General features: G+C 39.8%; 1 protein-coding gene across 2 annotated transcripts; it reads right to left on the minus strand.

Moving 5' to 3' along the window:
• Positions 1-15,608: 15,608 nt before the first annotated feature.
• vwc2l (von Willebrand factor C domain containing 2 like) lies at positions 15,609-55,532 on the minus strand. Of its 2 annotated transcripts, none has more exons than XM_088353428.1 (4): positions 55,047-55,532; positions 52,375-52,830; positions 33,602-33,731; positions 15,609-17,627 (listed from the first exon to the last, which is right to left on the minus strand). In XM_088353428.1, exons 2-4 carry the CDS (start codon positions 52,756-52,758, stop codon positions 17,479-17,481), a joined length of 663 nt encoding a protein of 220 aa, XP_088209554.1. In that variant the 5' UTR covers positions 52,759-52,830; positions 55,047-55,532; the 3' UTR covers positions 15,609-17,478. The 2 variants fall into 2 exon arrangements, with proteins under 2 accessions (XP_088209554.1, XP_088209553.1); XM_088353427.1 differs by having other exon boundaries at positions 55,042-55,532.
• Positions 55,533-72,089: the final 16,557 nt, after the last annotated feature.

Genomic DNA, 72,089 nt, shown 5'->3' on the forward strand with positions numbered 1-72,089 from the left:
CTCATTTTCGGTTGCACCACACTACAGTGACATAGTGGTCAAGTAGTACACACTGCTCCTTTGACAATCTTGCTTAATTTTGGGCCTAAAAATTGTAACTTTATTTCTTCAGTGTTTCTAAAAAATAATGCTTTGCTTTTAGCAATTACAATTTTATTAAATTGATTCGAAATCGCCAAAATGACCAATCGATAAAAAGAATATTTGAAATGCACACAGACGTTGCCCTACTTAAGAACAAGATAGGTTCCAGACGATCGTTCGTTAGTTGAATTTGTTCGTTAGTTGCTTCAGTGCTATATTTTGTATGTTTAAGGTTTGTATAAGTATGTTTAAGGCTTGTATAAGTAACCTGTATGGTTGTGTACTAAAAAATACACATTTAATAAAATATTATGCTCTATAAAGATAAATTAAGTTAAGTTCAACGTACTGGATGATTGGCTCTAAGTATTAGGCAACTTCCTCCTCTGTGGTAAAAAGTGGCTGAAAAAAGCAATCCAACCATTTTCTCAACCGCATCAAGCTTTCTTATTCCACTTTCATTTCAAATGAAACTGCTCGCCTCTACACTTTACACTAACCATATTGAATGGATGCACGAGATATTAAACAATAAAAATGTCTGAGTTCTTAGAGCGCTGGAAATGTTTGTTTAAGAAGGAGACATTTGAGCATTGTAGTTCTTTATATATTAGGTGCACTGGAGTAAAAGAATAAAAAGAATGCGTGAAATCAAAATGTTAAATTGTCTGCATTTATATAGCGCTTTTCAAGTCAATGAAGACTTCCCAAAATGCTTTACAACTTGCTTCACACTTACCCATTCACACACACACTCACACACCAATAGGGAGTCAGCCATGGAAGGCGCCTACCTGCTTATTGGGGGCATTAGGAATTCAGTGTCTTGCCCAAGGACACTTCGATTATATAACACGAAGGAGTCAGGGATAACAACAATGACAACAATAATAAAGAAAACTAACTATAAAATATGAATAAGAATTCTTGTGAACAAATGTATCTATCAGCATATTGCTTCAAGGACTAAAGTTGTAGTTTTTCCATAATTTGTTCCCAGCACAGAGTGAAGAAACAAACCTATTAACTTCTACTAAGTTACAACAAAATTAAAACTTATGTCTTTAGTGGGAGAACATGCTCTTGTCTGTGTACTTCGGTGGTCAATATTGGACTTGATATCATTAAAGCTAACAAGATAAACTATTTTTGGAGTATCGGACTTTCCACTACAGAAATATGCCATCTAGTGGCGGACACTAATTACAGCAAAACTAAGCTTTGGTTGCATATAAAAACCTATTTCGTAGAACATAAACTAACATTTTGAAATGGATTCATTCATAATCGGTTACCGTATGTAGTCGCATTTTTTTTAGTAGTTTTGCATATCAAATTGTATCCACAGTCTATAAAGCGCACTTTCGAATGATTGCAAATTTCTGTCTCCTGGGTGCACCTTATAACCTGGAAAATCCAATATTTTGAAAACAAATCCCAAGTCCCTTAGAGGGTTAATAGAGTTTTCTTTGTTACCCAAATTGAATGTTATAAAAATGCAGATCAACCGTCAAGGCAACACATGAGGAGAATTCCCAATCATTTCGTCAGAACGGTGTGTATCCTTGACTACAATGTGTCCAAAATGGCTTTCAAGGGCTGTCGGCCTGCTATTAGAATGCACCTTACCGCTATCGATTCCTTTGTGCTGCTCAAATTTCATCCCTTGTCCATGCTAAGCTGCAGGAGTCCGTTAAGTGATAAGAGGCATGGAAGCGCTTCTAATTAAACGTTGCTTTATGTCCTTGAACCCACAAAAGCGCAAAATACTCTCCTCACCTGACACAACCTATCTAAGACACTTTTGAGTTTTCTTAAAGTAGTCCCAATTCTTAAACATGGAAAATGTAAGTAAATAGTACATTGTGTTTGCATAAAATCTCTCTCGCTGTCTCTGACTCTGTCTCTCTCTCTGACTCTCTGTCTCTCTCTTGCATATATATTTATATATATATATATATATATATATATATATATATATATATATACCTAATTGGTAATATGGCGGCGCCCTCTGTTGGCTGCGGCTGCATCGGCTCGCTACAACGGGTCAGGTGTATCGACATTTCGTTCTGTGTACATTGTTACAAAGAATGACAATACAAAGGAAATTATTATTATTATTATTATATATATATATATATATATATATATATATATATATATATATATATATATACACATGTGTATTTTTCATCAGTATAATTCGATTATTTTCCTAGATAATGCATCAAGACAGCCTCTCTGGTCTTTGACTTCCTGAGCTGTAACGTCCTTTGAAAAACATTGACACGCATGCAAGCAAATCACCATATTGGTTTGCGTGTTACTTAGTCAAAGAAGTTGAGTGATTTAAGCGAAGCGTTGGTAGTTTTTCTGGAGAATGCCTAAGTGTTGTGTCACAGGTGGATGCAGTAATGGTACAACAAAGCACAGAGAGATAGCAGGGGCTAACCGGGACTGATCAACAAAAGGTGGCCACAGCCTTGGTGGAAAAACACAAGACTCGCCGACCAAAAAACAAACAGTGAGCAGCCAGGCTAACTGGGAATCAACAAATTAACGCTACAAACGTGAAACTGGCCGTGAATAAACCAAGGGACACTGCAAAATATGCATTAATCCAAGGCTAGGAGGCCTAACAACACACGGTAGGCAGCCAACGAGCGCCAACTGGGAGCAACCAAAACAGGAAGCCCTCGGCAGTTCCGATCCCAAATAAAGCTAGCCGGACGAAATGATACCCACCGTGACACATGCTGTGAAAAGCACAAACAGAAAGCCACGATTGCCTACCTGAAAGGAGGCGAAACGTACGCTTAAAGGACGAATTTCCGACGAAACAGTCACAAGGCCCTGGGTAAGCAGAGATCCGATTTCTTCAATGAGAAATCAGCGGTGTACAAACCCCTGTTCACTGTAATCTGTTCCAAAGCTGCCTCACATATTGTGTTAACGGGATTAGCCATTTTGAAAGTGTGGCACTCCTTCAATGACTAAGAGGAAACAAGCCAGGTCGGTCAACTTAGATATAACGTATTTTACAGATTATAAGAAGCAGTTCTTTTATCATAGTACGGTTTGGCGTGTGAACTTAGAGATAACGTATTTTACAGACTATAAGAAGCAGTTTTTTATTATAGTATGGTTTCGTGTGTGACTAATACTCGGGTGCGACTTATGTGTGAAATTAACACATCATTCCACATGTTGTCTTCACTGGAAAACGTATTTGTGAAATTATTTACACATGATTATATAATTTCACAAGTTATTTTCAGACTCATAAAAACAAATGAGAAGAGCTGACCCAAAATGGTACTTAAAAGTACCATATTCTGCAGTTTACAAGCTGCAAATGGTGAAATACGTAGCCAAAACGATAATCACACAGAAAAAAGATTGCCATTAGCGATAAAGGGACTGGCGAAAATCAGATATGACGATGATTCTGACATAAGTGATGTAGAGGAGGAAGCGCGCGTTGTCTAAACTCCTGAGTTGGCGTAGTTGGTTAAAAGTGACAGAGGATGAAAATCTTATTGGACTTAGTCATTTAGAGTAGAAATGATTGTTCGGTATACATGTTCTTAATGCTAAACTTATCTGAATAACTCTTAATATGTTACATTGTTACTGACATTACCAGGTATGTCAGTCATGTAACGTTAGTATACCGTACACTTACTCACCCTGTTCTCTATTTTATTTTTAAATTGCCTTTCAAGGTGACATGTGTTTTTCGTGTTTCATCAAATACATTGCCCTCCAAAGTGCGACTTATACACCAGGTGCGACTTATGTATGTTTTTTCCTTCTTAATAATGCAGCTTTTGGCTGGTGCAATTTATATACGGAGCGATTTATAATCTGGAAAATGCAGTGGAATATTTTGCATAATATTTGTAGGGAGGAACACTATACAATCTGTGCCTAATTGAATAATAAATGTGTATATATATATGTTTTGCACATCTGGTTAGCTGCTCCTCTTGCACTCTTTGCACTACTGTATAATTCTATACATAGCTATAATTATTTAGTATATTATTAGTACTTCAATACTCCAACTCAATACAACATTTTATTTATGTATGTACATTCAAGGAAACTGCGGGTCAGTATCGACATTTCGTTCTGTATACACGTGTACAAGAATGACAATAAAGTATATCTGAATCTGAATATAAATATATTTGGGGATACCTTTAAAGGCAACCTCAACTCCACCTTTTTTTTTTTTTTTTAAATAAATGCATGCTCCCCAGTGCCTGCCATAATGTTAAAGGCCGGATGGAGCGTTCCCTCCTGGAAGACTGCAAATAGCTTTGAATCCCTCGTTAATCTGCCTCATATTAGTGGCCCGTTTCGACATTAAAGTCTCTTAAAACCTAATCCTATAAAATGTCATGTGGCACCTCTTGTGGTGCAAAAATTGCATTTAAAAGAGAGGCTGGCCACTCAAAGAGTTAATTTCCTGATGGAACAATTACAAGTGTAGAGCTGTACTGATCGACTGATTTATCAGTTCCGATTTCCTGGATTTTGGAAGCTATGTCAATTAACCATTTTAAAGTTTTTGTAAATCTTTCCAGATCAATTACGTCATATACCCCCCACTTCATCCTGATAACATTGTCCTGATAACAATTCAGGTTCTACTTTAAGTATTGATAAATGGCCAGCCTAATGCCAGCAGCAAGCAACATATACAGACATTCCCCTACTTATCACCATTCGACTTACGAAAATCGGTAGATACAAAAAAAAAAAAAAAAATCGGGATGTTGAAAAATATCCGGACATTGCTGTAAGTTAGATTTTGTATTGTGTGCACCTTTTTCCGAGTACAGGACAGTGTTGTGCTTCTTTCCGCCGCTACCAGCGTGTGGCGCTGTGAGAGCTCACCCAGCATCCACCCCGAAGAATAAATCCGCTTCCTCTTCCTAGTTCGTGTGTAATCATTCTACACTGTATCTTCAGCGCGCTAAGAACTTTGACTTTTATTGTTTAATAACCCGTGTATATATTAAATATGATCGGTGTAAAGAGGAGGCGAGCCGTTTCTTTTGAAATTAAAGAGAAATAAGAAAGCTTGATGCGGTTGAGAAAATAGTTGGCTTTCTTTTTTTGGGCCACTTTTTACCACAGAGGAGGAAGTCGCCAAACTCTAGAAGCCCATCTTCCAAAAGTAAGTTAAACTTAACTTTATTTATCTTTATAGAGAATATTATTTTATGAAATGTTTATTTTTAAACAATACAGGTTATGTATATAAGTATTAAACATACTTATATAAACCTTAAACTTTCAAAATTTAACACTGAAGCAACTTACGATCAAATTCAACTCACAAACAATCTCGTTCGTAAGTAGGGAAGCGTCTATTGAATAGAAATGAAAATAAAGATAAAGAACAATGACTTATGAGCAATGTTCCCTCTAATGTTCCACGGGTCTGAGGGTTCACACAAAGTTGGTGAGCAACGCTTGAAACAACAGTGAGCAACAGTAATCCCAAGTGTGGCAACTAATCCATTATCAAACATGTCCAAAACTTGACATCACGTTACATTTTGCTGAGTTTCCGGCAATGCAAAAAATATTTTCACTTTTGAATGAATTGACTAATGTATTATTGCAAAGGTTGTACGGCCTACAAACGTCATTTGTTTTTACAACAATTCTTTCACAAGATTTCCATTTCTTTTTTTTCCTGGTATCTTTTGTCGCATAATACTAACATTTTTGGGGGCTTATTTAGTCGATTGCACGATACACTGTATTTAATCACATTTTTTAGTGGAAGTACAATGTTGGCAACAAGATTGACTTGGCATAATTGGAAATTATTTGAATGCAACACAAACTTTTTCTTCTTTTTCCCTGTTCTTTTTCTATTTTTTTAATCCCTTTTTAAAAAATCTCATTGTCTTTTTTTTCCAAGCTGTTACTTTTTTCCTTTGTTTATTTCTTTTCTTTTTTTCTTTTTTTCTTTTCATTAATTATTCCTTCTTTTTTCTTTTCCTTTTGTTTATTTTTTTTCTCAGCTTTTCACTACTTTTTCATTTTGGAATTTTTTTATTTTTTGTTCAATTCCTCCTCCTTTTGAGTCATTTTGTGCATAAATTTACATATTTGGTCATATAGGGATGAAAGAAGCAAAAACAACCTGAAGAGCCGTTTAGGACCTAGAAGAGCCAGTTCCTTTTAGTGAGCCGAGCCGAAGAAGCCGGTTCTCAAAAAACTCACACACGCAGTTTAGAGGGAACATTGCGCTGGATAGATTTTCTTGTGCGCTGAGAATGTGCAGGCAGTGCGCGACTGCGCACGTGCGCAGCTTAGAGGTAACAAAACTTATAAGTGATTGTACATACCAAACTATAAGGGAAAAAAAAATAATCATTGAGTTCTATCCTGGGCCCAAGAACTGAGCTATGGTCAAATATGTTATTAGGAGGTGTGGTGATTTCGTATCTTTCTATTTGAAAAGGCAGAGCCATCTATCTGGGTGGAGTTATGTAGACACAGTTGGTTTATCAATCACAGCCGTAGTGCTCGAGACATCTCGGGACTAATAAACTGTTATTTATCTTCATTATGCATATCACAGCTTCATTAGGATTCAGTTCACGACTGTGTACTGATACAATGTGGACTCATTCTACTGGTTGGAAAAAAAAGATGAACTGCGGGTGCCAGAAGAAAAAAATGGGGGACATCGCTCTCGCCAATGATGCCTTTTAGCTCTAAAAAAGATAAATGAAGGCTGCTCTTTGACTTCACGGAATAGAAAAGAAGGCTTTGGCATTACTGAACGTCCATTTTCTTCTGCTGTTTGAAGCTGTGAGAGCCGGACCGCAGCAAATGACGGACTAAAATGTGGACCTGTCACAAGTTCATTACAAGGCCGTGCCGCCTCAAATTGATCCGATAGAAGATCTACAGATGTCAAAAACGACCGATTTCCACATGATTGCAGCCCCGCCTTTTTGACAAAACAAAACCTTGTCGATTGACAAAATTTGACATGTTACAAATGGAATAACGCAGAAAATTTGAAACGACAAGCAAGCCTCATCACCCGTTGGTCAAATATAAAGATCCACTTTAGCTAAGCTGACATTGACAGCAGGAGACACATTTTACCGAGGCTACTGTTGAAGGGTACAGACCTCAAAGATCATTTTTGGATAGGCTGCCTTAGATAACTACAGTGGTAGCTAAACTAAGTTTCGGGTTACAAAGTACCTGAACGGCATAGTATTACATCTAGTTGCACAAGCGTTTCAGGATATGAAGTCCAAAATACAGTACAGTACACGCTGACATGCGGAACTCCCAGAGTTCTACCTGGCAAGCCAGTGTGTATGCTTGAATCCAGGGATGCTGTATTGTACCGCTACCAAGAGTTATCGTTCACAATGGCCCCATGAAAGACGAGCAGAAAAGAAGGAGAAGAGACTTTTTCTGGCCATTGAAACCAAGCAAGAGATGATATAAAGTTATGAATACACATCTGTGAAAATGATGTCAAAGACGACAAGTAGGAGGAGCCTGCCATCATTCCATCAGCCCAAAATTAAGACACTTTGGGAAAATTCCGTGAAGTCTCCAAATCTGTGGAAAGAAATCTCCCAGAAAAAAATATCGACAGGTTGGGCTATCACTCAATAAGATAACATCTGCCTCGCGGATTTCCGACAGATTGTCAAAAGCAGATGTCATTGGATCAGTTTTTCAAGAAATGTAAGGCAAAAAACACCACTGTTGACCAGTAAACAAAGAGCCCAGTCAAAGGGTAAATTAGTATGTTTATTATTTCCTTTATTCTTTATTTTCTTTTAAGTTATTTGCCTCACGTTTTGTGTTTATTGTGTGGTAATCTAATGTTTTTATGTATTTGTTTCATGTTCTTATCCTCTTTTATGATTTAGTAAAACAGCACGGCGGCGCAGTGGCTAGCGCTTGTGCGGCACAGTTCATGTCATGGGAACCTGTCGTGGGTTCAAATCCAGCTCCAGACTTCCTGTGCGGAGTTTGTATGTTCTCCCCCTGCTTGCGTGGGTTTCCTCCGGGAACTCCGGTTTCCTCCCACGTTCCAAAAACATGCATTTCAGGTGAATTGGCTGGTCCATATTGTCCCTAGGTGTGAATGAGCGAATGAGTTGTCTGTCCCTGTGTGCCCTGCGATTGGCTGGCAACCAGTTCAGGGTGTCCCCTGCCCACTGCCCGGAGATGGCTGGGATGGGCTCCAGCCACCCGCGACCCTAATGAGGATAAGCGGTACGGCTGATGAGATGAGATGAGATAAAACTATACCATAGTTTTGAGGGGCTTGGAACAGATTAGCGCATTTACATTAAAAAAAAAGCATCTCTACTTACAAATGTTTCAGGTTACAAAGCTACTCCCAGAACCAATTCAATATGTGAGTAGGAGTACCAATGTATACTCATCTCATCTCATCAGCCGTACCGCTTATCCTCATTAGGGTCGCGGGGGGGCTGGAGCCCATCCCAGCCATCTCCGGGCAGTGGGCAGGGGACACCCTGAACTGGTTGCCAGCCAATTGCAGGGCACACAGGGACAGACAACTCATTCGCTCATTCACGCCTAGGGACAATTTGGACCGGCCAATTCACCTGAAATGCTTGTTTTTGGAATGTGGGAGGAAACCCACGCAAGCACGGGGTGAACATACAAACTCCGCACAGGAAGTCTGGAGCTGGATTTGAACCCACGACAGGTTGCCATGACATGAACTGTGCCGCACAAGCGCTAACCACTGCGCCGCCGTGCTGCCCCAATGTATACTATATTCCCTCAATTATTCTCGGTTGATGCGGACAGAAACCCCCCGCATTTTGCAAAGAAATCCCCCCTACTTTGAACATTTCATTTACTGTCAGTAACATGCCATGTTGGCCCTCGTTCTCAGCAAAGATCGCTTAAGGATAGTGGGATGCAGCAAATATAGTGCAGTTCATTTTAGGCGAGGCACAATGTCAGGCTTCAGTAGCCCGAAACAAAAAAAGAGCGCTCTGCCGGCGTAGTCAACAGGGGATAATGGATAATATCCACAACCGTGCCTTTCATGCACTATTTTTTTTTCATTCCATTATTATTATAACTTAAGCTAGTTTTCAAAGCACTGCGTTGTAATTATTTTAATAGTTTTTCTCTTCAAAGTCTTGATTACTTGTTTTACCCTGGAGTGCCATGTCTAATCTTGTTCCATTCAATGTTTCACAACGTTGATATCAGTGAAAATAAAGACAATTCAATTCATTTTGGTGAACCAGAACGGTATGTCTCGCAACAAACGTGCCCTCTGCAAGTCTCCGCTCGCAGCTATAGGGGTTTGGGGATAATGGATTGTGGATGTGCAACAGTAATTGATTTGAGGTTGAAATGCAATAATGGCATAAAAATGTGTGTTGCCAGTTTGTGCTGGCAGCTATATGCAATTGGGGATAATGAATTGAGGCTGCATGAGTGCAGTTCATTTTAAGGGGAAATACAGTAGCGGCAAAAAAAGAGTCGCTGGGCTCCATAAATTTGCTCTCTCAGTCCCCATTCTCAACTTTAGTCAACTAGTAATGATCGATTGTGGCCAAAAAAGGGGATTCCCTTTTAGGCAGACCACAATGGCACACATCAGAGAGCCAAACCAGAAAAAAATGGGCTCTACTAGCTCCCAGTCACTGCAATAGTAGACCAGGGATAATGGATCACGGCATCAATTGTGCATTTCATTTTAGGCGGGCCAAAACGGAACGTTTCCCCACAAAAGTACCTTCTGTCGGTCCCCACTCACAGCAACATGGGATTGGCGATGATGATTCGGCCACAAGAGTGGAGGTTATTTCAGGCAGGAATACAGCAGTGGCACCCGACAAAAGTTCCCTTTGCCGGTTCCCGCTTGCAGCAATAAGTGGCAGAAAATACTGTAATAGATCACGACGAAGTACAATTCACTCTTTGGTGGACAGAACGTCAAAAAAAGCAGCCAGACTTGAAAAAATCGCGCTGTGCAAGCCGCTGCTCGTTGGTGATAATGAACGGTGGCCACACGGGTGCAGTTAAGGTTTTGTTGGGAATACAGTAATGGCAAAATTTTACTCGGGGTAATGTAATAGATCGCGGTGGGACGAGTCCACCGACAAAAAGAACCACCTGGCTTGACAAAAATAAGCTATGCTTGCCCCTCCTCGCAGCCATATGTGATCGGGGATAATGGATCAAGGCCACATAAGTAACAGTTCACCTTTTGGTGAACTGTATCAGTAAAAAAAAGTAATCAAGTCTGACAATAATGCACTCTGCCGGTCGCCGTTTACAGCAATATGAAATCAGGGATAATGGATCACGGGACATTTTTCGACCTGGTGTGCACTGAAGCCGCAAAGTGCGGCGTATTAAGTGATTGCAGTAGTCCAATCAAAACAGTTTACTCATATACGGCAGTTCAGGCTTTGCCACAATAGTTTTATCCTAGCACACAATCAAATGAAAAGTGAAAACATCTTTTTTTTTTCAAGAAACCAACCGAATATCCTTTTTTATCCAGGTGGTGCCAGCTCTTTGTCATCGCCCATAAATTTAGAATTACCCACTATTAAACAGATGGACAAACACAGGCTCATAAGAATTCACCATTAAACGTGCTTGACTTTTAACAGCGTGTCAGAATAGCCGAGCGGTTTAAGGAGGGCGGCACGGAGAATGGGTGGTTAGCACACAGCCCCACAGTGCGGTTGTTCAGGGTTCAATTCCAACTATCGCAGCCTCCCCGTGTGGAGTTTGCATGTTCTCTCCGGGCACTCTGGTTTCCTCCCACATTCCCCAAAAACATGCATGTCAGGTTGATTGGCCGGTCCAAGATGTCTCTAGGTGTGAATGAGGGAATGAGTTGTCTGTCTCTGTGTGCTCTGCGACTTGCAACCAGTCCAGGGTGTCCCCTGTCCCCCGCCTGAAGATGACTGAGATGGGCTCCAGCACAACCGCAACCCTACTGAGGATAAGCGGTGCAGATAATGGATGGACTTTTAACAGCTTTTTTCACACAGGGCTTTGAGCTGTAAGTGACATTTCCACGGTGTAATCTATGTAGCGCAATCAACTCCTGAGACGGCATTCTGCTTTCAAACAGACAGGGACAGCAATCTGCTCTCCCCCTCTTTTCCTTCCTCCCAGCAAACCCCCCAAAGCCCCTCACCACTAGACCTCACAGAGCTGTGTGCAATGTCAAGAAAATGATGTAACAATATCAGAACATGTACAGGTCTGCTGCCAGGAACCTGATAATCGGCTTTCACACCATCATCACACTGTATTAAAGTTAATCCAATGGTGCCAGGTATCGACTAGGTGTCACTTTGCAACATCCGTTGCAGCCTGGTCATCCTAAAAGGGGGGTTCATTCATGTGCTGTCCCTTCTCAAGGTGTCTTCATTTTCCTCATGTTGAAGTTTTTGAGTTTTACCTTGCCCTCATTTAGGTTTTAGATCAGGGGATGGTGTCATAATAGTATGTGGTCTGTGCAGTCCTTTGAGAATCCTTGTGATTAAGGGCGTCACAAATAAACATGACTTGACTTGACTTTCTTCATGCTGAAGTTTTTGAGATTTTCCTTGCCCTCATGTAGGTTTTAGATCAGGGGATGGAGTAGTAATAGTCTGTAGTTTGCAATAATTTGTGGTGTTTGCAGTACTTAGTGACTCCTTGTGATTAAGGACTATACAAATAAACATGACTTGGCTTGACTTTAAGGTATTCCTATCAAATTACAATAATGCCCAGTGTGTCTTCATTAAAGTATGTTGAATTTAGACTAAAACGGTGAGAGTAATCCCCTTAAAACGGTTGTGTAGCCAATTCTTCAGGTTAACAAAAAGGTTTTTCATCTGTTTTCCTGATAAAAATCATGAAAAAACGTCAATTTCATTGGTCAAGTCATGTTTATTTGTGACGCCCTTAATCACAAAGAGTCTCAAAGGGCTGCACAGATGAAATAATTTTGCAAACTACAGACTATTATGACACCGTCCCCTGAGGGCAGATAATACACCTATTATCAACATAAAATATTGTCATGATTACTGATGTGTGGCACCTGAGTCTGCTGATTGTCTGCCTGTCACTTTTTAAACCCCCTGTCTTCCTGTCACGTTTTGTCAGTCCGTCTGCAAACCTCAGCTCACGCTAGGCCTGCCTTTCGACCCTGACTCTCTCCTGTTCTGATTCCTGTCTCCGACCCATTTTCTGAACATGACTACGATTTTTGCTCCCCTGTCCTGGCCACGGATCTGTTTTTTCCCGCTCTCGACACTGCCTTCGCTCGCCACGGAAGTACAACTTCCGCGTCTAAGCAACCTGCTCCCCGCGACCAGTGTGTACTATCCTTTCCCCTTCTTCCAAATAAAACTAAGAGAAACACACGCAAGTGACAAATATAGGTTATCCATATGCTATAGAATAGAAGTTTGTTTTAAGCTTAGAATTACATTTCCACTGAGGTTGGAGATCGAATCTCAGGGGGAAGAGCATTCCACAGCACCGGGGCCCGAATGGAGAACGCTCTCGAACCTGCGGATCTCTTCTTGGCTCTTGGGATCACTAGTAGACCAGCAATTTCAGAGCAAAGGCTCCAAACAGGATCATAGGGGGAAATTAAATCTGAAAGATATGAGGGAGCAAGTCCATGCATGATTTTCTACTATACAAACAGAACCTTGAAATCACATCTTAAGCTAACAGGGAGCCAATCCAGGGTAGCTAAAATCGGTCAATCGATTATTTGTTGAAATAATTTATTGACCACCCAAATTCGCTACATCTAGGTAGCATCGCAAAAACAACCCTCAAACCGAATGTGGATTTCGAACAAGAGCCTTACATGATTTTTTTTCTTTTCTCATTACGCCGAGAAAATGGAGTGCCGGTGCTTACTCAAGATGACAATGTGCATGTTAATGCTGCTTAAAAGCATTTGCAGATTTTCCTCTTTCGTCTGCTAGCTCTGCATTCAGACTGCAGCAGTGCCAAGAACCCAGCTGGAGGATTTGAAACCTTTTTTATTTCAGGAAATGGAAGCAGGCTGTCGTTTAGCACGCTAATTACACTGTTTGCAAGTCAAAACAGTTTTGTTGTTGTCATATTTAAAGCATAAGGACCTCTTGCTTAAAAAAAGACTTACTCCATTACATTTACTCGAGTTTTTGTAATTCTAGGAGTATTTTAAAATCACTATACATTTTACTTGAGTAGATCTGTGAAGAGGAAACTGTACTCTTACTCCGCTACATTAGGCTTTAACAGGAGAACCTGTTACTTAAATCCCCTCCATGTAAGTACGTGTCTGTTTCTACTAAGGCCCATTTATTTTGTTGGATTATTAGAAATTATTATTATTTATTGGATTAGATTTAATAAGTGACCCAACTAACCACCTAGGTGACACTTGTGAGCAGGGTTTAGGAACGTTTTTTTTTACTGTACCGTATGCGCAGTGTGTATAGCTGTAGCCTCACATATATCTATACACACACACACACATATATGTTTTTTTCAACATTTTGGATTACCAACTCCTTGGTGTACACCAACCTGTGTGAAAGCAGTGGACCCTTCAAATTGTTTGCCTTGTGCAATCTTGAGAGCTTCCAAACGAACACTTAACCGAGAAATGTTGTAGAAAGTAGAATACAACTAATGATAAGGGAAGTTTAACCGGGAATTAACTTTCTCGAATGCAATAAAGAGTGTTCCTTTTTTGCCATATCTCCTCTCTGCGTATATTTTGGGGTGACGCCCAATGGCGTCCTCTTCAAAAGACACTCGATATCTATTTTGTCTGTGGGCTTCAAACCACTCCAAGATCCTTTTTCTCCATTTCTGGGTACTGGCCAAAACCTTTTATTTTTTTTCTCGAGGCATGGTTTATTGCTAAGGCAATTTTACAAACTGACCAAAATTCAGCACAGTTTTATGGTAAATTCTTTGATCACCTCTGCACTAATAATATATAAGCCACGCCCTCTTTCCCACACACTCCTTACCTTTCGCTACTGGTGACGCATAGCAAAATATGCGCGGATAAGCAGACCCCTAAATTCAGTATTTTAAATCAGTTGTAAATTTTGCTTAAATGCAAGTATATACAGTAGGGAGAATATCTTAATGAGGAGAAATTGAGCAATCTTATGTTCTGTGCTCTAGATGGCGCCACTATAACTACTCATTTGTACTTTGCAGGTAAATAAAGCATGGCCACTCTCCTGAGAATGATGCAGGCTTTTGGAGGTTGTATGAGAAAAATTGAGAGATTATAGGAGTATTTGACAATCAGGGAATTTATGATTGCATAAGAAGCAAAAATAACGCAGTAACGCACCATGTAGTAACAACAGTAGAATTACAAAATTTATGATAATGTGCAACACTACTCGTTAGAGAGAAAAGTAATTGTGTGTGTTTTTAACGCAATATTCATTATATTAAAAAAAACTACTGTTGTGGAATGTGGATACCGACTAATGATAAGTGTTTAGGCATCTGGTGAAGGTCGTGGGATGACGTTGTTGCAAGAGGTCACAATCTGATATGCTGATGGAGCGGACGACTTTCACAAGATATCTTAACTTTATTTGAGAACATTATAAAAGCCAATGTTGAACGTCTGGAACTTTGAACGTCTCCCAAATGCAATAAAGCGCGTTCCCTTTTTGCCATATCTCCTCTCTGCGTATTTTTTGTGGCGACGCCCAACAACGTTCTCTCCAAAACTACCTGCTTTTTAAACGTTAGTGACCCCAATAAAAAAAAACTGAATTTGAGTTTTTCCATCGTTGTCATTGGAAGAGTGAATATAAAAAAATAAATTAAAAAAAGACCAGCAGCACTTTACCCATATTATCGGTTTATTTTTTTCATATCCGTCACAATATATTATTCACCAAAATATGTGATCGCCTAAACCAAACCAGATATCCGATTTCCCTTGATAAAGAGACAATACAAACACAGGCACAATTTATTCCATTCTAGTGTTATCGTCAAATCTTTCCCTGTCATCTTTTGCAAAATCAATATCAAAGTGTAACATTGACTCTTATTGTCACATAATTGGCTTATTGTAAAAGTTCTGCCGCCAAAATGACTATCATTTCTTACAATCTACTTATTGGAGGCCAAATAATACCGCGATTATTAAAGACACACATCTAAATGTGATGGCCGTCTTGTGTATGTAACATAATCAGTGCCATTGACGGCTATAGACGTCAAACTGTTAATTTATCCTGTAGTTAACAAATGTATAGTGAATATTATTGATTGGAAAAAGAAGGTTCATGAAGAGTAGTTTTACTCACCTAGGTGGTGCTTTTTCTGCAATTTTAAAAAATTTAATTGATTTCCAATGGATTTTTAAAAGAACAGTTTGTATAATTTGATCATTAGATTTCACTGTATAGTGTAGTACAACTGAATTGCTAAAAAGAACACGGAAAAATACACAATGTGAGAAAAACGCACCATTTTACCCCTCTATTTTTTTCCTGCCCAGCTTGAGGTTTTTGTGTATCCGTAGCAGCAAGATGATGGACAATTATGATGAGGCTCAGGTTATGGACAGTAAAAGCACATTTTTGTTTGTTATTTAAATCATGTTTATTTATTTATTTAGGCGCTAAATAATACACACTGTCCCCTTTAAAGAAATGCTTGAGCCTGTAAAAAGGGTTTGTTATTTTTTGTGCATAATGAGAGTATTTAATCGTATAATACTGCGTTTAAAAAAGAAATAAACGTTTAATTTCGCCAATCACTGGTTCTTTTTGGATTGTAACACCTTCAATAAAGAGTTGACTGTACAGTTCGGGGAATGGGATTTAAATATCAAATGTCATAAAATTGAAATGTTTTTTTACCACCAAACAAAGAATAATTACAATTATTGGACTGATTTTAAAAAAATCCCTTTGCATTTTTATCTCACCAATTAACAGCGGTAAAAGGATGAATTGGTTCAATTTTGTTAAAGGGGGGGGTGCTATGTTCAGGGTGTTCTTAAATAGTTAAAGTATAATATTTTGTTGAAGTATGTGTTAGAAATGCCAAACTGAGTTCAAAGAACCTTTATAAAAAATTCCATTGTGCCTACCGCTTTTATCTTACTTTTAGCAACGCTGTTCGGGACGCACAGCCCATTAGGTAGAAGGAGAAGAGGGACAAGGGGGGAGGTAGGAGATTAAATGTATGCCCGTCATAACAGTTTTTTGGGGTGAGTGTAGCAGGGAAATTTTAAAAGTGATAAAAGGCCTTTAAAAAATATAGTCCAAATGCAGGGTTGGGTAGGGTTACTTTAACTTGATTACTTTCAATTACTTTTGGATTACTCCAATACCAAATATGCTAATAAAAGACAAAAGAAACTAAATATGAATAAAATTATGACTCACAACACGTGGTAAGCTTTCTCTCCTGGCTTTGATCTCTTTGATCTCCGGCAAAACTAACATAAAATGCGACAGAAACAAAATGAAAATAAATCCAAACAGCTTGCCAACATCATTTTTGGCGTTCCATGTATTCCGTTACTCCCCAAGCCTGCACAAAATTTAGTAATTGTATTCGTATTTAGTTTATTTTGTCTTTTATTAGCATATTTGGTATTGGAGTAATCCAAAAGTAATTGAAAGTAATCAAGTTAAAGTAACCCTACCCAACCCTGTCCAAATGCCAACCCAAACCCCCAAAATGATGAAAAAAGTTTATTCGGGCACGACTAAAAAATGCACATACTTGCACGTGCATCATAATTGAGCTGACTGGGGCTGCAATCATGACTTTAAACCAGGCGATGACGGCAGAGAGTAACAAAGTTTCAAATTCCGTACCACAGCTTTAAGCAAAAATAAACAACCTATGATATATATATTTTCTAAATTGATATTGTTTTTTTAAATTAAATATGTTTTTTCTACCACTAGGAGGTGCTAAATATTGCACACTTTCCCTTTAATATGAGTCAAAAATTAATCCTGAAGCTTCATTTGTGTTTACTAGTGAATATGTGACAGGGTTTTTACATTACAGACAAAGAAAACCGAGCACAGTGCTGTTAGCTTGTCATAGTACAGCAAAAAAACGATCACAATGATTAATTCACATCGCCCACGGTGAGGGAATTCCGAAGTCCCGACAGCAGCAGGTTAAGCATGTCAAATTTTACAAATATAAGAGAAAGGTTTTGGAGAAAAACAGTTCCACCTTCTTGGTAACCGTGGCTTTTAGTTTTCAGCGCTCTTCAGTCATATAAAACGTCGCAGTAAGTGGGTGAGGCAACGCCCGGGCCTGCCTCACCGGGGCCGTCCCTCGCTGAAGTCTCTATGAGGACTGGGCGTTGAGACACTCTCGCCGCAAGCACTGTGCCGGTTTCCACCAATCGCCGCTGTGGCAGCGGCAGATGGTGCAGTCGTCCACTTTGACTTCGATCCCGGCCGGGATGATGGTCGATCCTGCGAAGCAATTAGGACCTGTGGGGTGTAAGAAAGAAATAAGGAGATTAAAGCGAAAAATTTGAATGACGACCTGCCATAAATGTATAAATACATACGGTGCTATGCGAAATGTTTGGCCTCCCAAGAACTTTTTGTTATATTGGCACAATAACTAAGAATATCTTCTGAGAACAGTGGTGGTTCTACACTAAATTACACCCTTCCTATCATAATTTCTCTGTGTTAATAAATTATGTGTGGTATTTTAATCGGTCTGGTTCATTGCATCCATTTTCTTGGGATTAGTAATTCATATCAGAACTCAAAAGAACTTAAAGTAATACGGTAATTAATTTTTTTTTATCATTGTAGGAAATTATAGCATCCTTCAGAGAAAAAAAAAGATTTATGGTGGAGCACAAGCAACACCTAGAGGCAAATTTGTTCCTGATGGCAGTGAAGAATAATTTGTTCCAATCCTATGATTTTCTATATAAAGCTAGAAAAATCCCTACACAAATGAGGTGGGTCACACTGTCTGACCTTTTCACTTATTGGTCAATATGCGAGTGCGCCGATCGACTGCAATGCCGTTCTTCATGACTGATCAACCAATAGGTGAAAGGTTCAGGCAACTGGGCCGCCTCCTCATTTGAATAATAATAATAAGGTGATGATGCACTTGCTCCAAATACACCCCATAATGGACAGAAGCAGACCTGTCTCTCCGTCCCTGATGGACAGCTTTAAATATGCACACCAGACGTCCACAAGTGTGCATCCGAAAAATAAAGTCCCAGTTCCAGGAAACGACACACCTTAATAAATTGATAAGATTCAAATTGCCAAAGTGTTTGCTTCTATTTAGAGATTTTTCCTGCCATTATTCATATTTCTGCCTACATTGCAGGAGTCTCTAGTCCTGAGTATTTTATTATGGTATGTTTAATTAAATCAGCCCCATTTTGACGTCCAGATAAACACCTTGTTTTTAATTGAGCTTCAAGTACCTCGCCTTTAGAGGTAGTCACATGCAGGGTTGGGTAGGGTTACTTTAACTGGATTACTTTCAATTACTTTTGGATTACTCCAATACCAAATATGCTAATAAAAGACAAAATAAACTAAATATGAATCAAATTATGACTCACAACACGTGGTAAGCTTTCTCTCCTGGCTTTGATCTCTTTGATCTCCGGCAAAACTAACATAAAATGCGACAGAAACAAAATGAAAATAAATACAAACAGCTTGCCAACATCATTTTTGCCGTTCCATGTATTCCATTACTCCCCAAGCCTGCACAAAATTTAGTAATTTTAATTCATATTTAGTTTCTCATCTCCTCATTAGCTACACCGCTTATCCTCAGTAGGGTTGCGGGGGTGCTAGAGCCAATCCCAGCAATCATCGGGCAGGGGACACCCTGAACTGGTTGCCAGCCAATCGCAGGGCACACGGGGACAGACAACTGACTCGCTCATTTACACCTAGGGACAATTTGGACCGACCAATTCACCTGAAATGCATGTTTTTGGAATGTGGGAGGAAACCGGAGTGCCCGGAGGAAACCCACGCAAGCACGGGGAGAACATACAAACTCCGCACAGGAAGTCTGGAGCTGGATTTGAACCCACGCAGGAGGTTCCCAAGACATGAACTGTGCCGCACATGCGCTAACCACTGCGCTGCCGTTTTTAGTTTTAGTTTCTTTTGTCTTTTATTAGCATATTTGGTATTGGAGTAATCCAAAAGTAATTGAAAGTAATCCAGTTAAAGTAACCCTACCCAACCCTGGTCACATGCAGGTTCGAATGACATGCTTCCACGTTAAGATCGCTTTAAAAGATAAGCAGCGAGCACCGCCTCGCTGTCTTACCCGGGATAACAGGACCGAAACGCCCAGCACACCGCAACAGCAAAATGTCTCAAAGACGCTAATGCCTTGGCATTGAAAAACATTTCAAAGACGAGTTTCCTGTCCCATTCAGCTAGCTCACCCAAAAAGAGACCAAAGCAATTACGTCTCTCTCGCTCTCATTCGTCGCAACAAAACAATAACTGAAGAGTTTGTGCTAGGGTCACCCACATCAAACACGCCATGGAAAATTTTTGCTCATTTCTTCCTTTAGATGTCTTCACTTTCCACAATATACCCGCTACTTCTTTAAACACTCCAGAAAACCAATCTTATTTCAATTTTCATCTTGTTGAAATGTTTGATGATTGACATGAGTTTGAATATATTTAATTGTGTGTTTATAAACCTATGTGTGCTTGTTTTTGTTCAAAATAGTAATTCATCATCAAATTAATGAACTGTGTATTAATAAATGCGCTGATCCTCTAAAAAATCATGAGACTCATCATTATTTTTTTAGTAGACCTTTAGCAACCTCTTCTGGGTGATCTGAGCTAACTCCAATTACCGTAAATTCCGGACTATAAGCCGTTACTTTTTTCCCAAACGTTCAACCTTATTCAGTGATGCGGCCAATTTATGTAATTTTTTTAACGGCCGCCAGCGGCGTTCGAGTCCAAAAGGTAAGATTTAGACCGGTGGAATATATGCGCCGAGGAAGACTGCAACTTCTTGGCTTGTGCATAGATTAAATTAGCGTAAACATACCCTCATCATGCAAAATGCAAAAAGAACGGCACATGAGGCAGCTTTCAAGCTAGAAGCAATTGAGCAGTCCGATGAAGAAGGAGCGAGCGTGTTGCTAGCGTATTTTGGAAAAAGGGAGCGTGGGACGACGTCTATGTGACAAAGTTTCTTTCCGACACTGAGGAAGACGACTTTGACGGCTTCAGTTCTAAGGAGGAAGATGAGGACGGTTTACCGTGATTTTTACAAGTACGCCATTTTTTTTTTACCAGACCCGTTTACTGTGTTACGAGCGTGTTGCTAGCGTGTTGCTACCATTAACTGCCCTGTCACAGGCACCGTTTGGGATGAAAGTATATTATTATTATTAAAGCTTTGAAAATTCTCTCGGTGTACCGTCTTTCTTTGTAAATATGTGTAACCATGTATAATATGTATTTGCAACTGTATTTTTTTGTAATGTATCTATTTTAGACACTTATTCTGATATGTTTTGCACAGGCGAATAAAAAAGAAAGGGCGTAACAAACGCGGGATGACGGGAAGTGGGGTAAAGGTGAGACCTGTTTGTAGACGCGGCGGACAATAGTGGATATATATTTTTCCCACCATTACCTTTGGAAATATACACTTTTTTCCTTGGATTACTTTCAACGGGACCCGGACTCTGCAGGTCTGCATCAAACCTTAAGTACCGGTATCGTTTTCCGTTCATTTTGCCGGCTGTAATTTTTGGACTGTGTACTTTTATGCAGGACATTCAGTTTCAATCGCGGGACTTAAAGTCGGGTTTGGGTTAATTTTGTGTTTATGTTACATTTTTTTTAATGTGGGCGCATGCGGCTTATATACAGGTGCGGCTTGAGTAAGTACAAAATCGGTTTTCCTCTTAAAATGTGGTGGGTGCGGCTTATAATCAGGTGCGCTCTATAGTCCGGAATTTACGGTAGCATTCTAAAATTCTAAAACTATTCCTTCTAAACATAAGATAAAAATGTTTTATGCTATAGCATAGAGAAATGAATATATTGCATTTACGTAATATTTAGGTATTACGTGACTTATTTACGAGCTGATTTATTTTGATGCCATTCATTTATTTGTATAGAGGGTCAAACCATAGGTGAAAGAAAAGCTCGGCTACTCTAAACTGATCCCCCATTCGAATCCAATTTTTTGTGAAAATAAAAAACAAACACAACAGGAGATGTTGCTGTCTTGTGTCGTTATACTGATAGACACAAAGTGACCAAACCGCACCATTTGTCAGGACCAGAATGGAGACAGGACCCACTTGCGTTACGTTCCTCTCAGTTTTATTGGGAAGAAAAGTAAGGATTGCACACACGATCCAGTGATCGCTGGTCACGGGAGCAGGTCGCTCTAAACGCGGAAGTGGCACTTCCGTGGTGAGCGATGGCGGTGTTGGGAACGGAAAAAAAAGGGTCAGTAGCTGGGACAGGAAAGCAAAAACGTGGTCAAGATAAAAAAACAGGTCGAAGCCGGGAAACAGACGGGAGTAAAAACCGGAGGGAATCAGGGTCGGAAAGCTTGCCTAGAGTAAACTTAGGTTCGCAGACGGACTAACAACAGGTGACAGATAGACATGAATTTAAATAGTGACAGGGAGCCAATCAGAGTCCGAGGCAGTTGGCGCTAAAAGAGCGGGCACAGGTGCTTCGCATCAGTAATCATGACACCATTTTCCTCTCCATTCAAGATGGCGGACAATTCTGTCTGAATGAGCATTATGTTATGTAAAGTGAATGTTCAGTTCCGTAGTATTTTTAAAAAAAATGCACATTTATATTTATGTCTTTCAAATCGACACTGTTTTCTTTTACCACCAGGAGGCACAAAATAACATACACAGTCCCTTTAAGCTCTTTTGTTAGTCTCCCCTCCTCTCTGGACACAAAGCGCTTTGCATCCTAATGTCCTGGCTCAGCACTGCATAGTGGCTCGAGAACAAACAAATCAGACAGAAGAAGCTGACAATCTGCACGAGGAGTCCTGCAGCTAACATATTTGGTGCCAAAGACTCTTATAGAAGTCAAATCCGTTTCGTGCTTCCCGGGTGTAAATGAGGATGCCTTTCACAAAGACCAAACCATAGGTTGCAGCAATGTCGTTTTTTTTTTCCCCTGAGAAAATACGATACGGGACAAGTAGCAGATGCGGTGAATCCATCCTAGTTTTAATTATTCCAGTCAATCATTCAGCCTTTTGGAAAAAAATGCCATGACGGTGACTTTGAATTAGTCTTTAAATGGGTCCATAAAATGTCCCACCTTAAGTCTCCCCCGAGTGGCTACGGTTAGGCGATGTCCAATAATTCTTCCATGCACAGCGGTTTTTATTGCAGGTATCGATGAATGTTTTAATATCATGAACAACTGATATGCTAGGACCAGTGTTCCCTCTAAGCTGCGCACGTGCGCAATTGCGCACTGCTCGCACATTCTCAGCGCACAAGACAATCTAGCCGGCGCACAAAAATGAGGGCTCAAAATTACTAATTAAGAAGCGACTTAAGTCAAAGTTACAGTGCATGAAGGTAAAAATACACGGGTTCCCCTGACGTTGTGTCCTAAATGCGGTATTTTGAAGTCGAGTCGAAGTAGCACGAAGTTGAGTAAAGTTAGTAGAATTTGTCGAGAACCGGCTTCTTCGGCTCGGCTCACTAAAAGTAACCGGCTCTTTCGGGTCCTAAATGGCTCTTTGGTTTTTTTTTTGCTTCTTTAATCCCAACATGACCGAATATTATGTAAAATTATGCACAAAACGACTTAAAGGAAGGGGGGAATAGAACAAAAAAGAAAAAAATACCAAAATGAAAAAGTAGTGAAAAGCTGAGAAAAAAAGAAACAAAAGGAAGAGAAAAAAAGAAGGAACATTTAGAAAAAAGACAGAAAAAAGAAAAGAAAGAAATGTAGGAAAAAAGTAAATAGAGAACAAAAAGAAAAAAGCAACAGCTCAGAAAAAATAAACACAATGAAATTAAAAAAATGTAGAAAAAAAACACAGAAAAAAAAATAAAAATTTTGTGTTGCATTAAAATAATTTCTAATTATATCGAGTGTATCTTGTTGCCAACATTGTACTTCCACTAAAAAATGTGATTAAGTACAGTTCTGTATCTTACAACCGACTAAATAAGCCCCCAAAAATGTTTAATATTATGCGACAAAATATATCAGGAAATAAAAAGAAATGGATATCGTGTGAAAGAATCGTAAGAACAAACGACGTTTGTAGGCCGTACAACCTTTGCAATAGTACATGAGTCAATTCATTCAAAAGAGAAAAACTCAGCAAAATGTAACGTGAGGTCAGGTTTTGGACATGTTTGATAATTGATTATCTTGCCACACTTGGGATTATGGTTGCTCACTGTTGTTTCAAGCGTTGCTCACCGACTTTGGAGGAGCGTGTTTTTCTTTGAGCCGATTCTGGAGGCACATACCTCCAATGTGAGGGGCAGGGTTGGGTAGGGTTACTTTAACTGGATTACTTTCAATTACTTTTGGATTACTCCAGTACCAAATATGCTAATAGAAGACAAAATAAACTAAATATGAATAAAATTATGACTCACAACACGTGGTAAGCTTTCTCTCCTGGCTTTGATCTCTTTGATCTCCGGCAAAACTAACATAAAATGCGACGGAAACAAAATGAAAATAAATCCAAACAGCTTGCCAACATCATTTTTGCCGTTACTCCCCAAGCCTGCACAAAATTTAGTAATTTTATTCATATTTAGTTTCTTTTGTGTTTTATTAGCATATTTGGTATTGGAGTAATCCAAAAGTAATTGAAAGTAATCAAGTTAAAGTAACCCTACCCAACCCTGGCAAGGGGCTATCAAAACCCTAAATCTCCGACTCAAAGTGTGTTCTTTTTGTCTTTCTACAACAATCTCAAGTTTAAACCTTGAAAATTTTCTTTCGTCAAAAGTAAATATTCACCGAATGAATTAATTTTGCTTCATGGCAGAAGGCAATTAACCTCGTGATTCAAAACATTTGAAATCTCATTAAGTTTTATGTTTTTTTTCCTGCGCTGCACAGATTTTTCAAATAATGCAAACAGCGTTTTTGCAGCCTTTCAATTCTCTTTTAGAACTTAACAGGTGGACGGTTTCTTATCATGGTTCCTTTGCATTCATTCGGAATGTTTGTGGAAACAAAACGGCCCCTATTATTGTCCTCAAGCCACACTCGGGTGGGTCGGACACTCCCATCCAGATTTATTTTGTTACCCGCCCTGGACCTGGTGCCCTCGAGGGAGTGTCAAAAGGACAAGTCTACCCTTAAATGCCACGGCTTGTCATTTTGTCTCGCAGGATGGATTATCCCTCTCCGAGAAACATCGCCAGGCTGGCGATTGTGCGTTATTAAGACATAGTATGTTGTCAAGACGAAGGGGAGAAAACGGATGATGGGAAGAAAAAAAAAAAGAGAAGTTAATGTGAGTTTGTGTTGAAAAGGGTATTTGTCATGAAGCTTCAATTTATTTCCTCAGTTTTTTGTTGTTTTCAAGCTGGTACCAGAAACAAGAAAAAAAAGAAAGCTCCAGAATTAATGTACAGTAATCCCTTGGTTATCTCGGACCAGAACCCTCTTTCGAAAAGTGAATATCAGCAAAGTAGTGTCACACTCTCATAAAAGCCCCCAAGGGGCAAACTTTCCTCAAGATAACATCCTTACTGACTGAGAGTAAATGTTTAAAAAAATAACAGCTATAGATCTACAAATAAAAACACAGAACACATAACTGCAGTTGAAAGAAGCAACACAATTCTAGGGCTTCTACTTTCAAGCAATCTAGAGAGGGTCTGGCTAGTTGATGGCTAGCATCGGGTAACCTCAAATTGAGCCAGGTCTCCGCAAGGATTAAAAACAAACTCCCCGAATGTAGCGGTTTCCCACGAGTTGTAGCTCCAGGTCATCCGTTTCATGGGTAATGGATCTGAAGTTGGTGAAATACAGGCTCGGCAGTGGTTGCTTTGGAGAGTTGTTAGCCTAGCCATAGTAGTAGGATGGATCTATACCCTTGCTAGTAGTCGCTTCCTCAACCCTAAATCCATGGAGCACCTGATGATGATCATCATTTCTTTGTGCTCTTCTGAATTTCCCCAGAATCCCATTTAATTAATGAGTTTCCTGTCAATGTAATGAGCCATTAAAAGCTAACTGGTTCCATCCTCCACAACTTGTTCTGTAGCCACTTGAGCACCCACCCCACTGTTTTAATGACAGCACACACATCTACCAAACACAAAGCCCTCTCTAGGCTTTGTACAGATGCTTAAAATCCTTGAAAATTCTTGAATTTTAATGTTGTGTTTTCAAGGATTAAAAAGTCCTTGAGTTTTGGCTGAAGTGCTTGTAAAAGTCTGAAATTGTTGACACATTTCTCATATAGTCTGTTCAAAAATGAAGCAGACAGTGCTCTTAATGCCACAGTATTTCATCGCCCTTCATGATGTACTGTTGTGATTGCTAACTCGAGTCACCTGGAGCAATCACGTGGACGCCCTCTGATTTGCTAATGTTCCCTTCTTAAGCACGCTACGCCCAAACCTCTTCGTCTAAAGATTACATTTGTACCCTGTATGACTCTCCTGATTACCTGTTCCGTCTTGATCTGTTAACTGATTCTGCCTGCCTCCGATCCGACCTGCTTCCGTCCCACGCTACGATCTTCTCTCCAGTCCCGGTAAACTTGACCTGCTAGACTTCCGCACTCCGATTGGCTACGTGTTCCGAAGCTACTTTCCCGGCTCCGCTGCTGACGTCCGACGGCCATCGCGTCTCCCGCTAGCCCTGTACGCTTTCCTAAATAAAAGAACTGTAACGAACGCTCTTGGGCTTCCTGTTCTGTTCTGGTCCTTCTGACATGTACAGTAACTTTAATCAATACAACCCCCTCCAGGTCATACCCAAGAGGACAGGTTCAGGTCCTATGGCTCTTTTCATGAGTATATCTGGCTGGGAGATAAAATCGAGTTTCCGCGATACTTTACAGTATTGTTACTCACATGCAAAGCCGAGACAACACTGATCAATCTTGAGGTTCGGTCCAGTGTACATAGGGCACAGTCCTAACTACAGTTCACAGTCAAGGTGTCATACCAAATTGTTAATACTTTATATAAAGGCTCATTAAATAATCTTTGTTTATTGTTGAAACACTTTATTATGAAAAGCCACAGAAAAAAACTGTAAACTGTAAGTGGTAGGAATGGGCAGAGCTATATACACAGAGCCCATAGTTCTCCCATTCGCCCAGTGTCCTCTGCACTGAAGGTAAATATGTTGGTATCTTCGTTTAGAGTTTTTGGTGGCATTTTTACAAAAGGACTTTGTTCGCACCTGGTGTTGAAACCATTGAAAAGAGCAGTAAAAACAGGCCTTAAGTAAGGGAGGGAAACAAATTTTAAGTGGTGTATTTATATGTAGCCTCTATGGGATACAGGCTCTGGCATTATTATTATTTCGTAGGTTCAAATCAAATCCTCAAACGTCATACAGTGAAATAAAATGTGCTTAAAAATTGACTTTTGTTTTTTATGGCAGGTTGGCGGTTTTGTTGAATTTTGTCTTAAAATGTATGCTGTCAAAAAAGGAAAATCAAAATAATTTTGCTTTAATAGCTCTTCGGATCAAAAAGTTACCCAACCCCTGGAACAGTATATACAGGGGTGTCAAACTTACTTTAACTCGGGGGCCACACGATAGAACAAACATTCTCTCGGGGGCCGGACTAGTAAAATAAAGAAAATGAGAGAAGGGGAAAGCGAGAGAGGGGGGGAGGGGAAAGTGAGAGAAAGAGAGCGAAAAGCGAGAGACAGAGAGAGCAAAAGCAAGAGAGAGAGAAAAAGAGAGAAAAAAGCAAGAGCAAGAGCGAAACGCAAGAGAGAGCGAAAAGAGAGAGAGAGCAAATACCGAAAGAGATCAAAAAGCGAGGGAGGGTGAGAGAAAAGCTAGAGCAAAAGACAGAGAGAAAAGTGATACTGAAAGAGAGAGAGAGAGAAAGCGAGAGCAAGCAAGAGAGAAGCAAGAGAAGGAAAGAGAGAGAAAAAAGCGAGAGGGACAGTTAGAGCGAGGGAGAGAGCGAGCGAGAGAGAAAAGCAAGAGAGAGTGAGAGAGAGAGAAATACAGCGTTTGTTCGAGGCACCTGGCTTCGGCAACATCAAGTGTACATATTTCAACCTGCAGTTCGCTTTTCTCTTGTGCTTCCCTCAGCGTCTTGCGGGCCAGATTCAATCCCTTACCGGGCCTAATTGTTTGACACCCCTGCAGTATAGTGTTCCCATTAATATTTATAGAAATTCGCCACTCAAAATCAAATTTTGTTTTGATAATATAATAGCATTGACAACATACCGTGGAACCGAAAATAAACAAACGATAATTTTGTCACTAACTCAGCCTCAACGACGGAATAATGAGTTGACGGGGACAGCACAATAATCAATCATTAGCTAATTAACTCATTTTACATCTCACTTTCTATGACCCCAGAAGGGAAGCGAGAGACAATACCACACAAATGCAGATGAGTGCTACGATTCAAAGCGAAAAACGAAAAAAGGTATCCACACCAACATGAATTTTAATGAGCGACATTGCCAAAGCCTTGAGGGCGTTCGCCACTTGACAATGAAAGTAATCTGCCTCGAAGCTTTGAGGAACGCGAAAATACGGAGTGATTAGCTCCGATTTGGGTCAAAGAGAACCAGTCAAGTACCAACGGCATTTTTCGTTTTATTTTTTGTATTTTTTAATGACATATTCTATGACGATTTCATGGCACAGGGGCGGTTTCATCAGGCTAGGGATGGGATTTGACCAAGCTTTTTTGTTCACTACTCTAATTCCGATTCAGGCCCCTTAAACTTTATTTAATATCTTCTTTTTTTTGTTTGCCTTATGTCACTATGACAGATTAAATATTTAACTGAAATTACCACTGGACAGATGAAACTTCATTGGGTATAAACAATCAGTGGAAATTATATTTTAAATCTTTCATCTTCTTTTTTTAAAAATCTTTTATCTCTGTATTATTTGTAATTGCAACATCCTTTGCTGTCTGATAATCCTGAAAGGGGGATACCAAATGTGTGGTCCCTTGTCAAGGTTTCTTCATTTTCCTCATGTTGAGGTTTTTGAGTTTTTCCTTCCCCTCATGTTGGTTCCAGATAAGGGGATGGTGTAATAATTCTGAAATAATAGTCTGTGCAATAACCTGTGCAGCCATTTGAGACTCTTTGTGATTAAGGGCTACACAAATAAAAATGAATTGACTTGACTTGATTCAGATTTCTTTTCCCCCTGTGTTCTGGTCCGGAGCCTTCGCTCTGACAATGCTGGTCTACTAGTGATCCCAAGAGCCAAGAAGAGATCCGCAGGTTTGAGAACGTTCTCAACTCCGGCCCCGGTGCTGTGGAATGCTCCGCCCTCTGATATTCAATCTGCAACCTCAATGGAACTGTTTAAGTCTGAGTTTAAACCACACTTACATGTATATTCTATAGCTTATGAATGACTTATGTTTCATGTTGACAATATCTGTGTGTCGTTTGATATTGGTTGATTGTCTCATCTCTCATCTCATTAGCTGCACCGCTTATCCTCAGTAGGGTCGCAGGGGTGCTGGAGCCCATCCCAGCAATCATCGGGCAGTGGGCAGGGGACACCCTGAACTGGTTGCCAGCCAATCGCAGGGCACACGGGGACAGACAACTCATTCGCTCATTCACACCTAGGGACAATTTGGACCGGCCAATTCACCTGAAATGCATGTTTTTGGAATGTGGGAGGAAACCGGAGTGCCCAGAGGAAACCCACGCAAGCACGGGGAGAACATACAAACTCCGCACAGGAAGTCTGGAGCTGGACTTGAACCCACGCAGGAGGTTCCCATGACTTGAACTGTACCGCACAAGCGCTAACCACTGCGCCGCCGTGCTGCCTTGGTTAATTGTTAATTTGGTAAATGTTGCTTGTTTTTAAAATTATTCTTTCTTGTTTTTCTTGCAAAATATTTTAAAGAAAAAATAAAACGCATTCGAAAGAGGGAAAGGAATTGTGAAAATTAACACATTTATCAGATGATTTTTCTTAATGTAATAAAGTATGAAGAGGTGTTAAAATATAATTAAAAAAAAGTATAAATGATTTAATTATTTGGGCAGCACGGCGATGCAGTGGTTAGTGCGTATGCGGCACAGTTCTGAGGTCATGAGATCGAACCTCCTGTGTGGAGTTTGCATGTTCTACCCATGCTTTGTGTGGGTTTCCTCCGGGCACTCCAGTTTTCTCCCACATTCCAAAAAACATGCATGTCAACTTAATTGGCTGGTCCTAATTGTCCCTAGGTGTGAATGGGCGAGTGATTTGTCTGTCTCTGTGTGCCCTGCGACTGGCTGGCAACCAGTTCAGGGTATCCCCTGCCCACTGCCCGAAGATATCATGGATGGGCTCCAGCACCCCCGCGACCCTACTGAGGATAAGCGGTGCAGATAATGGATGGATGGCTTTAACTATTTATTATTGAAATACTTTTTTTTTATATATAATTTAACTAGGTGGGATTCAGACTACCTTTTAAAATATCAAGTACCCTTTAAATTTCCTTTAAATTGACAGTTTGTAATATCTGACCACTAAATGAAACTTTTTCTGATTAAGGGCTGTACAAAAAAACATGATTTGTCTTGACTAAATGTTGCTTTATTGTGCAGTGCAACCGGAAACTACAAAGCACAAGGAAAAACGGAAACTACGGACTCTAAACGTGACCAAACTGCACTCATTTTTTGTCCAACTTATAACAAAGGTTGGCTGTTTTTGGGGTACTCTTATCAGCAAGATGGATGACAATCATGCCAGCTCCTTATGGGTGATTCTATATACAGTATATATAAACCACAGCCATATCCCCCTAGTGGGAGGTGGCTAGAGTCATTTCTGACTCTTTTTGGGAGATTGATTCAGAGGAGGGGATTCCCAGCCCCCTGATTCAACCCAACTGAGGTGTTGGGAGTCATTAGGTGACCAAACCCCCCAATTCCAACCCCTAATGCTGAACCCCAAGCATGGAGGCAACGAGTACCAATGTTTAAGTCTTAGGTATGACTCGGCCGAGGCTTGAACCATAACCTCCCAGTCTCGGGGCGGGAGCCATACCCCCAAGGCCACCGAGCTGGTGATGCAAAATAAATGCAATTTTCTTGACTATGGGTAAAAAAAAAATGCTCATTTATATGATGATCCCAGTTCGATTTGCTTTTGTCAAACTACGCTCTTTTTCTATGAAAACGATCGTCAGCCATTTTGTCGATGATTATTTGTGTAGCCTAAAATATTCTGTTAACTTTTTATTTGGTCTCATTGTAAGAAAGTCCTGAACAGACTTTTTTTTCCTTAGCTCTTGTTCCTTCGTCCAAAAATATCACAGAACCCTGGATGTTTATGTGATCATGCTGCCGAACGCAGTGTCCACTGCCACACATATCACCAGTGCTTCATGAAGCTTCATTTTCCCATCGCTTGTGTACAATGTGCCAGAGGGAAATAAACGTCTTTCCAAAGAGCAATTACTCCCCCCAACCATGCCTTCAATCAAGGAGATAATATAGACGCCGCTCAGTGTGTCGTTGAGAATTAAAACTAACTACCAATCATTAGTGTCTGCCTTGGCCTGTGGTCATAATTCAAATTCATAACAGGCCAACATCATTTCCAGCACCTTTCTCCAGAGAGCGTACGGACGCTTCAGATAAACCTTTGCGCCATTTCATACATTTTTAATGACTTTGCTGTTTACGGTTTCTACAGATGGAGCAATACTGCTCGGGTTTGTGGACGGGGTTGATGCACTCGGGGACGATTAAACTAGGGCTGCAACAACGAATCGATAAAATAGATTAAAATCGATCATTACAAGCGTTGGCAACCAATTTCATTATCGAGTCGTTGTGTCGGGCAATTAAGGCGCCCTCACCACGTCAATTAAATGCAAAAGAGAGTGCATTGAATTTTGTCGGGACAAAATGCTTGAAGTACCAGCAGAAAGCGCCTTTAAGACCAATTTTGTATAAAAAGAAATGAACGTTACATATTTGCAGGTGTTTAGCATGCTTTTGTATGTATTGTTGTTAAGCTATTTGAAAAATACTCTCATTTTTATTCTATAATATTATTAAATATTAGTTTTTTTACGCAGTATTCTTCTATTTGTCCATTATGTAAATATTTGAATTAAGAGGAGAAAATTATTGAATAGTTATTTACAAAGCTCTAGAGTAAACATCAAATGATTTTCTTAAAATTCCCTGGATTTTATTTCACAGAGTAATTGAAACATATGAACCCTGTCACCATTAGTGTTCTTTATTACACAGTTTAATGACCAAAAATCATTCTTTATTGAAAATGTATTCAATAACTGAAAATAGCATTGCAAGCTTTTAATCCTTCCATCCATTATCTGCACCGCTTATCCACAGTAGGGTTCCGGGGGTTCTGGAGCCTATCCCAGCTGTCTCCGGGCAGTGGGCAGGGCACACCCTGAACTAGTTGCCAGCCAGTCGCATGCAAGTCTTTCAAATGACTCCAAAACTTAGCAGCAGTGTGCAATGATGGTCAAAATAAACTAACCGTATCATCCTAAGCATTCTTCTTTGCAGGTGGTCGATGGTCAAAATAGAACTTTATTTTTTTTTGTAAGCCAGCATATCAAAAATAAATTTCTGAAAAAAATCATTAAACCTTATAAATTCCCTCTTTTCATCACACATAATAAAACAAGTAATTCAACCACGGTTACATAAGCATTCTTTATTTAAAGCGTTTAATAACCCAAAATTGTGCTTTATTGTGTTTAATAACTAAAAAAAGGATTGCAAGTTAATAACAAGAGTGAAAATACTGTTCGATAAGAGTTACAATAACCCAACCCTGTCATTCTAAGCAATCTCCTTGGCGTGTGCTTAATAGTCAAAATAGGACCGCATTTATTGTAAGGAATGGAATAAAAACAAGTGTACAAATACAGTGGAACCTTGATTTTCGAACGCCTCTCAGTTCGAACAAATCGGTGTTCGACCAAAAATTTCGAGAAATTCTTACTTCGCTGTTCGGTCAAAAATTCGGAGTTCGAACGCCGGTAATGCGTGAGTGCGTACTCTAGAGTGCGATGCTGAGCGGCGTACGGGTGGAGATCGTGTAGATCGCCCCCACCCCTCGTGACCAACTGTTATCACGTCCGCACTTGCCTCTTTTTGCTTTCGCTTTTAATTTCGGTGAACGGAGTGTTTTAGCCCCTAAATATGCCTCCGAAGAAGGTCAGTGCAAACAGGACAGGTGAAAAAAGAAAAGTTGTTTGTACAACTATTGCCTTTAAGAAAAACACAATAGCTAAATATGAAAGAGGTGTGCGAGTTTCCAATCTTTCTAGGGAATACAGCATGCGCCTTCTGCTGACCACCACAAAGGTAAGAAATCCTATTCATAATTCTTTTCTTTATCTTTTTTTTTTACACGTTCGTGTTATCGTAATCTTTCGTATGGAAGATTACGATAACGCGAACGTACGATTAGCCTGGGTTAGCTCTATGATTACGTTGAACATTCAGGTAAACATTCAGGGTGTTGGAACGGAGCCCCCTTTCCAATGAAGCGCTAGCCACTTGTGGTGCTAAATGACTTGTAAAGGACCTGATTTTTTTTATTTTTTCACGTTCATGTTAGGGTAATCTTTCGTACGGAAGATTACGATAACGCGAACGTACGATTAGCCTGGGTTAGCTTCATGTTTACGTTAAACATTAATGGTAAACATTCAGGGTGTTGGAACGGATTAAAACGATTAACATTATTTTAAATGGGAAAAATGATTTCAGTGATTGAACGAATGGGTTCTCGAACAGGGTTCTGGAACGGATTATGGTAGAAAACCGAGGTTCCACTGCAATCCATTATCTCCACTGCTTATCCTCAGTAGGGTCGCCGGGGCGTTGCAGCCCATCCGAGTTATGATCGGGCAGTGGGCAGGGGACACAGACTCACTCTCTCATTCACACCTAGGGACAATTTGGACCGGTCAATTAACCTGACATGCATGTTTTTGGGAATGTGGGAGGAAACCAGAAAGCCCAGAGGAAACCCACACAAGCACGGGGAAAACATGCAAACTCCGAAACATAAAGGCTGGTAGCTAGATTTGAACCCATGACCTCAAAACCGTGTTGCAATAGCGCTAACCACTCAACTGTGGTGCCGTTGTATAAACAAAATCGTTGAATGAATTTATTATTATGACAGGACAGATGCCTTGGACAAACCTTTCTGCCATTTCATACATTTTTAATGACTTTGGCGCTTACCGTTTTTACAGATGGGGCAGCACTGCTCGGGTTCGTAGACGGGGTTGACGCATTCAGGGACGGCACAGTCGGAAACCACGCAGTGCACTTCGTTATTTGGTTCGCAGCGGCACCATTCGCAAGGTGACGGCTGTGGGCAAAAAACAAAAGTACAGGTTATGTGAGTCACTGAGCCGCAGAATGTTTGTGCTCGGACTAACTCGTTTTTTTTTCATCCCCAATGTATGATTTAGTGTTTTTTAAATTGAATTGTTCGTTCTCCATATATCACCGTCAAATTGCTTTAGTTGATTAACAAAGACAATGTAATTATGGGGTAAAATAGATTTCCCTTTCTTTTTTAATTAACTCACATCAGTCATAGCCTGGGGTGACCTTGAATGAAATCGCTGTTTTTTCATTGTTTGGTCCTGAATGTCACAGTTTCTCTGACTTTAGCAATTCTGCATTTGCAGCACATGATTGCAGATACAGTTTTAGTTTTGATAAGTCGATTATGTGTAGCAAATATCTGTGGTAAATAAATTATTCTGACAAACATTTTATCGACCCATCGAATTAAAGATCCGAGTTTATGCTATTCAAAACTCGTCTCGCCTTTTTGGAGCACCACATACGTTTTTAGATCATTATGTCAGGAAAACGGATGAAAAACCTGGTTTAGTTATTTTGGATACACACACATTAGGTTAATTATTTATCAAGACACACACACTCTCTTGGATTTATGGACTTTTCTTAAATAGAACACAAAACTATAATAAGAAAAAAACAAAGCCAACGAGAAGTTGAGAACTTAAACATACACCATTTGGATAGACAAAAACATTGGCTTGATTATTACGTTATCATATTTCTATATAATTCCCCCTTTAATGTTACAACAATATCAATACCGAGCAACAACAAGATATTCTACAAAGTTCTGCTTTGATAAAGAGCTGGAGAGTGATAAGGAATCCTGGTATTCTTGAGACCCAGTTAGGACGAGGACCACAGGACGCAGGGTGTTGAAGCAGAGGTTGACTGCTGGTGGCTTGAGGCTTCTCTGAGGTTGCTGAATTCGTCCCACTGGTTTGGCGGCTAGCTTGATCAATATTTGCTGCTGACTTGGTTCTCTTGCTGCTTGTTGAGCTGAGACTTGGTCAGGATTGGCCAGGGTTTTGGTCCACTTCTTGTTAGGATATGCCATCTTGCCTTCTTGCTTGCTAATCTCAGACTGCCATTGCGAGGTGAGTAGGTGTAACAGCTGTGGGTTCTGGGCTCCCGAGAAGGGCGGACCCCCTGTGGTAGAGTTGCCACGGCAACCTTTGATGCACAAATGCAAGCTAACGCCCCTAACCTCAATTGCATGCGTTTCTCAGATTTTATTGAAAGAGAGTGAGAGTAAGGCTTGCTTGATCTGAGGACTGGCGGAGAGCGGGAGCGAGCAAGGCGGGAGTGACACTTCCGTGTCGGAAGAAGACAGGCGGGAATGGCAAGTCGTTTGACCAGGGCTGGAGATCAGAGGTGATGTCAAGTTTGTAATAGAGGTCTAGGCAGGCGGCACGCAGAACAGGCGTAGTCAGGTTTAGAAACGGGTCGAAAACGGGAATCGGGCAGGAAACAGGTTTTAACAGGGACCGAGTCGGATGGGAACGCTCACTGAGTGAAACACAACAGCTCGCAACGATCTGACAAAGTTTGAACTGAAGTCGGGGGTTTAAGAAGGGTGTGGCCACCAATCAGCTTGTCCGGGCTGTTGGTGCCAATCAAGCCGCCGCAGGTGTTCCAAATAGGGCAATTATGACAGAGAAAATGCATCAATTGAATTTTGAGCTTGAAAGAAGAACAGTAGAGCCCCATACAAAACACTCACGATGTAGAAATCCAACCTGTCCTCCACAAGCAGTTCATTTTGTAAAAATCTAGGTTACAAAAAGCAGATTAACCCTAGGGTGTGTTGAAATCATAACACAGTAACATTAGCAAATAGTGACAATGTACAAACTGTGCACAAGCTCTAGTCAAAACAAAAAAACATCAGTACGCAATCGTAGTCAGTAAACCACAACCCTATTATACTGAGCAATCTTCTCAACAGGTTTTTAATAGTCAAGTCAAGTCATTTTTATTTGTATAGCCCTTAATCACAAATAGTCTCAAAGGGCTTCACAAGTTATTACATATAAGAAGTTTAGGTTATCCGTATGCTATGAGTAGAAGTGAGTTTTAAGCTTAGATTTAAACATTTCCACTGAGGTTGCAGATCGGATCTCAGGGGGAAGAGCATTCCACAACACCGGTGCCCGGATGGAGAACGCTCTCGAACCAGCGGAACACTTCTTGGCTCTTGGGATCACCAGGAGACCGGCGCTCTCGGAACGGAGGCTTCGGGCCGGGACATAGGGGGAATAGTCAAATTAAAACCAAAATCTTTATTTTAAGCAATCAAAAGAAAAACAAATGTCTGAATAATCATTAAAGGGACAATCTGTAATATTCGTGCCTGTGGTACAAAAAAACCTTTCATTCAGTAAAAAAAAAACTTGATTTGAATACTAAGCAAAAATACATAAACTATCATACCAATCCTAATTTTCATAAAAACTTGCCGCCATGTTCGTCTGCAGTTTTGCTGCTACGGGTAGCCAACGGGACAAAAACTCGCTGTGTGTTAAACAAAGCTCCGGAGTCGTCTGTGACGAGGAGATATTACCACACTGAAATATTTTGGGTCCAGGCTCAAAGCATTCAATCACCACACCAGTAAGATTAGTGTGTCTTTGTGTTTTTAGCACAATTTTCCGACTGCTATTGCTATCCATGTTATCTGCTTCATGGTTCCCGACAAATGGGGCTCACAGACACTCTTGACCTATTTTTTTACTTGGCTGGTAAAAATAGTTTGTTTGCGTTTTAGAAAGAAAGATTATACTTCTTGGTCGATTTTTCTTTGTTGTCGTTTTTCGCGAAGCGAAACTATTCAATCTTATTGTTAGCTTTACGCTTGGTGTACAATCTTCATATTGCTTTTGTGCAGGGTTGGGTAGGGTTACTTTAACTGGATTACTTTCAATTACTTTTGGATTACTCCAGTACCAAATATGCTAATAAAAGACAGAAGAATCTAAAAATGAATAAAATGACTAAATTTTGTGCAGGCTTCGGGAGTAACGGAATACATGGAACGGCAAAAATGATGTTGGCGAGCTGTTTGGATTTATTTTCATTTTGTTTCTGTCGCATTTTATGTTAGTTTTGCCGGAGATCAAAGAGATCAAAGCCAGGGGAGAAAGCTTACCACGTGTTGTGAGTCATCATTTTATTCATATTTAGTTTCTTTTGTCTTTTATTAGCACATTTGGTATTGGAGTAATCCATAAGTAATTGAAGGTAATCCAGTTAAAGTAACCCTACCCAACCCTGCTTTTGTGTTACATGGACATTGTAATCTACTAATTAGTATCTTGGTTTGACGATCGTATGTGAGAGAGAGAGTGGGATACACGTGCTGACATGGACTGTGTTTTCTATATGTATGCATTAAAAGAAGGTCAATTTAACAAGTACCTAACATCAACGCATTGTCAGAACGAGAACAGATGGTAGACCCAAACGCGTAACATTTCACAACAAACTTTATTGCGGAAGCTGAGAAGTCAGGTATGGGAAAACAAGCGCCAGTAATCTGGCGATCGCTGGGTAGGAGGAGCGAGGTCGGAAGGCGAGAACAAGTTGAGTAGGCAGGCAATCGGAGTGTGGTCGATGAGCCGGAATGAGTCGAGTAGCTGGGGCGGGAGATCGGAGCGCGATTGAAGAAAGGAAAACGTCAGGGAGCCGGACACAATCGGGAAGCCAGGGGTAGACGAGCAGGATACAGGTAAGGACGGGACGGACGGGAGCCAGAGTCAAATAGTGCTTGCCTTTTATGTGCGGAGGTTCGCTGACGGGCTGACAAGGAGTGAATGGAAGTGTTGAGTTTAAATAGGAGGGGAACCAATCAGGCAACGAGCAGCAGCTGGCGCCAAACGAGCGGGCACAGGTGAGGGCAATGGGTAATCGTGACATGCATTATAAAAACATCAATGAGACTGCAGCTCATTTCTATAACCTTTTGTGAACACTTTGTTTATATATCTTTCTCTGTGTTGATTAAAATTATGTGGGAAACCCAGTTAATGCAGAATGTTTACATGAACAATTACAACAATGTCATTCACTGGATCAGCTGTCAGCAGCCATCACCATCCTTTTCAAGACTTTGGTGCACATTAATGATCACTGAGAGTCGCATAACCATGCCATTCCAAACAGTGGTGCATTCATAAAAGTGTAACTTTCTTTGCTAAAAATTTGATGAAACAACGGAGTGACTACATCAGTCTTGTAACAGTAAACTTTCTTTGTTTTGCCTCAAAACTATTGGAGGATGGGTGAAATGTGCAGTCCTGGATCCCATCTACAATCCATCCATCCATCCATTATATGCACCGCTTATCCTCAGTAGGGTCGCGGGGTGCTGGAGCCCATCCCAGCTATCTTCGGGCAGTGGGCAGGGGACACCCTGAACCGGTTGCCAGCCAATCGCAGGGCACACAGAGACAGACAACCATCCACTCGCTTATTCACACCTAGGGACAATTTGAACCGGCCAATTAACCTGACATGCATGTTTTTGGAATGTGGGAAGAAATCGGAGTGCCCGGAGGAAACCCACGCAAGCACGGGGAGAACATGCAAACTCCACACAAGAGGTTCGATCTCATGACCTCAGAACTGTGCCGCACACGCGCTAACCACTGCGCCGCCGTGCTGCCCAATCTACAATGTATTTGTTAATTTATTTTTTTTCATTGCACTATTGGGACAATGTTCTATTCTTCATTGTATTATTATCATTATAACGAATCCCAGCACTATGTTGTAATTATTCTTTTTTGGCCTATCGTTTATCTCTTCTTTCTTCAAAGTGTCGATATTACATGTTTTACCCTTGAGTGCCATGTTTAATCTCATTGCATACAATGCTTCACAACGTTGATATCAATGAAAATAAAGACAATTCTAATTCGAAGGTTCTATACAACTGCCACAGTATATATACATATATTATTTTTCATTAATATTGACATTGTATTTATTGCAAATGTTTGATAACTAAATAGCATTGCAAGTCCTTTCTAATGTTCAAAATAAGGAACAAAAGTGCCCAAAAATATTCTAAATCAGCCAACCCTGGCATCCTAAACAATCTTCTCTGCAGGTACTCAATTGTCAAACCACATACTTTCTTGCAAGGAAGCATAATAAAAAATGTCCAAATAGACTTGAAATAAAAATCTTGTATTTTGTAGACTTAAAGAAATAAATCAACCCTGGTAGGGAAACATTTTTTGTTCTAAGTGTTTCACAACCAGATATCTCTCTCCATTGTAAGTGTTTATTAAGTAAAAATAGCACCACAAGATTTTCATAACAGTCAAAATTACCTAAGCCCTGGCATCCCAAGCAATCTTCTTCGCAGGTGCGCAAAGGTAAAAAAAAAAACCTAATTAATTTTGACTCTTAACCATCAGAAACTGATTATGTATATAGTAAAAATTTAATATAATTTTCAGAAAAACACACACACACATTTCCAGTTTCACACATTTTGTCATGATTACTGATGTGATTCACCTGTGCCCGCTCATTTGGTGCCCTGGGTTCTAATTGGCTCCCTGTCACTATTTGAACCCAGTCCTGTCTGTCCCCTGTTGTCAGTCCGTCTGCGAACCTCAGTGTATACTAGGCAAGACTTTTTCGACCCTGACTCCCACCTGCCCCGTTTTTGCTCCCGTCTGTCTCCGGCTGTGATCTGTTTTGATCCTGAACACATCTGCTCTCCCGTCCCGGCTTACGACCTTTTAAGTTCCCGACTACGTCTACTCTCCAGTTCTGGCTTACGACTCGTTTCCGACCCCGACCACGTATAACGACCAGATTTTCCGTGTACTTCCGTGTTTGGATCAAAATCCGAGTACGAGATCGACTTGCTTCCCGCGTCCAGCAAACACCGGATCGTGGGTGCCGTCCTTCCTTTACCTTCTATAAAACTTTTGGTAAACACTACGCAATTGGGTCCTGTTTCTGTTCTGGTCCTGACACATTTATACATAAAATAATTTATAGATTTTATTTACAAAAACTGGGGATCTCAAATTTACTACCGTCATAAGTAACATACTTTATAAATTCTTTCTTTCATTTACAAAATTTGGTGATCTCTAATTTGTTACTGCTACGAGTTACATATAATGAATTCTACCTTTCATTGACAAATGTTGGTGTCTCCAATTTGTTACTGCCATAAGTAACATTTATAAAACATCTACCTATCGTTTAAAAATATTAGAGGTCATCAGTTCGGTGCTGCCATGAGTAACATATACGGTAGTACATTCGGCCTTGCATTTACAAAATTTGTGGGTCTCCAATTTTTTACTGCCATTACTAATGTTCATATTCCAGACAACCTCATTTAACTGCTCGATGCTTCCCATCAAATACAAAACACTGAATATCCATGCATAATAGATAGATAGATAGATAGATAGATACTTTATTCATCCCCGAAGGGAAATTCACAATGTATCGATATATTGATATATAATAATATCAACATAATGAGCACCCCTTTTCCTTTTCAGTTACGGTGTGGTATGCTGGGTGCACAGCAGCAGACAGGAATACGCTCAAGAGGGTCATCAAAACAGCCCAAAAAATCATCGGTTGCTCTCTGCCCAGTCTGGAGGACATTGCCTGCTCTCGCTACCTCAGCAGAGCAGAAAACATCATCAAGGACTTTTCTCACCCCGGCCACCACCTCACACAAAACAAAAACAAACAGACTCAGAGACAGTTTCTTCCCCAAAGCCATTACCACCCTAAACGGACACCGCACAAAAAAATGAAAAACTCTTGCAAAAACACTACCTCATACGAACGTAAAACGTATGTTTACTGCTCACCTTGCACAATGTTGACCATTTTTTTGCACTATGATGACTATTTTTGCACCAAATGCATAATTGCACGAACCCTTACGATACCAACCGTATTACGATACCAAACTGTATATAACGTCCTACATGCCGACATTTCTTTTTGTGTAAATTATAACTATAACCTTATCCTCCTTGTTTTATAACCTTATCTTCTCTGTTCCTTTATCTTCTTGGCTTTTTTTACCTCACTGTGAATGTGTGAAACTGGAGTGTCATGCCCAATTTTGTTGTCACAATATGTTAACCCATTTTGTAACAATGACAATAAAGGTATATTCTATTCTATTCTATTCTATTCTATTCTATTCTATTCTATTCTATTCTATTCTAGAGCACCCCCAGTATGGTTTTTCTTATAAACTACCGTGCATAGATCAAAAAAAGTAAAAAGCTTATAGTCCGTAAAATGTAGTCCGTAAATTCAACACAAGCAGTTAGTCGGTCCACAATCGTTGACCCGACTATTTTAGAGTGCGTTTTCTACGACCCAAAAACACGGATGGAACCGACAATGGAACAAAATCCGGGGTGAGTTTAGGACTGCTTTTGTCGACCACTGATGCTTAGTTAAATCCTCATACGCCAGTAGAAAAATTTATTGTCCAAAAAAGAGAAACATTATGTCCAGAGGTGCATGGAACTTGGCTCGGAGCAGCTGCCACAGACCATCAAACAGAGTGCCTAATAAAAATACGGATGGGCTTTTTTGTTCTTCTACCCTAGGAAGAGGACCCTATGGGCTCAGATATAAAATGAAAAAGCAGACTGCAAAAGATCTAGGAGCCGTCGTTCTCTGTTATATATTGAAAATGAACACGATCTGCCATGTTGCGCTCAAGGTTGGGAGGGTTACTTTAAAAATTGAATTGGACACAGTTACTAATTCAACAGTTACCTGTTGAAATTTTATGGCATTTTTATGGGCCCTGTACTGTGGAATGCTCTTCCCCCTGAGATTCGATCTGCAACCTCAGTGGAAATGTTTAAATTTCAGCTTAAAACACACTTCTATTCTATAGCATATGAATAACGTATATTTTATGTTGACAATATCTGTGTATTATTTGCCCCCATGTGGGTTTTAGATCAGGGGATAGGGTCATAATGTAACGGGTGTAATAATAACTTTTGTTTTATTGAAATTCCTGCTGAAATATGTGTATAGTTTTTGGTAAGTGTCCTGCAATGATGAGTCCAACAGTGCCATTTGCTGGTATGGGGTAGGGTTTGTTTTGGCTTTGGACATGTGACCGGAAGGCGAGGCTTGTTGGCAGTCTACAGAGCGAGCTGCTTTTGGTGCCCCACAAAATAGGTTAATTTTAAACATTATGACCAAAGCTGACAAATCTCTCAACATGCACAGTAATTGATGTTGTCAAGCTGTTTGGATTTATTTTTGTTTTGTTTCTGTTGTGCTAAAATGTTAATTCCTCTTATAGAGATCAAAGAGATCAAAGCCAGCAGAGAGCTAATGTTGTGACTTCATCTGCAGGTAAATTGTATCCGTTTTTATACTCATTATTGTTCTTATTTCTATTTTCTCATATATATAAAAAGGATGATGTTGGTTAAAATTCAGACTAAAGAAAAATATGTTGAATTCATTGTAAACGTTAAAAAAAACACTATACGATCTCTTGTTAAAATTATCTTGTCAAAATTGATGTAAACATGTATTGTGATATTCTAAAATGTATTTTATGTAATATGAAAAGAAAGCTCTTTGATATGCTTTGGGCAGTCTACAGAGCGAGCTGCCAACGAGATCAAAGAGATCAAAGCCAGCAGAGAGCTAATGTTGTGACTCATTTCATCTGCAGAATCTGTAATAGAAAACCTCATCATCCAGTCCAGTGTGAATGTAAATCTTTGGTGGGACAGGTACACCGCGGTTACAATAATAGTCTGTGGTTTGCAATAATCTGTGGTCTGTGCAGCCCGTTGAGACTCTTTGTGCTTAAGGGCGTCACAAATAAACATGACTTGACTTGACTATGGCACAACACGGCGAGGTTGAAATAATCAACACAGGCCTTAAATGCACTCTTGTGGTCTAGTGTGAGAATAACATATGCAATGATATACTGGTGATAAACTTTAAAACTCATTGATACAATCATGTGTTAATCATTTATAAAATAAGAGTTTAAGTCGCACCCCCGCCTAAACTATGAAAAGATTTCTACCTAGCGGGTTTTGACTATCGTAGGTCCTTTCTGTCATGACCAGAACAGAGACAGGACCCACTTAAGTACGTTTCTCTCAGTTTTAATTGGGAAGAAGGGTCAGGATTGCACACACGATCTGTGTCGGGAGCGGAAAAAACAGGTCACTAGCCGGGACAGGAGAGCAAAAAACGTGGTCGAGATCAGAAAACAGGTCGAAGCCGGGAGACAGGCCGGAGCCAAAACAGGAGTGAGTCAGGGTCGAAAAGTATGCCTAGAGTAAACTGAGGTTCGAAGCCGGACTGACAACCGGTGACAGATAGACGTGGGTTTAAATAGAGACCGGGAGCCAATCAGAGTCCAAGGCAGTTGGCGCCAAACGAGCGGGCACAGGTCCTTCACATCAGTAATCATGACACTTTTAGGCTAAAAACAAGGGATTACCGAACTGACGATCCAGAGCAAGTTTCCTCAGACTTCCATTTACATTCCATACACGATGTTGATTTGATGCTACCGATAGCTCTGAGGCTGTTGTTGGAAACCAGATAGTAACATTATCGACAAAAAAATCATTTTTTTGTGAATTTGACGTTAGTATCTCCATTAGGAGGGGCCTGGCTCAGCTGTGGATTATCAATTAGGTGTCAGTTTGAAGCTTGCTAAACAGGGCGGGAAAATTGCAGCGCAAACACAAATGCTGGCCCTTTATTTAAATGAGCTTTAAGCATTTAGCCGACAGCCCTTTTGCATTCCTGTTTGACGGGCTGCCAAACGCGCGGACGACAAATTACGCCGTGAATTACAACGACGACGACGACAACGTTGTGACTGGCACGTGTAATACCAGTGTTTCTCAACTAGTGGGTCGGGACCCAGAATAGGGTCGCCGGCTTTTTTCTTCGCAAAATAATGCTAAAACAATAGAGGGTAATCTCCAGGGTTGGGTAGGGTTACTTTAACTTGATTACTTTCAATTACTTTTGGATTACTCCAATACCAAATATGCTAATAAAAGACAAAAGAAACTAAGTATGAATAAAATTATGACTCTCAACACGTGGTAAGCTTTCTCTCTTGGGGCGGCAGTAGCTCAGGAGGTAGAGCACGCGTCTTGGGATCAAAGGATCCCAGCTCAAATCCCGGCTCGTCCGTGTTACATGTCAAAGTGTCCTTGGGTAAGACATTGAACCCCTAATACTCCCAATAAGCAAGTTAGCGTCTTACATGGCTGCAATACAAGGCCGCTATTGGGAAATGTGAAGCACACTGTAAAGTGCTTTGAGAAGTCATTGACTTGAAAAGCGCTATTTAAATGCAGATCATTTTATTTCATTTCTCTCCTGGCTTTGATCTCTTTGATCTCCGGCAAAACCAACATAAAATGCGACAGAAACAAAACCAACATAATTTTTGCCGTTCCATGTATTCCGTTACGCCCCAAGCCTGCACAAAATTTAGTAATTTTATTCATATTTAGTTTATTTTGTCTTTTATTAGCATATTTGGTATTGGAGTGATCCGAAAGTAATTATTTACGTCTTGTTTGGTTAATTGCAAGTTTTAGAAGGACCTCATCTTACTTTACTGTGATTTTTTGGTATTTCCTTTTTGCCCATAAAAATAGAATAAAATTTGTGATAAGGGGAAGGGAAAGTGGAAAACTGGGACAACAACGAAGGAAGCTATTGCAAAATATCAATGTTGCACGAATGTCTACTACTGAATCACTACAGGAAGGTACAGTAAATGGTTTAAAATTGTTATACTTTTAACTTATAGTTTATGTTGGCAATTTCTGTGTATTATTTGTTATTGCGACATCCATTGCAGCCTGGTCATCCTGGAAGGGGGTTTACCTCATGTGCAGTCCCTTCTCAGGGTTTCTTCATTTTTCCTCATGCTGAGGTTTTTGAGTTTTTTCTTTGCCCTCATGTAGGTTTTAGATCAGAGGATGGTGTAATAATAGTCTGTGGTACGCAATAATCTGTGTTTTGTGCAGCCCTTTGAGACTCTTTGTGATTAATGGCTATACAAATAAACATGACTTGACTTTACATGACTTTCTTTTGCCATTACAATAATCTTTATTAAATGCGTAATTCAATAATTATCTATATCTAGGTACCCACTTTATTCATATTTTCAATTTATATTAGTATGTGGATATTTTAAAGCAGTTTTATGGGGTTTCTTGTATGTGATGTTGCCTTATATGCGAGTATGTACAGTACTTGAAGTCATTTTGGATTGACGGTAATTTTGTTTACTAAACTAATTAACTAATTGGATTGTATCACAAAGCCTTTATTTAAACTACTCAGATGTAAACTGGATAGTTAACGGTTCAGGGATGCAGTGGCTCTGGAGGTAAAGCGCTCGTCATGAGATCAAGCAGTCGCAGGTCCGATTCTTGGCTCCTCTGTGTTATATGCCGAAATGTCATTAAGCAAGACACTGAATCCCTCATGCCCCCGATAAGCAGGTAGTTGCCTTGCATGGCTGATGCTGCTAACGGTATGTGAGTGTGTGTGAATGGGTAAGTGTGAAGCGCATAGGAAAGTGCCTTCGGGGGTCTTCATTGACCTGAAAAGTGCTATATACTGTAAATGCAAACCATTTACATCTAAATTCACCAAAGGCACCAAATTCAGATTAAATTTCTGACGTTTTGAGTCATCGTTGGTAGTGAATGAGTTATTGTTGTATCTCATTTATTTTTTCTTTTCAGTCATGTTGCAACAAACATGACATCAAAGATTGAACAAATCACTTAAAAGGAAAAAAGGGATGACAGGTTGAAGCCAAAGGCTTATAAGAGACCCATCCCCCCCAAAAAATGTGGACGCTTCTTCAAATTTATTGGATAAGAATTATAAAAAGATAAAGGTTTGTCTTTCAATGATTTTGACGATCACAAGTTCTTTTTAGAACTTGACCTGCATGATAAAAGAGGGATTAATGTACTTAATTTTGGAATTATCACTAAAAAAGAATAAATAAACAAAAACAAACTGATAAAAGAAGTCAATTGTTATTTGTTTTTTCTGTAATTGTTTAAACACAAGGCAGCACGGCGGCGCAGCGGTTAGTGCGGCATAGTTCCGAGGTCGTGAGATCGAACCTCCTGTGTGGAGTTTGCATGTTCTCCCCGTGCTTGCGTGGGTTTCCTCCGGGCAATCCGGTTTACTCCCACATTCCAAAATCATGGCTGGTCCAAATTGTCCTTAGGTTGGAATGAATAAGTGAGTTGTCTGTCTCTGTGTCCCCTGCGACTAGTTCAGGGTGTCCCCTGCCCACTGCCTGAAGACTGCTGGGATGGGCTCCAGCACCCCTGCGACCCTACTGAGGATAAGCAGTGCAGACAATGGATGTTTAAACACATCTGCAATGCAAGAAACATGATCACCAGAATTCTGTGAGCGCATTTAAATAAATAGAAATAGAATTTAAGTTCTTCCACTTAAATTTAAACACTGTGAGACATAATGAAGCAGTGATTTCTATAACGGTCACTATGTTACTTTTTAATATGGTAAACGAGTTTGGCCACAAATTATGTTGATATATTAGGACATCTCCTGCCTCGCTGAAAACTTTCCAGGTCAATGCACTTGAAGCAGGTAAAACAAGTAGTAATTTTGAGCATTTCGCAAACTCCCTTGATAATAACACCGGTTAAGAGAAAAGAAAAATCAATGGGAGTTCTCATTTTCATCACTTTGACGGTACGAATGATCTCCTTCATGTTAGCACCGAGACACTGTGACGCTAATTATGCGTTTGTGTAATCTTTGGCAGCTTGCGTTTGACATTTTCATGCATTTAGTTTCAACAGCTTTGGTACATTAGTTACAAAGATTTCTGATTAAAAGTAATATCACTTGAAATGGACTCCTGGTATTTGTATTAGAGTGGTATTTGTAAGAGTTCCGACAGAGATAATACGCTTTTGCTTGATAAGATCTGGCCAAATGTCCATCAATTTGAATCAATTATTTCGGACATTTCTGAGATTCTTACCAACAACTTTTTAGATTTTCTCTAACACTTTTAGTGTGTCACTTCCACAAAGAATTGCAATGAAACCATCTGTGTTGTGTGGAAACGCATGTATGTAAACAAGTAAACTTCAAAAATCAATTTAGAGTAATATAGTTGAAAATAACGTATTTCCAAATCCTTTTTAGGTAAAATGATCAAAAGAATACCCGAAATTGCCTATCTATCCATCTTTCTATCTACAGTATATGTCTATCTATCTATCTATCTATCTATCTATCTATCTATCTATCTATCTATCTATCTATCTATCTATCTATCTATCTATCTATCTATCTATCTATCTATCTATCTATCTATCTATCTACCTATCTATCTATCTATCTATCTATCTATCTATCTATCTATCTATCTATCTATCTATCTATCTATCTATCTATCTATCTATCTATCTATCTATCTATCTATCTATCTATCTATCTATCTATCTATCTATCTGTTTCAAAATAGAACAGCTTTAAAAAATATATATATAAAAGATATGTAAATTATTTAAAATGAGCAAAATGTAATTAGAGGTAAGTATTATTTATTTTATTTTAATTTGAAGTATGTTTATACTTAAAAAACGCGGGTGAGATGTAAACCCAAACATATTCTACAAACAAAATTAGTTACCAAAATTAGCTTCCCGTGCCAATAATGGATTGTAGTTTAGATTTTGGTGGTTACCAGGTCTGCTGGATCCCAATCACAGCAATAATCAAACGATGAGAATGGATCAAGTGCAGTCCCCTTTTTGGTGGTAAAAACAGAAAAAAAGTTGGCGCCCGCTGGCGGCAATAGGTGACAAGGGATGATGTATTGAGACTTCTTAGGTGCAGTTCATTTTAGGCAGAAAGAAAGAAAAAAAGAGCACCGGGTCCGATAAAAGTGAGCTCTGTTGAACCCCAATCAAAGCAGTGATTGGTCGATAAAAATGGATCACGATCGCATATATATATACAATCCACTTTTTGGGTCGCTGCTGCACAAGTGCAGTACACTTTTCGTTGGAAAGAACAGAAAATAAACATCAGAGGACTTGACAAAAATGTTCCCTGCTGGCCCCCGCTGGCAGCAATAGGTTCTTGAGTTTTTCCTTGCCCGCATGTTGGTTTAAGATCAGGGGATGGTATAATTGTAACATATGCAGTCCTTTGAGACAGCTTGTGATTAAGGGCTATACAAAAACATGTGACCTGACTTGACTTGTTGAGAAAAGTGATCTACTGCAGTGTTTCTCAACTGGTGGGTCAGACCCTAAAAATGGGTCGCATACCTGTTTTCATTGGGTTGCAGCCCTTTTTCTTGGAAAAATAATGCTAAGAAGAAGAAAGAAAACAACGAAATACACCACTCTATAGTTGATGGTGATAATGCTCTGCTCGATCACTTCTTCCTGTTTGGTTAATTGGTGAGTTTGAGAGGGACTACATCATATTTTATTGTGAGTTCCTTATTATTTTTTTTTAATGTTTTGCCCATAATAATGTGTCCCAAGAAAGTTATTGATAAGGGGAAGGGGAAGGGGAAGGGGAAAACAGTGAAAACAAAAATCTAGTCAAGGAAACAAACTACTGGGAAATATACAAATAGTGTATTAGTGTATGCCATTGAAGCACTGCGGGAAGGTAGAGTAAATGGTTTACAACATAATCAAATAATCATTGATGTTTAGGTACACGTTTTATTAGTAGTTTGGATTTCTTTCAGTTTGCGGCTATTTTAAAGCAGTTTGTAGGCTTATATGCAAATATGTACTGTATTTAAAGTCATTTGAGTTTTGCTGAATTTGTTTTTTGAAAAAAATGATGAATATATTCTATTCTCTCAGCTTTAAATCACACAATCATTTCATTGAATACATTTAAGAAGTGGAAATTCTGTCTAAATTTGTGTACCACTTTGTCATTAGGGTGGAACGGTGGGTCCTGAAGTCAGACCAGTTAAGAACCAGTGATCTACAGGTTCTGCGTCATCAATCAGGTCTTTTTTTCCTTTTGTTGTGCTGAAATACTTTTTGTTACTGGGGTGAGTGGTAAACATTGTAATTCATGGGCTTTAATATGTAAAGTACGTTTTGAGTCTCTTCATTCATCCATAAACAGTGTAGAGCTTCACTCACAGCATAATTCAATTCCCTTTGAGGGCAATCTCTTGAAACCTCTCAGTGTCAAGAGTCATATTCTCACAGTTGCTTTGGAAAGGAACGTGTCGTAGCGAGCTTGTCCGACAAACACCAGCTGCGTGGTCCGACTGCTTTTACCTGCAGGATCTAACGTTTGACTTTGTTCACAAGACATGGAGTCGATCCCCGGTAGATTGAAGAGTGACGTCTGTCCTTCAGCTTGACCTCTGGCAAATGTCCGTCAGACGATTAATTTTCTGTGTTATGCTTCTTTCTAAAACTTGGATCAAGCTGGAATGCTGATAGCGCTACAAAAGAAAAGTGACCTATCCTCGAGTATCATTAACACAACTCTTTTCTTTCACTGTCATATTGCAATTATTTTTTATTAAAGCAGAGCATCAGGGTTAAAAAAATCTTCCCTGATCCAGTCGAGAAAGCGGGAGCCACAGAGAACACATTTTTGTCGGGCCCGCAATTGACGTTCTGTCCACCAGAAAGGGAACTGTGCTTGTGCGGCTGCGGTCCATTATTTAGATCGCATATTTCTTTGAGCAAAGCGCAGTTTGTTTTGGGTCAGGCCGTTATTTCTTTCCTTAAATGGAATGCACTTGAGCGACCGTAAGACCTCATCCCTAATTTCATACTGCTCCAAGCAGCGGTCAGAGAGTCATAATTTATGTTTTGCCTGGTGCCTCTTCTTTTCCATTCTGTCAACTAAAGAGTGAACAGGACTTGTAAAGCGGTGATCCATTATCCCCAATCCTATATTGCAGCTAGCGGGGACCAGCAGAGTGCATTTCTGTCGTGTCTGGTGGCTCTTTTTTATGTTATTTCCACTTGAAATGTAGTGCAATCAAGCAGCCGTGATCCATTATCCCAATCCCATACTCCAGCGACGGTGTTTGGCAGAGGGCGCATTTTTGCCGTTCTGTCGACCAAAAAGGGAACTGTACTTGTGCGGCTGTGGTCCATTATTTAGATCGCATATATCTGCGAGCAGAGACCAGCAGAGCAGACTTTTTTGGGGGCGATGGCAGCTCTTTTATCTATTTCTGAAATTCTATGCACTTGAGCGACCGATAGACCTTATCCCTGATTCCATATTGCTGCGAGCAGCGGTAAGCAAGTCACCATTTTTGTCATACCTGGTGGCTCTTTTTTGCCATTCTGTCCACTAAAAAGTAAACAGCACTTGTCAAGCGGTGATCCATTATCACCAATCCCATATCGCTGCTAGCAGGGACCGGCAAAGCGCATTTTTGTCGTGTCTGGTGGCTCTTTTATACGCTCTTTTCACTTAAGATCTAGTGCAATCAAGCAGCCGTGATCCATTATCCCAATCCTGGTGATTGGCAGAGGGCACATTTTTGTCGGTAGGTGTGCCGTCCTAGCCACCTTAGAATGAAATACACCGTTGTCCATGTGATACATTATCCCCAGGGGATTGTTGCTGAGAATGGGGGCTGAAAGAACAAATTTGTGTCATGGGTAGCGCTCTTTTTTTACCGTTTTTTTCTGGATAAATTAAACTGCATCGGCGCTGCCGTGATCCAAAGCAGCCTCAAAATGCAGCGTCATGAATATCATGGAGGCTCCCAACTAATTTATTTTCCTCAATAGAGATGTCTCAATGATTATTATTTTTTCATTACTGCTTAAGCAAACTCTTTTTTTTAGAAAGATAATTATTAGATTCTCATGCTGATTTTGTTGTTTTTGAATCACAAGTACTTTCCCTAGCTCAGACGATGAAGTCATGATCTTTAACAGCCGACAGGAGAAGAAAGTGCCTTCTTCTGCCAGCAATGTATCAACGCTCATAAATCCAAATATTACTCCCGTATGTCTTCTGACGTTGCTTCGAGGCTGCGGGGACAATGACATCATCCCCACAGGAGGCCATTTTTACATATACCCCTAGCTTTTTTTCTTTATGCTGAGATAAAATCAAATCCCTTAGCGTGGACTCGCAACTTCCATCTAGTTTCTTTCAAACCGTAATTCATAAACCAGTCTTAGACCTTGTAAATGTTCACAATGGTCCCCCAATCACCATGGGAACCCTCTTTCCGAACCACCCCCCAGTATTTCTGTAACACAGATGTGGTGTCCTTGAGCAAGACGCTAGGCTCCAACGTAGCCACCGTGCTCCCTTGTGTATGCTTGCTTTGTCAAATAAAGATGAGTCTATTATATTTTGGAAAATGAATAACGCATATAAACTCCAGCAACGGCCAAGGATGCTGGCTCAGCAGTCTGTGTTTCTTTCTCACAATTCAATGAAGCGAGGTCGAAGTAGCCGTGCGTGCCGGCATCCGTTACACTTGCAGAATGAAATGCAATGGACGCTCCATCTCGCAGATTTTTTTTATGGAGTCCTTTTTTCCACTGCACTTGGTAAGAAAGAGTAGCGAGGGAAAAGGGAAGGGCCAGTGCAATGCGTGGCGATTTTATTAGGTGCAGTAATCCCTTCCTGTATCGCAGTTTACTTTTTGTGTTTTTCGCTACTTTAATGTTATTTCATGAAATAAATAAACTTAATATAAATGTTTTCTTGTATTTGTTATTCAACCCTAGCTCTTACAATAGTTTTAATTTAATGCACCTTATAGTCCAATGTGACTTACATACAAAAAACACGTATCAGAACATTTTTTTTCTGTCATCTTGCTGCTACGGTGTGCGCATTTGGCACTTATTTTTGTTTGCGTTAGACAATACAGTGCCATAGTGTTGTTAATTATTACACAATTTACATATGAAAAATTAGGATATGAAATAAAATAATAGAGAAACAAATGATAAACAATAACATACAGTTAATGATAATACATAATACTCCAAGTAAAACAAGCCACTGCTTAAACTCCTTCAAAATTTTGTACATTTTTCCTCTGTATTCGCATAAGTTTTGCCTTATAAGCCGGTGCGCCTTATAATGAGGAAAATACGGAATAAATATAAAAAATTCTCAAATTTGATTCTCTTTACAATCAAAGGACAAAAAAATACATGTAAAGAGGCAGTGTGTAATATTTAGTGCCTGTGGTAGAAAAACATTCATTTAGTAAAAAAAACCCATTTGTTTGTTAATAGGCAAAAATAAACGAACTTTAATACCAATGTTAATTTTTATAAATATTCATAGGTCTAGAAAGTTGTATTTCTTTTACAAAGAGGAATTCATGCTTAGTAGTTCCACCATGTTTGTCTAGCATCTTGCTGCTACACTGGGCTCATTTGGTTCTCGTTCACATTTGACAATACAGTGCCATCTAGTGGTCGAATATTACACAATGTACCTTAAAAAATATTAAAAAAAATAAAATATATGATAAAAAAATAATATACAGTTAATAAAAATACACATACATTATAATGCAGGCAAAACAAGCCACAGCTTACCTTAAACTCCTCCAAAATTTTGTACGTTTTCCCTCTGTACTCGCAAAAGTTTTTGACCTCCTTGCACTCGGGGCAGCATCCGTTGTGCTCCACTTTGGTGCACTTGGGGTGAAGTTTGGGGCACTCGGGCTGGTCGCAAACGGGCCCGTCTTCCGTGCACATGCACGGGCAGTTAGAATGACCCGGATAGAAACGCTCCCCGAGTTTGTAGACAAAACCGCTGTCGTCCACGCATCCTTTTCCTCGGTAGTCGTCGAAAAGCAGGCTGTCCCCGGCCCCACGTTCTGCCTCGTCCCCGGCGTAATCCACCAGGTCGGCGTCCATGGCGGCGGGACCAAGCAGGGCCACCAGGACGGCGGCGGTGGCCCAGAGGACGGCAGCCATCCTTCACTGCGGCATTAAGATCCTCGTTTCAAGGAGATTCACCAATTTGACGGATGCTCTTGAACGCCTCATCTGGAAAACCAAAAGGTTTGATATGCGGTTTTATTGAATTCAAGTTGAATTTCATTGACATTTATTCATTTTAAATGAGCTGAACAGAATCTCGGACTGTTTTACACACTGCTTTCGTCTCCTAGCACACTTGTGTCATCATTGCAGCCTCAGTCTGTCCGCTCATTATGCACGTGCAGGTACGTGCATTTCATAATCGCTCACAAAAACATTTTTCTCTTTTCATCTTTCTTAGGGACTTTTCTTACTTTCACCATTTTATGCTACTTGAACAGATAGAAAGAAAAAACACCCTGGGGCAAACATGAGGTCTGTCTCCAGCACCCACCCACCTCCCATTTCTCTTACCTAGTGTGTTCCATCCTGAACAGCATGTAAGATAAAAGCAGATAGGTGCAGTGGAAAATAAAGCATGAGGCCCCTCTAACTCAGTTGGGCATTAGTAACACATACTTGATAGAGAAAATATTTGAATTTAAACTTTTTTAAGGACGCCTTAAACGACACACCACACCTATAAGAACCACGCTGACACTACTAATGCAAAACAAAACAAATCCTACCCAATTGGAAGAAATGTACAAATTTAATTAGTGCAAACGTCTGGCAAGCTTTCCAGAGCAAAGAAATCCTACACACAGGTTCCTGTTTCTTTGTAGATCTCTCCCTCTCTCTCTCTCTCTCTCTCTCTCTCTCTCTCTCTCTCTCTCTCTCTCTCTCTCTCTCTCTCTCTCTCTCTCTCTCTCTCTCTCTCTCTCTCTCTCTCTCTCTCTCTCTCTCTCTCTCTCTCTCTCTCTCACAAACACACAAACTCTTTGTCTCCCTCTTATCCCTCTCGACCTTACCTTATTTGACCATTCACTTCCGGGTTCAATTTTCCTCCTCACAGTTGTGGTCATTTGTCTTAATTTCCCAATGTATTTTCCTCCATCGCAACTCGTCCTCTTTCCTTCATGGGTACTCTCTTATCTTGGTTCCTTGCTATTTTGTCATCTTTCTCGTCACTTCTCAAGCATCCTTGTCTCAATTCTTTGTTCCTCTAATTTACCGAATCCGCGCCTGTCCTTCTGAATCAGGAGTGCTGCTTTATGAACTCTTGGACTGTGGCCTTCGCGGCTTGTATTTAGTGGAATATTGACCTCTTGTGGGCAAATTTTCTCATTTTATAAATATTAAGAAAAAATTAAGAAAAATAAGACGGCTACTAATTAGCAGATTAGAAAACCTTGCTTATTTTAAGTAGACAGTAAGTTTTAAGTAGTTCTTATTTTACCAGATAAAAATGATGAGGTATCTTAGAATAAGGAACATTGGTTACAATAACCAACATTTTTTGCCAATGGGATAAGATTCTTTGGGGTTAGATAACGTCACTGTCATGTCCGGATGTTTTCATATTTTTTTACGAAGGATACAAAAATCATTCCCCCAAAACATTTTCTGGGGAGATTTTTTTACATAAGAAAAAAAACTATACATTCACTGGTCACAAATTTATGAAATAGTTAGTGTCTAGAAAATGGTTTGGTGAACAATTAAGGGATGATTTACATAATAACCCACCAAAAATGAATTTTGGAGATGCGATATTTCACATGACAACAATGAGATAGTTTTAAAAACTTGTTGAAAAGACCTAAGAAAGACGCCAAAATGTTCCCCAAAAGACATATTTGTTTGGTTAAAAAGTAAATGTTGAATGAAGCTAACATTTTGGGCTAAATATAGAACATATTAGGGAAGGTAGATACAACAAAAGTAATTATTGGACTGAAGTTTTTCAACATTAGCAAAAACATATATTTAAATGTCTATTTTCTAAAAAAAATGTCTTAAACTGACCAAAATAATTCAACATCCAATGCCCAAAAGATTTCTTTTGGTGAGGTAAAAATAATGAATTACCCAAAAAATAGTCATTTTTTAAAGAGAGCAGAGGTGCATATCTCTAGCACTACCTAGTTTTTGCATTTGCATCCCATTCTTAGTGTGGCATGCATCGCCTGAGAGCATGCCTTTGTTTTCTTATCCGCTGAGGTGATTCTGTGCACTAGCCCATCCTCTAATATCAACAGGCACGTGTAATCTATGCGTAATGCATGCGTAAAAATCACTCACACATCATGCTGTGTTCAATTTGATTACTTTACTCGTCTTATCGCCAGATTCGCTTCAATGTTGCACGTCAGGACTTCTTCACACAAGACTTACCTCACCGTTTTATGATTGACTGCTGCCTTTCTTGACTCTGTCCCAATTCAAGCCTGCGGTAATCGCTTTGCCTTTCCGAGTTGGTTGAGGTTGGGGGGTGGTGGGGTGTGGTAGAGCGATGAAAGTTCACCACCTTCCAAGAAAAACTAGGTGCATTCCCTCTTTTAGTCTCTATGCTATGTTTTGACAAGAAATACAGCAAAATCTTTGGCATCTGTGATTCCGTGTTGACATGATGTCCGCTTAAAAGTTGCCCTCATTGGCACCTCAAAGATCAAATCTTATCAATTGGTCCATTTTTTTTCTCTCCAAACATTCATTCAGTATTCCTCAGGGATACAAATGTATGATAGCGCTCCCTTGTTGCGTGCTCACGCGTGTGCATCCATTCTCCATCCAGGAGAGTCCATCAAAATCCTCAGGCAATCATAAAAAAAGGGAGTGAAGGTTATCTGAGACGGAGCTGGAAACGCTCCGACTTTCAGCACCACGGAGAGCAACTGAGCTCTGCTTTCTGATTACAAGGGAGGAGGAGGAGTTGTGCACAGCGCCCCCAACTGTCTTCCTCATCCCCTGCACACAAATACACGACATCACCCCAATGCACCGAGCAGAAAGCAAGGGTTAAAACCAAGCAGAGGAAATCGAGTGGAGCTGCACGGTCACTAATCACCGGGACTTCATTCGTGCACGAAAAGCAGCTGGTGAATTCGTGACGTTATGGCTCCATCTGGTAAAACACACACACTTCCCTCCTGTCCGTGCATAAAGCTCGTTGCACCTGTTTTGTTTTCTAGCGTGCTCGTCCGTGGCGATCATTGACGAGTGCGCTGCACCACGTTTAACACAGTCACAATTGTTTGGCACGAACCGAGACAACACAGGAAAGCTTGCCAGACGTTTGCACTAATTAAAAGCAAAGAGAATGGTAAGGGGGATGTACTATATGGATGGCAGTGTTCATTTTACCTCTTAAAAGTGATGGGTCCCGGGGAATCGCATGCTCAAAAATCTATGGGTCCCAACAAAGACTTATGGGTCCCTAAAATTTAGTGTTATTGAGGTTGAAATTGTAAATCGGCGACAAATATATAAATACATATATAAATCTATATATTCAGTCAGTTTTAATCATCACACTTAATTAGTAATACAAAGCAGTTATCACTTCAGATTTTTCAGTTCACAAAAATATTGTACATTTTACAAAATAATATTGCTGAAATATTAGTCTATGTATTCATGCAGTTTTAATCACTTCAGATTTCATAGTTCATATATTCTTTGTGGTTTGCTGTCCCGCCACAGTTGTAATGCCTTCTCAAGGTCCAATTGCAGCAACGGAATTCCCATAGCTAATTTGTGGTTTTCATTGTCGTTGTGCCAATCCAATGTGCTTTTCTGAAAGTTCGTATTGCGAAATGATTTATGCAATCCAGTTTTTTTGTCACGCTGGGTGCACGCATCACAGAACATGTAGCCTCCATTATCATCCTCCTCATAGCGTAACCAGGAATATAGTCGATTCCATTTTGGCAGAAAAGTCCTTTTCTTGCTCGGAGTATTCTTTTGTTTATTATCTTTCGTCGAATCGTTCACTTCAAAACACGTGTTTTCCCTGCATTCGCGGTCTTCTGAAGAATTTCTCCGCCGTTTTCTCGTGCCGGAATTATTGCCACTTTCTGTATTATTATTCGACTTATTACCGACACTGAAGAAATTACCAATTTTTTGTTGATTTGCACCTGATACCGACTGTTTTTTCGGAGGCATACTTCTCTTTCACTCGACAACCACCAAAACAATGACATCATCTCGGAGCAACGAGATCTCGTTTGCCGAGATCGGCGCGAAACCAAAACAACAATGGCGGATCTGCCTGACGAAAAGTTTGTAGTGCGGTAAATCTTTGTTTAAAAAAAAAAAGTAATCGGATAATAATGACAATTTGGTGTCAAAAAAGTTGCGTCCCGGGGACGCATGTTGATTTGACACTGCGTCCCCAGCAAAAACGATGCGTCTAGGACGCAGGGACGCGGGCAAACTAGAACACTGTGGATTGTTGACATTCCTTTTTTTTTAGACCAATACAGATCCTTCACTCTAGTAAAAAAAAGTCAATTTCCTTGTTCCACCGGCAGATAATTATGCACATTTTAATATTATGTTTCTTATTTTATGATCAGTTTTAAGAGTTTGACCTTTTTAAATGCTCTATTCTTGTATTATAAATACACTTGTTGGGGTCTGGTCCGCTCTCTTCCTTGAGAGGTGGCATAATGGGTTTGGAATTGGAACAAGTTTGTTCAATCACCATACACGTGACCCTTATTATTCATTGGTTTTATAAGGACACCTTGCACAGGACCCATTGTCGGGTCACCATCCATTTTTCATCATCCATACCGCCATCACCTCTTTTCAGGCCATCTTTGTTTCTGAGGTTTGGTTTATGTTTCATGTTTCAGACAGTTTTATTGTTTTTGACAATTTGTTTAAAGCGTTTTTTGATTAAGTACCATGTTTTTTGAACATCTTACCATGTATCCTGCTTTCTGCGTTTGGGTCCAACGCAAAACTACAATAACACCAATTATTTTCGTTTTTATTAATACATATTTATTGTTGTAATAGTAAATCGATTTATAATTCATGATTTTAAAAAGTAGTAAAACATTTGTTATAGGTTTACTGACAATTTACTGAAAACACACTGATAACTACTGATTGATTATCAATTGAATATAATTTAAATTATTTTCTTAGGAAAAAATATTTAGTACTCAATAATAAAACTTATTAAAATAATTCCTACTGATATTGTGATAATTGATTAATTGTGTTTCGATATTTTTGCAAAATAAAAATATTTTTGCAAAATAAAAATATTTTTTTTATTTCCCAAGAAATAATATCTCATCTCATCTCCTCATCTCATTAGCTGCACCGCTTATCCTCAGTAGGGTCGCGGGGGTGCTGGAGCCCATCCCAGCAATCATCAGGCAGAGGGCAGGGGACATAATATCGATAATACAAAATTTAAAAAGTTATAATAAAATTACTATAAATCAAGGGACCATTTACTGATAATATGCTGAGAATTTTGCAGATTTGAAATATCATTATGCCCATTTTACAAAATAAAATACAACACAGAAAAAGTTGTACTGGTAGTATCACAATAGTTTTAATGATTTATAATGTTTTCTTTTTTCATTTTTTTCGAGAAAAACAGGTACACACACACACACACACACATATATATATATATATATATATATATATATATATATATATATATATATATATATATATATATATATATATAAACTATAACTATAACTAATTACCACAAATATACTGATCTTATTGATGATTTAATTCAAATGCTATTTTCCGATGTTGTTTTTCCTTTTTCCTATGAGAAAAAAATAATTCCAAGATAAAGAACTGTTAAATATCAATCATACATAAAAGTATTTTTCTGAAAGTAAAACTATAATCTTGCTGCTTTAATATTTTTTTTATTTGACCATATACCAAATACTTATAAGACAAGATAACACAGTAGTAAAATAATGACTATAATTTACTAATCAATCTAATACTATTTTCTGTGTTTATGCATTTCATATTTCTGATTTACTTTAAAACTCTTTTAATAATTTAAATGAAAAGATATTTTAACACAACCAGTTCAGGGTGTCCCCTGCCAACTGTCCGAAGATAGCCGATGGACTCCAGCACCCCCGCGACCCTACTGAGGATAAGCGGTGCAGATAATGGATGGATGGATGGATATTCTAACATAAGGTTTTTTTTGCAGTGATCCGCTACATTTCAGTCTTCATAACTTTCAGATCTTTTGTTGGCCTTTTTAAAAATGCAATTCAGTGCATGGGCACTTTATTCTTGTGGGATTGAATGTTGCCTTTTCACCCGCAGCGTTTTTCTTCAAAGAAAAGCTGAATAATCTGGAATTGGCTGCAGTCTCTTTAAAGCCTACAATGAAAAGTTTAGACACAGATCCACTTCTTTATCACCACACTTAACCAGGCGCTAGCCGCCCTTCCCCCTATAACAGCCGTTGACCTCCTCTTCTGCTTTCCTCTCCGATAACGCCGTAAGGTGAAAATCTATTATTCAGTCAAGCTGTCATCCCACGTGTACACTCGAATCCTGCTATAAGGTGAGTCTCGGTTCAGCCAGCTGGCCAGTTGCTCCTGCGCACTATGCTCCATTAAGCCTTCACTTTAGCTCAGCCAAAACATTACAAAAACAAAAATCAGGTAAGTAGAAAGGTAAAAATAAACAGCCTGCTGGCCAAAAAGAACTTCCGATTCAATCAGCTAATGGAAAGGAAGCTCTTCATTCCCTCAGCATCCTTTTGGACCCCCCCAAGCACCCCCACCCACTGCCCCCCCATAGGTCGCCTTCCAACGCTTGTATTTTCCTGCGGCAGCACATTTGCCCTAGCAGAATCAGTTGCAAATGTTGCCAAGCAGGACTTAGCCGTTTTATCCAGGTGCTAGCAGTGTTGGGACTAAGAAAAGTGTTCCTGGAAAACGTTTACCGTACTTTCCGCACTATAAGGCGCACCTAAAAGCCTTTATTTTTTTCAAAAGCTGACCATGCGCCTTATAATACAGTGCGCCTTATATATGGATCAATATTAAGTCGCAAAGTCTTGCAACTAAGGCAAGCAGCCGCCGACTAGATTTTCCCCCGAAGGCGAAGTAGTCCGCGGTGTATGCTGCGATTTATATACCGGCGTTTCATTTCCTAACCAATGTGTCAATCATCATTTGAATCAGTCACTATTGGCTAAAGTTATTCGGAGGTAAAGGGGGCGGATCCTTTTTATCATTTACAGGCTCGCATAGGCTAAAGGGGCAAAACAAAGCCTGCAATTGGCCGAAAAAGATGAATGTGAATCACACGTTGGGTTGCACTATGTCATAGAGAAAACATTTTTGACTATTCTCCTGGATTTACTACACTCACGGTTGTAAGAAGACCATGGTTACGTATCATTATTGAACGTGATGGCTGCAAGAGAACTTAGGTGAGCTATGCGGCTTTATATTTTCCCGGTATCTTGTTTTAGAACGATCTTGATGTTTCCGTGATGAGTCTATTTTTAAACTAAATTCAATTCAAAGTGTTTATTGTCACATGCACAGTAAAGAACCCCGTTTCCCTGCACAATCAAATTCTTACTTTGCTGTCCACACAGTTGCCAGCAAAAAAATAAATGGAAACTAAGAAATGTTTGGCATTTCTTGAATCCAAAGACTTTAAACTTCCGAATTATATTTGGAACGATGCATTTGAGTGATGCATCGTACAGACACGGTTTCCGTACATGTCTGAGACACGTATTTGCTTCTTTGCAAGCTTTCGGAATGTTAAGGGGGTAATAAGTTTGACTGAACTATCTGACTGTTTTGTCGACGTTCCCATTGTAGCGCCTTATAATCCAGTGCGCCTTATGTATGGAAAATATAGGACCAAAAACTGTTATTTTGGGGTGCGCCCTATAACCCGGTGCGCCTTATAGTGCGGAAAATACAGTATTTTTCTCTGTAAGGCGTTATTAATATATTTTGTAAAACTTTTGTCAGGTAACGGAATACAAGTAACGGCGTTATGGTCTGCGTTTATATAGCGCTTTTCAAGTCAATGAAGACCTCCTGAAGTGCTTTACAATGTGCTTCACACACTCACATACCGATAGCACCATCAGCCATGCAAGGCAATTACCTGCTTATCAGGGGCATTAGGGATACAGTGTAAGGACACTTCAATATGTAATACAGAAGAGCCGGGAATTGAACCTGCGGACTCTTGATCACAGGACGAGCGCTTTACCTCCTGAGGTACTGCCGCCTCGTGATGCGGATAAAAAAAATTCCGGGTGTGTTCAGTACAAATAAGGATTACAGGACTCCAATTTTACTTGTAAGCATTTCTATGTTTCACACAACAGGGGACCATATTGAAGTCCGGTGTGCGTTAGTTTTAATCCTTTTTATTCTTATTCTCGGATGCTTTTTTTTGTGTTTACCGTATTTTCACGACCATGAGGCCCACCTTGTTTAAAGGCGCAGTCTCCATAACTGGTTCTGTTTCTGTATTTAACACTACACAGGGCACACCGCACGATAGGGCGCAGGTTGCGACGCAGCTGAGTTACACCAACACAGACATGCATACAAGTCCGCATGTTTAAAAATACAACAGAAGCAAAACTGAGTTTTGTTGTGATTTTTTAAAGTATTGATTACGAAGTAACACACACGGATAAAGCAAAATTGAACAAAAAAGGAGCTTAAGCAAAACAGTTTGCGTCCTCACATTTTATTTTACCAGTAGTCCATATAAAACAAAACCATCAAAATCTTCATCCTCTCCTGACCAGAACAGCTTTGCTAAATATCTAATAAAAAGTTGTCTTTCTTCACTTTCAGAGTCACTTTCCAAAGCTTACACATCAGTCCCAGGCATCGTGAATCCATTCTTTTCATTATAAGTTTCTGGGCCACAGTAGTTCTGTTCCAATTGAAAAATTACACTGTTTCATTTTAGATAAGCACCAAGACAATATCAATAACTTTCAAAATGCTAAATACACTATGGTGTTAGCATCCACGAGTACTTTCTCAAACAATACATTGTGCGTGACATCACGAATCTTCTTCCGCACGGTCTGGTGGCATTTAGAGATGCATAGAAGTCACAGGAGATTGCAGAAAAGTCGCATTGAGTTTCGACAGAGCTGGTCTACATCCGCCGCTTTATGTATGACACAGGGCGCACCGCACGATAGGGCGGGCCACAACAATTTGCTAATTTTATGTGCGCATTATAATCATAAAAATACAGTACATTTGCCATGTCTGGTCGCGCTCTCTCTCTTCAGTCCCATTTATTCCATACACACACACAGACAACCCCAGCCCCTACACCCGCAGAGCTATTTCAGGTGTCTGACTACAAAAATTGACTATATGAACAAAAACGTCTCAAACTAACAAGTAATTGCCATATAATTAAAGAGCAACTAACGAGAGTACAAGTATGAACAAATGAAATCAAATGTTGAATGCAATTTAATACCTGTGAGCATGTGCCCTCTTCCACAGAATTCTTTCAAGCATCCATTTATTCATTTCATGCACTCGTTCACATCTATCTTACATTACACTCATAGATGAATTGTGTATATCATAATTTCAATTACTGACACAAGAGAAATAGAGAAAAATGACTGGAAGTCGAAAAGGGTGTTGAACATTTCGTGTGTTCAAACGTGTGTGTTTAAAACAAAGCATATCTTATCCGCCATGTGCTCAATACACTTTACTATGTGGTTAAAATTTGCAAGCAACTATCTGATCTTGGTTTTCTTCATTTGTTTTTCAAGGTTACATTGTTCAATAATCTTAAAAAAACTTTGTATTTATATTTAGTTTATTTAGTCTTTTATTAATATATTTGGTATTGGAGTAATTCAAAAGTAATCACAAATGATAAAGTTACATTACTGCATTATCTTGGTAAATGGTAAATGGTCTGCATTTATATAATAATAATAATAATAATAATTTCCTTTGTATTGTCATTCTTTGTAACAATGTACACAGAACGAAATGTCGATACACCTGACCCGTTGTAGCGAGTCGATGCAGCCGCAGCCAACAGAGGGCGCCGCCATTATACCAATTAGGTATGTCTCGGCCGATGCGCGAACCAGCGACCTCCCAGTCTCAAAGCGGGCACACTACCATCTAGGCTACTGAGCTGGTAGCGCTTTTAATGTCACTGAAGACCTCCCAAAGCGCTTTACAATGTGCTTCACACTTACCCATTCACACACACACTCACACACCAATGTGAGTCAGCCATGCAAGGCGCCTACCTGCTTATTGGGGGCATAAGGGATTCAGTGTCTTGCCTAAGGATACTTCGACATATAACACGGAGGAGCCAGTAATCAAACCTGCGTCCTCTTGATCCCAAAACGAGTGGTCTAATTGACATTTTTAAAGTAACTATCCCAACCCTGACCATCATTACTACAGCATTATTTCACTCCTTTTGAAATATAGTTTATTATGTATTCTGTATCATTCACGTCATCGCATACAACCCTCAATCCGCTAGCAACGTTCTCTGAACGGTGGCCATGTTTATATTAATTTATAAAGTACAACTGGATACGGTTATGGCGGTCCATCTCAAGCACAGAGTACAAGGAGCACTGAATTTCTCCTCATGGAGATATTTTCCATACCCTATATACTCACATTTAAGCCGCATGTTCACGGTTCAAGAAAATTTAAGCGAGGCGCCTAGGTCTTTGGGGCACCACTGAGGATGCAACTCTGGACAGCTTTCTGACGGTTCCTGACATGTTTTTAGGTCATGGCAAATTTGGGACTGAATGTACAAAAAATAAATATGAAATGTAAAAAATATAAAATAAAATACTGAAATCAGCAGGGGACGTTTATATGTGCATATTTGGTTGTGTTTCATCATGAGTGAATGGTAAGCAGTGCAATGGAAGGGGGAGGTGAGGCTTATATAGGAACAAGACAATCAATGGGGCAAACTTGAGCACAGAATTTAGGGTAAAAGTAGAGAAGGAGATATTTTGTGTTTGAAGAAGCCCAGACATAAAATTGATTTGGAGAGTCTCAGGTAAGGGTTCATTAGAAAGTCCTCAAAATTGCAGAAACCAAGAAATGTGAAAGTCTCACTGCTTCCACAAGTTGGTGTACAAGTTTTTCCTCTATTTATTTTATCATGTGGCTATCTTAAATCAGCTTCTTTGCGAGTACATACCGTCATTTGTAATTAGAAAATTACTTTCGAAGTGCCTTTTGATGTCAGTAAATTGGCGGGTGAATAAATTCTTTTTTTTTAATGATGTAACTAGTAATTGTAACCAATTACTTTCTCATGATGAATCATGTGATTCACCTGTGCCCGCTCATTTGGCGCCAACCTCCACGGGTTCTGATTGGCTCCCTGTCACTATTTGAACCCAGCCCTGTCAATCCCGTGTTGTCAGTCCATTCTGCGAACCTCTGTGTATACAAGGCTCGCCTTTTTCACCCCTGAGTCCAACCTGTCCCATTTTTTGCTTCCGTTTGTCTCCGGTTATGACCTGTTTTGATCCCGACCACGTCTGCTCTCCCGTCCCGGCTTACGACCCATTTTTTTGATCCCGACTACGTCTACTCTCCCGTCCTGGCTTACGACTAGTTTCCGATCCTGGCCACGTTTTTGCTCTGTCCCGGCTATCGACCTGTTTTTCCGTCCCTGACACCGCCATCGCACGCTGCGGAAGATTCACTTCCGTATTCGGATCACAATCCCGCGTCTAGCGAGCACCGGATCGCGGGCGCTGCCCTTCCTTTCTCTATCTCAATAAACTTGTGAGAAACGTTTCGTGATTGGGTCCTGTTTCCGTTCTGGTACTGACATACTTTTGTCTTGTAACACGCCCAACAATGGTCGCCACCTATTCCAGATATGACTCCTCAATCGGAATAGTTGGGAAGCTGAATGAGAAAAATAACTCAATAAGGGGTTCCTCATAGTATTAAAGGCTTATCTCACTGAGTCATTTTTAATAAAATGAAAGCTTTCTGTGATCATTGCTAATAACGGATTCTGCATTTTATCTACAAAATGTTCTTTTTTTCTACAGTCCTTGTGGTTCTTGCTTCGACATACGGGCCCATTAATTTGTGAGATATATGTCTGGTTTAAAAATGTCCCGCATTTGATCAATGGCAAACCACATCCTGTTTACTGTGCATTGATTCATCGACGAAGCTCCTGGGAAAAGCGTTCCAATGATATTATCATTTTAGACTCGGCCTGCTCCGTGATTGATTTTAGTGGAAGAAAGCACAAAAACTAGATTCTTGCCTTAGTTATGAGATGGAACTCAACAACATGATTGCTGTTTTTCTTTTTTGGGGTATGGAATCTGAAAATCCATTCATTTTGTTGTTGTTTTCAACACATTTTTACATTTTTCATTTTTCACATTGGATCAAAATATTCTTTAAAATATGTAAATCAAACACAATATTTACAAGACATGATAAGAGATTTCACCACCAACTAACAAAATTCATTTTTTGCAATTTCTTTAGTCTATTGTGCTTGCAACGTATATCCTTAGCAATTTGTATTAAAAAAGCATTGTCTTTTTCTACTTCAAAATGATTGCAATGGTCTTCTGTGCTGGAAATTAGCAAAGTATTCCCCTTTGCTTAAAATGAACATAGCATTTTTTGTCGAAAATGAGAGTTGTGTCGAAAGTTGTCTCTTTTTTTAAACCAGAATATGTCATTGTCAAACTAGAGTCATATTTTCTGATGCCGAAGAACAGAGTAATTTACTTATTTGCCTAAATAACAGTTTTCTTCTACACTCAAAACTAGTTTCTGCTTCTACACGAAAATCTAATGTCTTCTTCTTGGGAAAACAAGCAACATCAAGTTCCATACCAAAAATTAGCACAGTGGACTTATTTTCCGAAATTAGTGTACCCCTGTTCGATGCTGAAAATGACTTTCTTCGTCCACACCAAAATCTAACTTTATTGTCTTCTGACCAAAAAACTAGAGTTCTTATGTACTGAAAATCAGCTACTCTTTTTTGACGACAATTTGCATAATCTTTAATGCTGAATATAAGTTTCTACTTCTACACCAAATTTACAATCGTCATTTGCAGTGCCGGTAAAGGGCTTTTTCTTCTATGCGGAAACTTAGCACAGTGCACTTCATTGCCAATGATGTGTGTCGTGTACAGTACTTCTTTGCCCAACAGAAGTACTGCTTCTACAAAAAATGTAGCATCATTATCTTCTGGAATGGAAATTAGCGCCGTCTTCAGTGCTTAAAACTAGCATAGTTTACTTCATTGCTGCAAATTAGCATTGTAAGGTTTTTTTCTAACTTTAATTTTGAAAATCGTTAGGATTGAAACGAATTATTCTTTCCTGCATTCACTAAACAAATTTGCCTCTAGGTGTTGCTTGTGCTCCACCATAAATCTTTTTATTTCTCTGAAGGATGCTAGAATTTCCTACACTGATAAAAAATGAGTTAGGTTATTACTTGCGCTCCTTGAGTTCTGATATAAATTAATAATACGAGGAAAATGTAATCAATGAAACAGGCCGATGGAAATAGCACACACAATTTATTAACAAAGATAATTAATGATTGAAAAAAGGAGGGGAGTGGGGGGAGGCGCCCGAGATTGTGGGAGTTTTCGACCGCTGAAAGTTACTAGCACAAAAAGAAAGTTTCCCGCTATAATGCTCATCAATTTGTTAAATTGAAAACCATCTTCTTACTTGTTGTTGCGGAGATATTTGGTCTCGTGCTCCGGGTGGTCACACCGTATGGCCCACGTGTTAAACTCAAGGCCACAGTGCAGGCCCGTACAGCTGGCCCATGTGGCTGCATGCGAGGCAGTAGAAAAGAGAGAGCAAGCTATCGATCAGTTCCTCTTCTTATGAGGACCAAGGACGCTTGATCAAATCATGCCTATGTGGTCGTGGTCATTGATATTACTATATACTCGTAGTATTGAAATTTGCGTAATGTTCTGTAACACACCGAAAACTAGTAGCATGGTCTTTTGCACAGAACCCTAATATTGTTTTCTTCTATTCCAAGCCGTCAATTAATATTTTTTTGCGCTGAAAGGTAGCATAGACACTTAATAACTTTATTGTGGTTTTGTATGAGCCACAAAAAAGTGACTTATGCTTCATAAGGGCTTGTGTGTTTTATTCATATATCATAGCCTTGTTTGGACCAAAATTTAAAATCATACACGGTGATTAAGCCTCTTAATATAAAAACAACTTTATCATGAGATCTTATGATAGTTGTGGTTTTTAATTAATTGTTCTATTGTTTTTAATCAATCATTTGAGTAGTTCCAGAAATCTATTTACAGAAGCTGCATACGGGCTTGAACAGAACCTCAAATAATCGTTTCAGTTATTTGAGCGCTTCTGAAGTTGTCAATTAGGGGCGGCAGTGGCTCAGGAGGTAGAGCGCTCGTCTTGGGATCAAGGGATCCCAGTTCGAATCCCGGCTCCTCCGTGTTACATGTCGAAGTGTCCTTGGGTAAGACACTGAACCCCTAAGACCCCCAATATGCAGGTTAGCGCCTTTCATGGCTGCACGGCCGCTATTGGGAAATGTGAAGCACACTGTAAAGCGCTTTGGGAAGTCTTGACTTGAAAAGCGCTATATAAATGCAGATCATTTCATTTCATTTCAATTGGAGAGCATAACATAACTTATTACATGCACAGCAAATCCAGGCAAATATTTTACCCGTGATTGAGAAAACAAAAAAGTAATTAATGTTTTCTCAAGATGTTGCGCACAAAGGCAGGAGTCGACTTGTTGTTTTTGTTGTAGGGATTTGTGCGTGTTTGAATAGAGAAATTGTAGTGATAGCAAACATCAAATAATGATGAGCTACATGTAATATGTTAGTTTCTCTTTATTATTTTAAAAGTATATTTTTCTGACAAAATATTCAAATTATTTTCACTGATATATTTTGGACAAAATGCACTTTGTGAATAAAAGTTCTTTTTGGAAAAAATGAATATCCTGTAGTTAGTGCGCAGCTCCACGGTGCGCAGGTTCAGGGTTCAAGTTAACTTAAGTGTATTTAGCCAGACGATAGTTCAAAAGATAAACTGGATCTTATTGTTTGATAGATTGATTTTCTGATCTGATAAACAAATGTTTTCTGTCTTTTTGGTTTTCTTTCTTTTTTCCCCTCTATTATACATTCCTGTCACATCAAAGGTTCCAAGACGTATTTGCTTGCCAATGAAATTCTGAAAAAAATAATTTGTTTTCTGGGGTGGTGGCAGACTTCCTCCTGCTCGCTGCCAAGACAGGGTTATGGGAGCCTCCCCCTTGGTCCTTCGGTGGTTGAGTCATTCTGTTTCGTTTTCCGTTGATGGACCCATGTGAATGAAGCAGGAAATGAGCCAGGGGTGCTCAAAACAATTCTGGTATTTTTTAACAAAACCAGGCCTTCTCCTTACGACCGAGACAGGGACCAGTCGCATCCGAGGGGCCTTCTCCTTGCCGCCAAGAAACAAACTAAAAAGCTGCCCATTGGACGGGGAAATGGAAGCCGAGACAGGAACCCAGGGCGCAGCCTAGGGGCTTTCTCCTCACTGCCAGGACAGGAAACCAGAACACAGCTGAAGGACCTTTTCTTTGCCGCCGAGATAGGAACAATGCACGGCTGAGGGGCCTTCTCCTCGCCCCTGAGACAGCAACAAAATAGCTGCTGGGACAGGAATGTGAAAGTAGACACAGGAAACCAGGATGCGGCCGAGGGCCCTCCCCTCATCGCCGAGACATGAAACCAGGATGTGGCCGAGTGTTCTTCCTTTCGCTGCCAGGGCCGAAAACCAGGGCATGGCCATGGGGCTTTGTTCTCGCCGCCAAAATAGGAACCAAGCAAGGCTGAGGGGCCTTCTCCCTGCCACCAAGACGGGAACCAAAAAGCTGCCACTGGCACAATGTGGGAGCAGAGACAGGAAACCAGGTTGCGGTTGAGGGGCCCTCTCATCACCGCCGAGATTTTCTCAAGACACACCACAGGAACACGCTGGATATTGAGCATCTTGAATTTTACTAAGGTCTTCTCTTGTTCTCTCTGCAAGCTCAAAATTCATAGGTGTCTTCTCTTCTTATTTTGAGTGTCTATTAGTGCCTATAAGTATAAACTTATCTAATCATGAGTAAAACATTACTTATATTTTGAAATAATTTATCTAATATTAATAAAAAACATCTTTCGTTTACAAAATTTGGAATTCTCCCATTTGATACTGCATTGCATGATAAAAGCTGATATTTAGGCTGGCATGCTGCCATTGAACGCTAGATTGCAACGTGTCCAAACAAATACAAAACACTGAATATAATTTTACGTAATCCACCAGGACTACCTCTGCGGTAGCTCGCGTTTTATGTTTTGAGCACCCTTGATGTTAATAGATGTAAATATTCAGTGAGACTTCTTGGTTAATACTGGAGTCATAAAAAAGGTAGGAGAAACTATTACATTGCTCAGGGAGATGTTTAAAATGATGCTAACAGACTTAGATTTTTAGATTCTTTTTTGTCTTCTTGCGAGAAGTCATATCCACAAGAAGAACAATACAAACTTTAATAATCCTCTATAGACCTGTTGTGACACTTTTCTGTCGGAAAGTGGATACATTAATGAGACATCAGATACCACCACGTCAACTTTCACTACTTACGCATAGCCCACACTCGGAATATATTATGCGTGGTGTCAGTCAGTACTTGAAAGAAGAATTTCAAAGTGGGTTTTTTTGACCAGTGATGAGAAAACAGTTTCTTTTGTAAATAATTGATGAAACATTTCTGAACTCCGTCTGGTAAGTATGATGATTTCATTATTCATGGGTATCTATAGGAAAAATCAAATGTCAGAATTTGAATGTTTATGGGAACGAGATATAGACCTCATTTGACTAAATAAAAAAACTTGTCACATAAGATTTTAATGTGGGATAGGATCTAAGACGTTGTGGATAACTATACAGCAGGGGTGTCAACGTCAAATGGATGGAGGGACGCTTGAAAAATGTGACTACGAACCAAGGGCCTGATGGGATGTTAACACTTTTTCAAATGCCGCACATAGTCTAGTGAACGTAAATGAAGCTAATGACAACTTAAGAAATGTATTGCAATATACAAAAATAAAGAAAGAAATATTTAAGTATGACTCAGTATGTCAGTAAGCATAATTGTTCAACAGGCTTAAAAAGGGAGCTGGCCAGACAGAAACAGGAAACCTGGATAAACACAAGACAGGTCTTGAAGGAGTATCAAGAGGGCAAGTAGTAATTGGTAAGTATAAACTCACAGACACTTGGTCTGATCTGTGGTCCTCGGCCGAAATCCAAAGTACCCTTTAGGACAGCCAAAAAATAAACCAAAACAGATCACAGAGGCTGCAGCAGACAGTCCTTCCCCGGAACAGAGGACGTCTGAAGATCCCTGACCGTCCCACGGACACAGAGCCAGAAGCGGACGATTGACTTCCTTGCCCCCAGGACAGGATACGGAAGCGGCCAAGGGAACCTTTCCTTGCCGCCAGGATGCGATATAGAAGTGACCGAGGGACCCTTACCTCGCGGCTGGGACAGGATGCAGAACCGGCCAGAGACATTGCTCCTCCTGCAAGGACCTTTGGTGGTTGGGTCAGTCTGTCATGTTTGCGGAGGTGGAACCAAGTGCAGAGAAGCAGGAATGGAGTCAGGTGTCTCTGGTTCACTAAATCCATCACTTCTGTTTCCTTCCTTATTTCACCTAAATCCATAGACTTATCCTTCGTTCTGGCCACTAACAATGACTAAGAAGTGTTCTTTTAAGAAAGCGCCACGTCCTTCCTGGCACTGTTAGGTTTAGTTTTTGTTTGTGGTTTGAACATTTTGCTCGTTGTCTTAAGACCTGGTTTGTATTTGTTTGTCTGTCTTTTGTTATTAAATGCCATCCTTGGTTGACCACACCTGCCTCCATACCGACACCCTGCATTTGGGTCCTCCTCCAAAAACGTCACTGCATATCGTGTGTCTTTCGGCAAAAGTTCGTTAAATTGACTATTAGTAATAGCAAATTTCTATAATTCAATAAACTTAGACAAAATAAAGTGCAAGGAGAAGTAACATAAACTAAAAAAAAATACTCAACGATTCCTGGTTTTTGATACTATACAAAATCAAAATGATCTCAATGTAATGATCCGGTGCGCTACCTTCCCCCAGAAGGTCCCAATCAGGTCTGGAATTGGGCACAAGTGTATCAGAGTGCACTGATCATGCCAGCCCTTCATACCTGACTGTTTGGACTCCATTCTTTGTCAGATCATTCTGTCATGATTTTAGAGGTGGACCCAAATGCGGAGAATCCAAAGGCAGGTGTGCTTAACAGGGATAATATTTTGAAACTAAAACCAGGGACATCAAACAAAAAAAAAACAGGTCTTAAAACTGAAAAAGTGTCCAAACCATAACCACAACAAAACCTGACATTGGCTACAGCAGATAGGACAAAAGTGGGGTGGAATGGCAATGACCAGACTGAGGTGACATATGTGCTATGCAGTGTTTAGGTTAATATTAATCCAGTGATATGTTTATTCAGTTTATAATATTGTACACCTGCAAAGGAGTTTGCATATAATTACTGTTCATTATTTTCACCTTAATGTTGTTTATTGTTTTGACTATTATGCCTTTTTTACATTGTCAACATTGGGCAATCATGTGGCTGTTCTATGATATCCGAACCCTTTTGGCCCAATCAGCTTTTGTAACCTAGATTTAATCAAAATAAAGGGTTCAGGGAAGAGCTTTTAGAACCGCTTGGATCTTCCTATCTGAGTTTTGGGTTTTTCCCTGTTCTCCTCGCAAGTTCAAAACCAAATCATGTATTCTTAACTTATTTTGACTGTCTACTTAACTATAACCGAGCACAACCGACAACCACAGATCCCAAAAACCAGGCTCCAGTATCAAGACAGCGTTGCAGCTTCTTTTAGAAAACGTCTTCCCTTTTATGATTCATATCGACCAAGTCCTAAGAGATTAACATTGGAGAACAGATGACAATCAAAGCCTCGCTCACATGGGAGAGAACACGTCAATTTCAGACGTTTAGATGAGTTCGCCAAACTTACTCTTAGCTAACTGTCTGACCTTTATCCTCAACGTGTTTATCACAAGATGACATCTATTTTAAAATGCTCTGACAAATGACGTTTTGCCAGTATCCTTCAAGATCTGGCGAGATGTCAGCCATCTGATCTACCCGCTTGCCGATGTGAAGGAAACATCAAGGAGGCGTCGTACTGAAGAAGAGCCTTTGAAAAAAATATAAAATACGCCGCACAGATTGACTGCGGTGAGTTTAAATTTGTTGCTA

The sequence above is a fragment of the Urocampus carinirostris genome, chromosome 14 (assembly GCF_059441175.1).
Source record: "Urocampus carinirostris isolate Australia breed hairy pipefish chromosome 14, RoL_Ucar_1.0, whole genome shotgun sequence".
NCBI lineage: Eukaryota > Metazoa > Chordata > Actinopteri > Syngnathiformes > Syngnathidae > Urocampus > Urocampus carinirostris.

Bases quoted from the DNA above. Each gene is read 5' to 3' on its own strand.
- vwc2l (XM_088353428.1), bottom strand. From the start codon at position 52,758: ATGGCTGCCGTCCTCTGGGCCACCGCCGCCGTCCTGGTGGCCCTGCTT. The intron at 33,732-52,374 runs GTAAGCTGTGGC...TTTTGCCCACAG, and splicing joins AAATTTTGGAGGAGTTTAAG to CCGTCACCTTGCGAATGGTG. The intron at 17,628-33,601 runs GTAAGCGCCAAA...TACACCCCACAG, and splicing joins CTGCCCCATCTGTAAAAACG to GTCCTAATTGCTTCGCAGGA.